Below are 70,140 nucleotides of genomic sequence, written 5' to 3'. Positions count from 1 at the left end.
CCTCCAGTCTGCAGAGGACTTAGCAACTGCAAGAAAAAGGTAATCCGATCCAGAGCCTGGTCTCCAGGAACCTGTAGACTCCGTTTCCTGGAGCCCTAATATCACCCTCAGCAAAGTGTGAGGGGTTGAGTCGCTGGCCGTGGTGATGTGGGAAACTAAGGCAAATGAAAAATTAAACTCCCTCCCTGCCTACAGCCCACTGGCAAGTCCTTGAAACCAGCCGAGTGACCTCCCTCTGGGAGCTCAGCTGCCCCGACGATGGCACTTGGCTGGGGGCAAAAGGGAGTCTTGGCTTAACATTATCCTGACTCCCCCCCAGGAACCTGTGAGTCGACTTCAACATACAAAAATTCCTTTCGAAACTTCCTTTATCTCAACTCACCCGAGATATACGCTGGCGATCATAGTCCAAGCTTCTGGCCCCTGATGCACATCTGAAGGGTCTCACGAGTGAGGTTTTACTAAACGGTAATAAATGGCGTTTTCCTATCAACAGCCGGCCCCTCAAGGTCCCGGAAACCTCGCTTCCAAAATTCCTTAGAGACTTACTCTATCCCTGACCCCCTCCCAACCCGAAGGTATCTGATCAGTCACCCGTCACGACCCCAGGGCAGCTCTTCCTGCCCGCGGGTCCCGTCCCCGGGCTTTCATAAAATCACCTTTTTGCACCCAAGACGTCTTCGAGAGTTCCTTCTTGGGGGTCAGCTCCCAACCTCCCCACCCTCACCCCAAAACTTCATCCACCTGAACAGCTTTCCTTAGTTTGTTTTTAAACTCCAACCAACATAATGAATGAACAGTGGTGTAGCAGTCTCAGATTCACACGGTAACGAGGCAACAATTCTATGCAGCACTCGATGCTCGTCAACATAAGCGTCTTCTTGGGGCGCCTGGGTGGCTCGGTCGGTTAAGCGTCCGACTTCGGCTCAGGTCACGATCTCGCGGTCCGTGAGTTCGAGCCCCGCGTCGGGCTCTGTGCTGACAGCTCAGAGCCCGGAGCCTGTTTCAGATTCTGTGTCTCCCTCTCTCTCTGCCCCTCCCCTGTTCATGCTCTGACTCTCTCTGTCTCAAAAATAAATAAACGTTAAAAAATTAAAAACAAAACAAAACAAAACAAAAACATAAGCGTCTTCTTAACCCCATCGCCTATTTTCCTCGTGCCCCGCTCACCTCCCCCCGGTAACCGTCTCTTTGTTCTCTATAGTTAAGAGTCTGGTTTTTTGTCTCGTTTTTTCTTTGTTCATCTGTTGTGTTTCTTAAATTCCACATGTGAGTGAAATCATAGGGTATTTGTCTTTCTCGGACTTATTTCGCCTTGCACGCTGCTCTCCAGGTCCATCCATGTTTTTGCAAATGGCAGGATTTCATCCTTTTTCATGGCTAAATAATATTCCCTTGTACCCGTATGCCACATCTTCTTTATCCATTCATCTCTCTATGGACACACGGGCTGCTTCCACGGCTTGGCTACTGTAGATAAAGCTGCTATGAACTATGGGTACGCATAAATACCCATAGTGGAATTACTGGATCATGGGTCAGTTCTATTTATAACCTGTTGAGGGCCCTCCACACTGTCCTCCAGAGTGGCTGCACCAGTTTACGTTCCCGCCAACTGTGCACGAGGGTTCCCCTTTCTCCGCATCCTCACCAACACTTGTTGTCTCGTGTGTTGTCAATTTTAGCCATTCCGACAGGTGTAAGGTGGTATCTCATTGTTTTTGATTTGTATTTCCCTGATGACGAGTGATGTCGAGCACCCTTCCTGGGTCTCTTGGCCATCTGGATGTCTTCTTTGGGGAAATGCCTCTTCGTGTCTTCTTCTGCCCATTTAATTTGTTAAAAAATGGTTATTTGTTTTTTGGGTGTTGAGAGTTGTATCCGTTCTTTATGTACTTTGGATACTAACCCTTTATCAGAAATGTCATCTGCAAATATCTTCTCCCATTCTGTAGGTTGCCTTTTTGTTTTGTGGTTTCCTTCGCTGGGCAGAAGCTTTTTATTTTGATGTAGTCCCAGCAGTGTGAACAGAGACAGAGGTCACATACCTCGCCAGGGGTCCCACACCACAAGCAATGCCACCTGGGGTTGGAACCCATCCCCACAGTGAGAGCACAGGGCCACTCTGTGGAGCCAGTCCCCCTCCCGTCTGGCCCACCCGCTCCTCGTATCCGCCTGACGCGGTTCCCAAACATCTGGTTTGCATCAAGCACTGCCCTCGATTCCTCCAGCAGCCCACTGGGAGAGGAACGCTCTGGGCCGTCTCACAAGCTGGCTCTCGGTGCTGCCCAGCCACAAGCAACCTGTGTCCTTGAGTGAGCCATTCACCTCTGAGCGGGGATGCGAGCTGGGCCGGATGCCCCTGTCCTGCCTGCCTGGCATCCAGTCCACAGTCCATGCCACAGATTTCACCCTGAGGACTCCTCCTCCCGACTGGCCACCACCTGGCTGAGATATGGGTCAGGGCCCCCCCGCTTCCCCGCCTCGCAGAGGGGGCACACAAGACCCAAGCCAGGCTACCACCGCCCTCTCCCTGGACCGTACTCCTGGGTCTACTGGGCACGGCGCATTCACGGTGCCATGGCCCCAGAAGTCACGCTGCCTCGTTCCACCTCCCTGGGCCCTGCTCCAGCCCCACCCTCCCACCCTCTTCGAAGTCTGGATCCCAGGCCTCTCCTTGGGTCCTGTTAATGGCTTCATATGCTCCCAGCACATTCTTCTTTGGCTTCAGTTGTCCAGAGCAGGCTTCAGTACTTTGATCCTCTCTGGATCTCAATTCCAGGTAATCTCCCCGCTCAACAACGTCCAATGCCTCCCCAGGGCCCACAGCTCAGACCCCACCCTTCAATTCCTCAGTCTGGGATCCCAGGCCCCCCTTGATTGCTCAAGCCCCGTTGCCCAGGACGCGTCTTCACACACCTGACTGCACAGACTCGCCTCTTTCCTGTTCCCACCGCGAGAACTTCCGTCAGGACCTTCCAAATGCAGTCCACCTCCAGAGATGGTGCCGTCTCAACCAGCACCCGGGGAGGGTGGGACCAGGGGCGAGCGGCTGGTGAGACTGAGCAAAGCAAGAGCTGGGACTTGGCCCCAGACAGTGAATGCGAAGCCTGTGCGTTAGCCACTAACCTCTACTGACTCCCCACCCCCACCCCCGTCTCCTGGTCGCCTGTGGCCACAGAGGGAGCTTCAGCTGCGTGGCCCGGGACTCCGTGTCGCCGGCCACGGAGGGGCCTTTGGGTGGTGCTGGTGCCCACAGCCTCCCTCTGCTTGATCGATCACCCAGCTCCCTGCTTCTCTTCTGTGTCTCCATGGCCACGTCTTTCACTCACCTCTCCAGAAAACACAGGAGTTTTCAGGGCTGGCTGCGAGGTCCCTTCTCCTTCAGGCCCACAGGTGCGTGGACCGCATGGAACTCACCGTGGTTTTTCACACTTGCCCTGTTCTTTCTCTTGTTTGCTTTACCCTCCTACAATCTGCCAGTGTCAAATTTTGTCCACATTTTTCTTTTTTTTCTTAAGTTTATTTATTTATTTTGAGAGAGAGAGAGAGAGAGAGAGAGAGAGAGAGAATCCCAAGCAGGCTCTGTGCTGTCGGCTCGAACCCACGAACCGTCAGATCATGACCTGAGCCGAAATCAAGAGTCGGACGCTTCACTGACTGAGCCCCCCAGGCGCCCTGTCCACACTCTTTTCAAGCTCGTGTCGCGTGGCCCCCATGTATCAGCAGCACAGAAAGTCTTGTCTCCTTCTGCCCTCATACCTTGGCTGTGGAGAGACTCCTTGAGAGATTAAGGCTTATTCTCCCATTTTCTTCTTTCCTTTTCATATTTTGCTTTTCCTGCATAAGCTGCTTTCACTGTGTTTGGCCAGTGACTGGGTTAGAGTAATCCGTGGGTGGCGGGACAGACCTTGGCTCTCATGCTCCTGGGAGTCCGGCCGATGGGGGGATGGGTGGGGGGGGACTGGCCCTGCACAGTCACTAGGGGCCCCGGGCTTGGGGACCCTGTGTGTCAGCACCCAGCTGGTGGAGAGGAAGAAGCGGCCCCTGCACCCCACCCCCACCCCCAGTCCCAGGGGCCACGGAGCTGGATCCTGCTGGGCCATCTCGCCAGGTCACTGGGTTTCGGGGAAGGGGCACGGAGACCCGTGGCACAATCCGCCCAGGACCGGTCTCTCCCTGCAGGCCTCTCTTCCCACGGGTCCCCCACCCCTTCAGCAGGGATCCAAAATGCCCTCACAGGTTAAGGCTTCCCTCCCGGATGGCACAGGCCACCCGTTCCTGAGACCCTCTCTCAGCCCTCATTCCTGTCTCCTTCTAGAAGGCAGGAGGCTTTGTCAGCAGCCCATGTCTGTTTCCCAGCCCATCCCCCACAGGAGGGCGGTCTGTCCACCGTTGTCACTGAAGCAGGGCGAATGGGCACTGATGCCCACTGCTCCTGATACCCCCCCTCCAGGGGCGCGTCCTCGCAGGGTCCCCACCGGGGGCACCCGGGGCAGGCAGGACGTTACCTCGATGACGGAAAGAGCCCCTCCTCCCTCTGGCTCATCGCAGGGAGGACTCGCCCCCATTCAGTTCAGCCTTGGGGACGGATGGGCCTGGGGCACATGGCTTCCCTCCGGAGCCCCGACCTCCTGCCTGTGACACCACCTGCGGGGCACTGCCCGGCACCGACAAGGCCTGGGTGGCCGGCTGAGCAGGTCACGAGTCGGGTCGCTGAGTTGCTTCCGTTCGGTTATCAGAGATGCTCACGGCACGAAGCAGGGCACAGCCTCGGGATTGCTGTGTCCCCCGTGCCCGGTGCAGGGGCAGATGGGGGCTGCGTGACAAAGGGGCGGGGCCTGGCGGGGAGGGGAGGGCCCCACTGCCAAGCGAAGCGGCCTCGGCCGCCAGCAAGCTGCTCTTCTCCCGTCTCTCTCCCCTCTGAGGACGCACTTGAGGCGCATTCTCAGAGAAGCAGGATAGTCGCTAAGCCCCGTCCACCAGGGGAAAGAAAGCGGGTGAAGCCTCCTGTGTGGTTCTTCTGTGCACTCGCCAGGGAGGGACCTGAGCCGTCCCCGGCTCGTCCTTCGGCTCATCCGAGCGGAGTCTGGGAGACTCACCTTCTCTGGGGCCCCCTGTGCCGCCCGGCCCTGCCCACGCCGACCCGGACGAGGGGCACTCGTGTGTCCAGAAGACGGAGAAAAGTCCACGGGACATCCTCTCAGGGAAGGTTCCTTTTGTGATCGATGCTGTGGTGGTGGAACTGTCCCCCCAAAAAAGATACGTCCACATCTTTACCCCCATCTGTGACTGGACCTATTTAGAAACAGGGTCCTTGGGGGCACCTGGGGGGTTCAGCTGGCTAAGGTCCGGATCTGGATCTCGGCTCAGGTCATGATCTCACGGTTCATGGGATCGAGCCCCACATCAGGCTCAGCACAGAGCCTGCTTGGGATCGTGTCTCCCTCTCTCTGCCCCTACCCCACTTAGCCTCTCTCTCTCTCAAAAAAAAAAGAAAGAAAGAAAGAAATAGCGTCTTTGCAGTTGTCATCAGGCTAGGATGAGGTCATTAATTCAACGCAGCTGGTGTCCTTATAAGAAAAGGAAAAGGCGCACAGACCCTTTCCTTTCCAGACCGCAGAGGAGAAGCCGGGTGAAGACAGAAGGAGACGGAGAACCGTGGCCACAAGCCCAGGGACGCCTGGAGCCCCAGGAGCTGGGAGAGGCAGCAGGGACCCTCCCTGGGGGCCCCAGGAGGGAGCCCGCGCCGCCCACACCTCCACTGAACGCTTGCACGTTCCAGGCAGTGAGAGTGAATGTCTGTGTGCAGCTTCGAGGTGTCCAATCCAGGACACCGGCCCAGACGCTGAGCCTGGGAAGTGGGGAGTGGGGAGGCTGAGGGGGGCCTGGGGGGGTCTGTCCTGCTGCACGTGGGATGCCTGGAGGAGAGGGCCGATCCCGGGTGGGGGTGGGGCTCGGGGGATGGGCAGGGCGATCTGCCCAGGGGGTGCCACGCGCACTCCTGCTCCTCCTTCCTTTCTGGAATGTTCCACAAAGATCTACCTCCCACCTCCCTCAAAGGAAAATGTTAACTCATCAATTACCTGTTGAACGCCTACTGTGTGCCAGGGGCTGGGTCATCGTGCCTGTCCTTGGAGGCTTACAGCTCTGCTCGGAGCGGGTCTAGCAAAGACTCACACACGCACGCGGAAAACCGTGACGGTGACAAGGGTGCCCGTGAGGCCACCACAAGTCCATCCACGGGGAGAAGCAAGGGCTGAGTAGAGGATAAGGAAGCTGAGGGCTGGCTTTGAGGGCAAAATCAGAGGAGGGGGGACAGGCAGGAACCCTGAGCCACCGCCCCAGGTCCTGTAGGACAGAATAGAAGTAGAACCCAGCTCTGTTCGACTGTAACCCACAGAATCCTGTCTCCTGAAGGAAGGAGTGAATGAATGAATGAATGAATGGATATCTCTCCTGGTTTCCCTGGTAGGTCAAGGACAGTGTGAGCCATTGGGAACTGCATGATTCTTAAACAAGGAAGGGAAGAAGGAAGGAAGGAAGGGAGGGAGGGAGAGAGGGAGGGAGGAAGGAAGGAAGGAAGAGGGGAAAGGGGGAGGGGAAGGGGAGAGGGAGGGGAGAAAAGGAGGGAGGGAAGGGGGAAGGAGGAGGAGGAGGGAGGGAGGGAGGGAAGGAAGGAAGGGAGGAAGGAAGGAAGGAAGGAGGGGGAAGGGGGAGGGGAAAGGGGAAGGGGAGAGGGAGGGGAGAAAAGGAGGGAGGGAAGGGGGAAGGGGGAGGAGGAGGGAGGGAAGGAAGGAAGGGAGGAAGGAAGGAAGGAGGGGGAAGGGGGAGGGGAAAGGGGAAGGGGAGAGGGAGGGGTGAAAAGGAGGGAGGGAAGGGCGGAGGGAGCTGTCCTTGTTCCTTGCACACCTGCACGTGAGCAGGGACAACGTGGCTGTGCTGCACTGTTCTCCCACCCCCCCCCCGTCTACCCCCCCACTGCCCCCACCCATCCGGGGAGCTTCAGGCTGACTTGAGGGGAGGGGGTCAGTAGGCGGTCGACAGGCGAGACCCCGACTTCTCGGAGATCTCTGGGGCAAAGAGCGGGGAAGGCAGAGTGTGGCGATGCGGCTTGTAGACGGAGCTCTGCCACCGCGAGTCACTTCCTTGGCTTCTCTGAGCCTGGTTTTCCGAGAGCTCCTCCCTAAAGATGCAGCACCTGGGGGGCGATGGGGACAGACAGAAATGGCTGTGAGTGCCATGTGGGCATGGAGGCAGGAGGGAGGGGGGAGGAGAGGAGGGGCTCCAGAGGAGGGGTGGGGTAGCAGAGACTATCTCCCTCCGAGAAGAGTCAGAAGCCTGTCGCAGAGGCACCTGCAGGCTGCCAGGTGAAAGAGGGGAGCGGGCAGGTGGGGAGTTTTCAGTCCCTGGGGTTGGGCACCCAGCGAAGGGCGCTAAGGGAGAAGCCGGGGGGCACAGGGACGGGCTCATCAGGCGCTGGGCCTCCATCTGTGCCGGCCGGGTGGCCTGTTTCCTGCCGTCTCTGGGACCACAGCGGCCGCCACACTAATGGCGGGGCTGTGGGACCCACGGGCACCCAAAGCTTCCTCTCCAGTCAGGGGAACTGAAGTCCCCAGAGCACGGGACAAAGCTGGTTGCTCTGTGTCCCATCCTGGCACCGCCTGGGCCTGCACTCAGCATAGCTCCACGGAACATGCAGCAATCCGGCTAACCGAGCCCCTGGCCTTCGGCCCAGAAGACTGAGGAGGGGACCCCTGAGAGCCAGAATGCCCCCGAGACATCATAAAGAGGAAGGAGCTTGGAGCCTGACACCGCAGGGCTGTTTCTGACCCCCCAGGCCTGCCCCTGAGCTGCACACACGTGGATCTGATGTCGACAGCGTGCCAGGACTCTGGGAACTCAGCTGAGTGTGGACCACCTCTCGGGGCCCAGACTGGCCACTGGGTGGTGCACACGGGACAAACCACCGCAAAGGCTGGAAATGGACGTTAAACCTGGACCCAGGACGGCTGGTGGAAACTCTGGGCTGGACCCAGCTGGATCCGTTTCCCGTTACCACAAAAATATGGACATTCCTCACAGTGTTTAAACAGGACCCAGAGTCGTATAACATAATATCCTAAATGTCCAGGATACAATCCAGAAGTACTTGGCATACAAAGAACCAGGAAAACTTCACCTTGCCTGGGAAAAGACCACCATCAGACACGAACGCCAACATGACTCAGACGTCAGAACTGTCTGATGAAAACCTTAATGCAGCATCATAAAAATAATCCAAGAAGAATGCGTCAACGCTACTGAAATGAAAGAAAGGATTTTTTAAAAATTCCAGCCAAGAAACACAAAATGTAAAGAAGAACCAAATGAGAAATTTAGAGCTGAAAAAGGCAGGAGCGGAAATTAAAAACTCATTGCAGGAGCTCAATGGCCGGATGGAAATGACAGAAGAAAAAGCGATTGAATTTGAAGAGGGAGCAGCAGAAATTATCCCGTACGAACAAAAGAGAACAAAAGAGCTGAAAAATGATTGTGTCTCATGATTAAAAACACTCACACACACACTCAGCAAACTGGGAACAGGAGGGGAAACTTCCTGCACCCAATCAAGGAGGACCAGAGAACACCCACGGCTGCCGTCACGCTCCGCGGTACAAGGCTGGGTGCCTCCCTGAATTCAGGAGCAAGGCCACTTCTGTTCAGCATTGTACAGGGGCTCTAACCAGGGGAGTCAGACAAGAAAAGGAAATTACAGGCTCCCAGATCGTAAAGGAAGAGGTAACATCTCAATTTACATGTGACATGAACTTCTATAGGTAAAACCCCAAGATGCAAGTGAGGGCAAAGCTACATAAATGGAAAGACCTTGTGTGTCCGTGGACTGGAGGGGTCCCTATTTTTTTTTAAATTTTGTTTAATGTTTATTTATTTCTGAGACAGAGAGAGACAGAGCATGAACGGGGGAGGGCCAGAGAGAGGGAGACACAGAATCCGAAGCAGGCTCCAGGCTCCGAGCCGTCAGCACAGAGCCCGACGCGGGGCTCGAACTCACAAGCTGTGAGATCGTGACCTGAGCCGAAGTCGGACGCTTAACCGACTGAGCCACCCAGGAGCCCCTAACATTTATTTCTGAGACAGAGAGAGACAGAGCATGAACGGGGGAGGGTGAGAGAGAGGGAGACACAGAATCCGAAGCAGGCTCCAGGCTCCGAGCCATCAGCACAGAGCCCGACGCGGGGCTCGAACTCACAAGCTGTGAGATCGTGACCTGAGCCGAAGTCAGACGCTTAACCAACTGAGCCACCCAGGCGCCCCTGGAGGGGTTCCTATTTTGTTAGGGCAGCAATATCCCCCGGAAGGAGCTATAGCTTCCGTGCAGTCCCTGTCAAAATTCCAATTGCCTGGCCTTGCAGAAATGGAGGCCCTGATTCTCAAACGCATCTGGAATGCAAAGGGAGCTCAAAAGGCCAAACCCGCCCCAGGAAAAGGAGGGGAAGCTGGAGGAGGCACATTCCTGACTTCGAATCCTGCTACTGAGCTGGCTTCACCAGGACAGGGAGCTGCGGGTGTCAGGGTGAACACTGTAGTGTGTCGGGCCGATGCACTACAATTCAGAGCCCAGAGATACAGCCAGACAGCTGCGGCCGACCGATTTTCTACAGGGGTGGCGAGGCCACCCGATGCGGAAAGAACAGTCTTTTTAATACGCGGTGGTGGGCAACTAGACATCTGTATGCAAAATACCACAAATCTGTACCCCTACCTCACACCATACATAAAAATGAACCCAAAATTAATTCAAAGACTTTAACGTAAGAGCTAAAACCGTAAAACCCTTGGGAGGAAACCACACGTAGAAGACTTTGTGACCGTGGACTTGACATCAGTTTCCTAGATACGGAACCAAAAGCACGAGCCATAAAAGAAAGAACAGATCATTTGGACTTCATCAAAGTTAAAAACTTCTGCTGTAAAGGACATTCTCAAGAAAGTGGGGAAAAAACACACACAGAATGGGACAAACTATTTGCAAATGATGTATCTGATACGAGTCCGGTGTCTGGATCCTAACAATGAAAAGACCAATAATCCAATTTTAACACGTGAGGGATCTGAATAGAGACTTCTCCAGAGGAGACGCACGGATGGCCAGGAAGCACACAAGAAGGGGGTCCACATCCCTCGTCACCAGGGACACGCGGATCCAAACCACAGGGAGACACGTCCCCACACCCACTAGCACAGCTATCATCGAAAACAGAACGTGGCAGAGACTAATAAAGTATTCTCTAAATAACGAGAAAACAGAACGTAGTAAGTGTTGGCGAGGATGCAGAGAAATCGGAACCCGGTGGGGGGTGTGAAACGGTGCAGCCACTGTGGGAGACGGTCCCTCAAAAAGTCAAAAATGGAGTTACCGTGTGACCCGGAAATGACACCCCTACACGTAATTTTGTTCAAGGAGACTTGCAAACACGGGTTCACAGAGACACTGGCACCCAGATGTTCACCACCGCGTCCTTCACGGCAGCCAGAAGGGGACACGAGGCCAACGCCCCCCAGCTCATGAACGTGTGATGTGTCTGCACAATGGAATGTTACTCAGCCACTGAAAGGACACAGCCGTGGGGACGTCTTGTGGCAGAAGCCGGACACCGCAGGCCACGGGTTACACGGTTCCCGTCCACGTGAAATGTCCACGCCAGACAGATCTACAGAGACAGAAGGCTGACGGGGGGCTGCCCAATCTGGGAGAGGAGGGTGGGGGTGACGGCTCATAGGTACGGCGTTTCCTTCTGGGGTGATGGGAATGTTCTGGAAGCAGACACGGGTGATGGCTACACAACACTGGGAATGTACTAAAGACTGTCACTTTAAAATGTTTAAGATCGGGGCGCCTGGGTGGCTCAGTCGGTTGAGCGTCCGACTTCGGCTCAGGTCACGACCTCACAGTTTGTGGGTTCGAGCCCCACGTCGGGCTCTGTGCTGACGGCTTGGAGCCTGGAGCCTGCTTCGGATTCTGTGTCTCCCCTCTGCCCCTCCCCTGCTCGTGCTCTGTCTCTTTCTCTCAAAAAATAAATAAACTTTAAAAAGCTTAAGATGGTGACTTTGATGTTATATGAATTTTGTCTCAATAAGAAAATACAATTAAAAAGGGAAAAGTAAAACAAGAAATAAGAAAATAAAAAAGGAAGGAAGTGAACAGAGAGTCGCAGATCTGTGGGGAAACAGCAGAGGGTCTAAGGATTGTGTCGCCGGAGTCCGGGGAGAGGGAGTGACGGGCATCCAGAGAAACGGTGGCTGACGACTCACCCCATTTGGCACAGGACATAAACGTGAAACAAGGCGCATGACCTCGGTGGGCGAACAGAGAGACAAACAAGGCCACGTCCCATGATGTGACGAACAGGGACGGTCCCCAAGGGCCTCACGCTGCGGAAGGAAGCCGCCCTCCACGGCTCACTCTTCTCGGGCGACCTTTGCTGCGGCTGCTTTGGGCCTGTGTCCTGTCTTGTTCTGCCCACACGACGTCCCGGAGAAGCAGCCGTGGGGGGCGCGTCAGGGCCGGGGACAGGCGCCCAAGCGCGGCCTGAGGGGCTTCTCCGGGCGGCCGGCTGCTGAGCTTGGACAAATCTACATACGTGTTACAACCCACAACACCACACGCCAAAGAGCCAACGGCCTGTAGAGAATTGTAAAAACAAAGCAAATAAACTTAAAAACAGGAGTTTTGTAAAAACCTGGACTCAGAGGAAAGGCGTCCGGGGGCCTCGGATCAAGAAAAGGTGGAGAATCATCCTTGTTCGTATTTTGTTCTCGTAAGTCATTTACACACGCACGGGACTGCATGGTTCGCGGAACCCGGCGTTCACGCCCACTGGGCCAGGTGAGTGCACATCAGCTCGCGGAGAGCAGGGTCCCTGACACGCAGCCACACACACACACGCATGTGCACTCACATACCCAGTCACAACTCACCCCCACACACACTCACCACCCAGACACTAGCACACTCACTCGCACACACACTCATGGGCCTGCCCTCGCACACACTAGCATGCTCATACATGCAGTCACACGCTCACACATGCACGCACACTCAAACACACACACGTGCACGCACACTCACTCACACACGTTTACACGCACACTCATGCATGCACACGTGCACTCACACGCACAGACTCGCATGCACTCTCACACGTGCACACACACTCGTGCACTCATACACATGCTCACACACACACGCACACGAGGCCATCCCGGCAGGGCTCGTTTCCCGCCTCCCAAGCTCACGTCTGCCTGCACAGGCTCGTCTGCCAGGACAACGTCACTTCTGGGGCCGTGGCTGCAGAAGGGCCCGGCCCAGGGAGGGGGTGGGGTGCTGAGATGGGGCATTCCAGCCCCGGCCCCCACGGCCACAGGCTCTCTCCGTGCCTCAGTTTCCTCAGCCCCAAAACTGAGACGAGAATGCCAAGGTAGAAATGGGAGGTGTCCAGACTCCAGCCCCGGGGAACAAGCATCACCCCTCAGTGACTGTCCCCATGGCACCGCGCTCGCCCCCAGCCCGCACCCTCGCACCCCCCGGGGGCAGGGGAACGCGGCAGGGTCACTGCCCCTTAGCGTGCGTGTCTGCACGACGAGGCTGGCCTGGCACGGAGGTGAGAGCAGTGTCCTAGTTTCACGGCAGCGGCTTCTCCCCTCGCGGCGCACAGACGAGGAAGCATCGTGCGCTGGACCGTGTCCCCGAGCCACTGGGGTGTGGGGCCTGCTGGGTGTCGCCCAGTGCACCGCCCGGGGCTCACCGAAGAACGATGCCCATCCTCAGGGCAGCCATGCAGACGGTGCCAGAGCAGGGAGAGTGACAGGCCGACTGAGGGCTGGCCCACAAGGTGGGGGGGGGGGGCGGAGCTGATTCTGGTGCAGCCCCCGCTCAGGCGCCCACTCCCCCAGGCACGCCTTCCCACTGCTGACCTTGCCCCTCCCTGGAGCCCTCAGCCTCGCCCGCCCATGAAATAAGAGCCTAGACAGGCCGACATCCCGGGAACACAAACCTTCCTTCCTCTTAAATGTGGAATATTTGAGATTCCACAGGACGCCCCATTGAACTTTTCCAGAAATATTTCCTGAGCAGCAAATTCTTGACCCTCCTTTGAAATGCGTCTTCCTTCTGCCCTGCTTTTCTGCTGCCCTTTGCCAATTCTGTGGCCCAGAAACCTCTCTGGTTCACGGGGAGGCCTACGTGCTTTCAAGCTGGGTTCCTGGAGGGCCCTCGATGAAAAGCCGTTGAGCTTTCAGCCTCTGTCTGTCCCAGGTCCTCTACGGAGACGGATTCGGAAGCTGTGGTCACCGCAGGAAACACCTTCCCCCCGGAAGCCCTCCCGATTACCACGCGACCCGGGGTCAGGGACCTGGCTAGAGACCTGAATTGCCCTCCCTCACCTCCTGCCCTGGGCCCACTCCTTTTCATCCCTCAGCACCCAGCTGTGTGCTCACTGCTCCCTGGCAGCCTTCTCTGATGCCAGGCCTGTCTTTGGTGCCTCCTCTGGGCCCCCACAGCCCCTCTGCTGCCCACAGCGGAAACCACGTGGAAACACGATCCGTCAACACAGGTGGAAACCCTGCTTCTCTCTTAGCTGGGCGGCCTGACACAGGTTCCTTAGCTTCTCTCAGTTCGGTTTCCTTGTCTATAAAACAAGGCCGCAAAGTCCGTTTCAAGTGTTAAATAAGGTCATCTTTACAAGCTTCCGGGCACAGCAGAAGGGCTCCGTGAACGATCACGACCACCGCTGCAGCGTGACCGTGGGCGTGTAACTGTCTCTCTCTGCGTGGCCTTCCCCACCGGACACAGTGCGCCCTGCGGCGGGAAGCAAGTCCGAGCCGTGGGGCTGCCTGACTTTGCTGACGGGGCGGTGGCCCCGCAGCCCTGGGACAACACGAGGACACGGCTTCGCTCACCATAACGCGAAGGATTGTTGGAAGGCTTGGCCGGGAACCGGGGCTCCAGTCCACGTGGCCACCTCCTTCCTTCCAGAGCGTTCCTTCGCACAGTGGAAAATCAGTCCTGGCAGCCTCCCCCTGCTGGAGGCGAGCTCCGGGGAAGACTGCTCCAGACGGCCCCGGGAACATCTCGGCCGCATTCCGGCTGAGCGTGCTCTGCGGCCTCGGTGGCCGCCCTGACCCCGCGGCACCGAGGCTCAGCGCGAGAGGCTGGTCTCCCGCCGGGGACACAGCCCGGCAGCTTGCACGGGGAGACACGGGCCTTTCGCTTTCTCTCCTAAAAGTCAGAACGAGAAGGTTGAAATGCTGGAAACCCTACAGTTCTGTCCACAAGACTTCCTTGGCCCTTTCTGTGTCCAGCCCTTGCTGGGGAGGGTGGGGCGTGGGAGAGGCTGGAGACCCAGCCCTGGCTCCATGCTGGGTTGCCATCCATGTCCTGGCTACGAACCCATCGCTAAGAGACGATCCGATGGTCTTGGGGGCCACGTCCAGCCAGCCACGGCGACCGGGCACAGAGCGGCCCCGATCCAGCCCCGAGAGGGTCCGGCCCCATCACCCAGCAAGCCGGGCACGGCCCCGCCCACCTGCCCTCCGCCCAACCTGCCTCTTCGTGGCAAAGCCTGGGTAGCCCATGGCAAAGAGCCCAAGCTTTGGCGACACATTGACCTTTCCATCATTCATTCGTATGTTGGTTCATTCATTCGTCCGCTCATCTCCCTGTCCCTCGGTGTCCTCGTCTGCCAAATGAGGATAATATCAGTAGCCCCCGCCCCCGCAGGGATGCGGTGTGAATTATCTCCGGGAGCGAAGAAGCCTCAATCATCATCTTTTGCCCTGAGCAAGATTGGTTGGAGCCACTGGGAGACAAAGTAGTCAGGCGGATGGGAGTGGACACAGGACAGTAGCTTTATTACTCAAAACAGAACCAAAGGCCGGATTCAGAGGGCACAGTGCGGACGTGGCACAATAACAGCCTCCTGACGGCAGCCTCTGGGGTGAGGCCACGGCCTGGCCGCTCCAACCGGCTGCCCCAAACCTGTGGGGGTGCCTGACTCTGCTGACGGGAAGGTGTCCACGTGGCGGGCGCGGAGGGCGCGGGGGGCGCGTGTGTTCGTGCGGCACGCTCCAGCAGGGAGGAACTCTTCTCCAGCAAGGGGCAAAGGGAGGCTTGAGTCCGGCCCCAGGAGGGTTGAGGCCAAGTCCCTCTTCGGGACACCAGCGGCGGGACGGCGCATTCCCCCAGCCCCGTCCCACCCATCGAACAGGGCTGACACACCCACAGTGTTCGCACGGAGCCAGGCGTGCATCAGAAGTGCACGGTAACCACCGGCCGTGACGATTCTTACCTCCAGTACTTACCAAGCCCCGCGACGTGCCCGGCCTGCTGCTGGAAGCCAAAGACACAGCAGTCAGTGGAGGGGGCGCAGCCCCTGAGCCTCCCGCCTCCGCGCTGGGGGGGGGGGGGGGCTGCGGGACGTGGGGTCAGGCGGTGACTTCCTGTGCCTCGGTCTCCCTGTGCGGTGGTTGAAAGGATGCCAGGAGATAATGCGCGACGCGAGCGCCTTCCTCCCTCGGGTGGTGCAACGCCTCAGCTCTGTTCTTTCTCAGCTCCTGTGGGACACTGTGGTCCTCAGCGCTCCCACACGAATTTGAGACCCAGTTGGTCAGTTTCCACAAACCAGCGGGCTGAGACCGCGCCTGGGATCCACCGGGTCTACGGACGACCTGGGAAAGGGGCAACTCGACCCCTCGCCCGTCCTCAGACCTTCAACTTCTTCTAGAGATGCTCTGCTACGTTCGGTGAACCAGCCTTGCTTCTCCTCCATCAGATTTATTCCTAAGTATTTCACACTTTTTGCTGCTATTGTAAATGGTCATTTAAAAGTTGAGTTTCTGGGGCGCCTGGGGGGCTCAGTCAGTTAAACAATTCCAGCTTCGGCTCAGGTCACCATCTCGCGGTTCGTGAGTTCGAGCCCCGCGTCGGGCTCTGTGCCGACAGCTCGGAGCCTGGAGCCTGCTTCGGATTCAGGCTCGCCCTCTCTCTGCCCCTCCCCCACTCGCACTCTCTTTCAAAAATAAACGTTAAAAAAAATAAAATAAAATCTGTTTCCAATTGTTCGTTGCCACCATATTAAAAACTTGATTTCACATACAGACCTCGTATTCATTCCACAACCTTGCTAAACTCACTATTCTAGCAGCTTCCAGACTGTTCCAGACTCCAGACTCCACCACGGTTTCTACTGATTACTGTGTTGTTTGTGAATAGAGACCATTTCACATCTTCATTTCCAATATGCATGGCTTTGGTTTCTCTTCATTGCCTCACTGCGCTGGCCAGCCTTCTGGCGTGATGCTAACAGAGGGGGGGAGGGTGCTGTCCCTGTTCTCGGAGGCATCAGTCCCGCTCCACCTGGGAGGACATGAACGCTGGGTGTCTGCAGGTGTCCTCGATCCCGAGGAAGTTCCCTTCGACTCCTAGTCTGCTGAGAGTTTTTGCCAAAACCAGATGTTGGATTCTATGAAAGGTGTCTTAGCTTCTATTGAGATGATCGTGTGGTTTTTCATTCCTCGCTTGTTAATGTGGTGAATTACGCTGACTGCTTTTTAAGTGGTAAGCCAACCTCGTGTTCCCGGCATAAACCTGCCTCGGTTGCGATATGTTATCCTACGTATATATTACTGGATTCAATTTTTGTTTAAAAGTTTTACTCTTATGTTCATAACAGAGATTAGCTTGTAGTTGTCTTTTCTTACAACATTTAGTTTGGGCGTCCAGGTGATGGATGAGGGGAACTCCTCACAGAAGGAGTTGAGAAATGCTTTCTCTTCCATTTCCCGGAAGAATTTGGGTAGAATTTTGTGATTTCTTCCTTAGAATTTTGGTAGAATTTTCCAATGAAACCACCGGGGCCTGAATTTTCTTTGCGCAGAAGTTTTTAACTATTAATTCAATTTTTTTTTTTTTTTTTTTTTTTTGTTAATGGAAAAAGGGCTACTTGGGTTATCTTTTCCTTCTTGAATGAGCTTTGGTACTTTGTGTCTTTCAAGGAAATCTGTCCGTTTGCCCACAGCTAACTTGTTGAAATTTTGGCCGTGAGGTTCATACCATTCTGTATGTTTCCATCCAGTATCTGTAGACTGTGGGCATCATCTCTCATTCCTGATACTGGTGGTATTGACAGGCTTTGCCCAAACGGAATCTCCGTCACTATACTAATAAGTGGACATGAGGACTTGGCTCTTCCAGAAGTTATTTCACAACCGTCCCGGAATCCCCTGATCTCCCGCCTTTCTTCCCCTCCCTTGACCCATCAGGCCAGCTTCCAGCCAGTCACGCGGGATGACAGTGCGAGGGAAGATCAGCCGGGGCTGCAGACCACAGAAAACAGAAGAAGGTGGCTGAAACAGATCGGCAGTTTACTGTCTCAGGTAAAAGAGGTCAGGAGGTGGGCAATCAGGAGATGTGAGGTTGGCAGAGACCCTAGATCCTCCTCTCTTTCTGCTTCAACATACTGTGGTATCTGTCTTCAGAGTCACGATCTGGCTGCTGTGGCTCCAACTAGCACATCTGCATTCCAGCCAAGAGGGAGGGAAGAGCAGGGGTTGCCAGGGGTGCGCACCTGCTCTCCGTGCCCCTCAAGGAGCATTCCGGGGGAAGCCCTGGGGCGCTTCACTCACCCCCCTGCAGGCTGCGCCTGCAGCCCCCACGGTGCCTGCCCTTTCTTTCAGCCTGTCTGCTGGGGTCTCACCAAGCCCACCCCTTCCCCAGCTCAGCTCCACACCGGATTTCTGAGCCTCCTCCCCTTCCCGCCAGAGGAAGCCTGGCTCCTTCCCTAACCAAGGCTCATTCTCCATCACTCTGCAGATGGGGAAACTGAGGCCCCAAGGAAAGGGGCAGACCCAGGGGCACTCACAGAGTTAGTGACCCAGGAGGGCGAGCAGGCCGGCGAGAGCCCTTGCGGGCACACCCCGTCTGGCTCTCTGAACATGGCATCGGAGGGGATGATGGATGGATCCAGGACCACCCAGTGAGCTGGCTCGCGGCTACAGTGCCAGGCGCCCCTGAGCCCTCCGGAGACACGGCTGTTGTCCTACTTATTGTGAACACCCTCTCGCTCCCTCCCCACACGTTCCTCTGCCCTGACACAGACCAGATGGGGCGTTGAGCACGGGGCTTCTGTGAAGGCGCCTTCTGTCTTCCCAGGAGGCACTGCCCCCCCCAATGCTACCCACCGCCTTCCCATCTCCCAGGGTGAGGGCACCGCTGGCCCCTGGGAGGGCAGTTGGGTCCCCCCATCTCCTCTGTTGGGGGACACAGGGACAGATCATGGGACTTAAGGGCAAATGCCATGAGAGCATGTGCAGGACCCACCCACACCCATCATCAGGGCTGCAAACAACTGGAAAAAGTATCTGAGGAATGTAGAGCAACCTCCCGCCCATTTGACAGGTGGGCAGGCTGAGGCTCCCAGAACTGCCTTGTCCAGGCTGGTGTGGCCACAGGAGTCAGGTGGCCACGAAGCCAGCAGTGAGCAGAGCTGTGCCTGCCATCCGTGCCTCTGCTGCCTCCCAGCCACCCTGCCCCGCGAGAGTCCCTTCCAGGCCTCACTGTCCTGCCCGGAACCCTCACGCCCCCTCGCTGTCCCCCCTCCTGGACCAGCTCCCCCCGCCACGGGCCCTCTGCCCCCTGATGCCCTCACAGGCCACTGAAGCCAGGAGGCTGAATTAGAGCCTTTTGCAACCAGCCAGTGCAGAGAAAGGGTCCTTTCAAGGCAAGAAGGCTCCTGAATGCAACTCAGTTCTTGGAAGTCACTTTTTCCTTCTCTGGAGCTGAGAGGAAAGCAGGTCCCCAGGCGCCGGCCCTCCCCCGCCTCCTGCCGGCAGCCTGTGCCTCCTGGAAACCCAGAGAGCCCGGGCTGCCTCCCAGGCGGGGCGTGCTGCTGACGTGGCCTCCAGCCTGGGCCACCACGGGAGAGCGTGGGGATCTTCCAAGGAGCCCAGCTGGGAAGGGACTGTTTGTGCCGAACTGCCTGGGCCCCTCCCGGCCTCCAACAGGCTGTCTCTGGGGGCTTTCTGGGCAGGGGGCTGCCCCACCCCCACTCTCATTTGGCCCTTGGGTACTTGGACCCTGCAGGGCCTCCACTCCAGGGCTCCCCAACAGCCCTGCCTCCCCCGCCCTTCTTCCCCGAAAAGCCCGGGGTTGCTGCCTTGGGCACCCACCTTGTGTGGGTCAGGGCAGAAGAGGGTGACCCGGGTTACTCAGGAGTGCATGGCTCACCCCATAGCCTGTGCTCCCGTGCATGCCCCCCCTCCTGGCCACCGCCTCCCGCAACTGAAAACAGACTCGGTGTCAGTGTCGGGGACTTGAGGGCACCTGAGCAGGAAGGACCCAGAAGCCACCTGGCCCATGTGCAGCGCGCAGATGAGTATCCAGAGGCCCAAGGTCGGGCGGGGGGGGTGTCCCAGCCTCACACAGCAGGTTGGTGACAGGGCTGCGACACGCCTGCCATGGCCTCCTAACCCTGGCAGGCCCCGCACTTCCCTTCCAAACAGCCTGGGTGCTGGAGGAAGGGAGACAACCTCACCGGGGTCTGGTTTCAACATGCCACGATCACCACTGGTGAGCAATGACTTTTGAAATAAATTTCTGGGTGAACCACGGCACCAGGAAACCTCCGAAACGGCCTGTGCCTGCTGGAGGCTTCTGTCCCGTCTCACCTGTCAAACGGCTTCCTGCCGTCTCCACCTCGAAAACTTGTAAACGATTCAGTGGCTGAAGACGGCACAAATGCCCTGCCCGCTGCCACCCCGGCCCCCTGCTGAAGGCCGCCTGGCAAGCAGGGCCCGTCGCTGAGGACCCCGCACTTTCCGAGGCTGTTTCTGCTTTGACGTCGGTTCTCGTCCCACACAGTAGCGGAGGGGGGCAGCTCCTCCTGTCTGCACACCGATCCTTCCCTTTGTGTTTAAAATCAGCTACAAGAGAAGCAGGAGTTTCAAGATATTGTGAGAGGAAGCGCCAGTTGTTATAAGGTTACATTGTTGCGAAGCCGGTAGAGATGCCCAGGTGGGATCACACAGTACCTAGCACCTGGCTGTCCGAGGTTCAACGGCCTCTTGTAGGGGGAAAGGACGGATGGATGGGTGGAAGGAGGGAGGGAGGGAGGGAGGGAGAGAGGAATGAGGGAAGAAGGATACATAGGCGAGTCGATGATGGACAGGTGGATGGATCTTTCTGGAGTTCACAGCCTGGGCGGGGAAGGAAACAAAAGCCAGGCCCCACTGCACAGCAGGAGTGCAGGAGGCACTTTGCTCGTTTGCATGAGCCACACAAGCCCACCATGCCGAACATGGGAGTGTTTGTGCCATGGACTCAGCCGTGATCAAAGTAGGGGGGACGGTAGAAGGAGCCTGCGTTCCGGGGTCTGAGGGGCCAGGCTGAAGCACCATGGCTGTGATTACTTCCTGTGTAACACAGCAGGTCATTTGCTTCTCCTGCTGTTTCTTTGTTTGTCTGATGGAAGTGACTGTCCTGTTTGTGATGCCATCCTGGGTGTTGAGAGAGAGAGAGAAAAGGAGGAGGCACTGAATGTGCCTCAGATGACAGCTTTATCCTCCCCCTGGGAGTACTGCAAACATGGGGGGGGGGCATCAGCTCCATCCTGCCCCTTGAACCTCTGCTCTCTTCCTGGAGGGCCTCTCTCCGGTACCCCCACACCCCGTGACTCTCTCCACGCAGCCCGTGGACATCCTGTTCAAGGCACCCCTGGTGGACACCCAAGCCCCTCTCAATCTGCTGTTGGGGCAACGCTGTCCTGGGCCTTGAGAAAAGGAAGCAGCAAACCTCACTCCCCTTCCTCCTCACCCCCATTTCTCTCTTTGATCTCGCCAAAGTGGAAAAAAGAAAATTAACGCTACGGAAGGAATTTAAAACGATCAGCTCGGTCTGAATTCCTACATGGGCCTTCCTAGCTCAGGAACCCCCAACTGCCATGATTTTTTTTGTCTTCAGAAGCAGGGTGTCCAACTGCAAGCCCCGTCCATGACCTCCGCCGCCTCTCGGGGCGCACGCCGGCATTGCTGCTGACCGCCCCCCACACACTGAGTGCCCGGAGCTGGACCCCTGGTCCCTGGGGCACTGGGGCTCTCTCCACTCCAGGCAACCCGCCTTCCCCAGCTAAGGACAAACCACCTTCCTGAGGCCAACCCCACCTGGCCAGCGTGACCCCAAGCGTGCCACGGCCCAGAGCCATTTGCAAACCATTGTCACCGTCAGGGAAAAACAGACGCAGAGATTTGTGTTTGTAAACCTCATAATAATCATAATTTTTAAATGGGCCTTTTTCTTTGATCTTCTAGCAGCTTATTTGTATTATATTTTACCAAAGTGCTGGTCCGGACCGACTGGAACCTCTTGAAAATGGCCCTTCCCCATAGATCATTTGAGCGGGCTGCTGGGAACACAAAGGGAAGTGGGCCATTCGTCCTGGGGGTCCCGCTATCTCAGGTCTGTCCCCATGTGGGGACTCGGGGTCTCTCGTTCTCAAACAGCACAAGGTTCCTTTCCCTCAGCCCAGCCCTCCCCACGCCGGACCACCCAGCTCAGGGACCTACCGGGAGGAAAACCGAGCTCATCCAGGACGCTGTCTCAGCGCAGCTCCCCTGGGCCTCGGCCCCCAGCGACCCTCCGTGCAGGCTGCGCGAAAGGCCCCGGGGGGCCAGAGGGGTGTGGAAGACCCGGCCCGTCATCTGTCCCACCCATGGGAGGACAGTGCACTGAGCCCCAGCAATCACATCTCTCCGGGTCTCCCCGCCAAGAAGCACCTGCCGGCGGAAGGAGGGCAGTTTGTTTACAGACAGAGGAAAGTGTCGGTGAGGCTGGCGGCCTCTCCGTGGCGTCGCAGACAGCCTGCGATGGATCCCTGGTCACTGGTCACGAGACCCCAGTCCAAACGGCCATGCCGGCCGTGCGGTCTGCGTGTCCACCTCCCAATGTGCTTCCCCACCTGCGGCGGTGGCCGCGGCCCCGGCCTCTTGTCTCTGAGACACGGTACAGTGCGACATTTCAATCACGCGGCCTTGCACACGGCAACATGCTTCGCTGCACCTCCCGAGCACCTATTGGGGTGCCGGTTTCTGATTAAAGCAGGTGCGTGTCCCCCAACACACGGAGGAAACTGAGGCCCAGAGAGAGACCTGTTCTGGGCAAGATCACAGGTGTTCGTGCCAACACCGGGACCTAGGAATGCCAAGCAAGATCTCCGGTGATTCTGGCCGAGAGGCTGACGTGACACGGGCCGTAAAGCTGACCCGGAATGTGGGGGTCCCGGGCGCCGTGTCCGCTGGCCAATCAAAGGCCGTATGGACAGGTATTTCTTGAGCTGCCGGGGTGAACCAGGCTCTGGGCTGGACTCCAGGGGTACAGCCGGACAGAACCCAAGCATCTGCTCCCAGAAGCAAAAGTGGGCACAGCCCGCATCATCCCACACTGGGGAGAGGTATTTGAGGTGAGGCTGAAGGGAGCAGGGAACAACTTGGGGAAACAATATTGCAGAAAGACAGATACGCTGCTCCCCGAGCCACGAGCAACCCAGGAGCCCCCGCCTCCTACATGGCTCATTCCCAAAGCCACCGCCCCCCTGGAAGCCTCTCTGATTCATCCCTCCCCAGGCTGGGTGTGGCACTCCCCTGGGCTCCCACAGCCCTGGCCCCGCGTCCCTAGCAGCCTGGGGGCAGCCTGGGGGCAGGGGCTGTGTCAGAAGCAGCCGCACCCAGAACAGGCAGTGGAAATGCCGTGTGCACCCATCGCATCCATCATTTCAGAGGCCTGGGGCCAAGTGAGAACCCAGGATGCGGGTTCACGGCCGCCCTTCCCTGGATGGCGAGCTCCCAGCGGTCAGCTTGGCAGGGCTCACGTGGACGGTCCACCAGCAGCTCCTCCGGGGCTGAGGCAGGACTGTGCCCCCAGCAGGTGCTCTGCGAGTCTGCGTGTCACACACGAAGCGAGAGCCCCCAGTGCACGTGGACAGGACGTCGCACTGGGATTCTGTTTTCTTACTGTGCAGCCTGAGTTGGTTTGGGCGCATGTTTTTGGTCAATCTGTTAAGGATGACAAATATCAAGATGAACTGTCACGAAAGGGACACGTGCACGTGGCCGCCACCCGAACCCTGCAGCTCACGCCCGTCCCGCCCCCGCGGGCGCCCGAGAGCGCCCTGGCACCTTCCATCTGGCGGGTGTTTCGCGAGAGTGCATTGCAGGCCAACTTGCGTCTGCCTGAGGGCTGATAAACTTGAGCAGCTTTTCATGCGTATTGATCATCTGAATGTTCTCTTGGGAAGTGTCGTTTCAAAGTTTTTTAACCCACTTTCCTGTTTTTTAGACTCAAACGCTAGGTCAGTCGCGGGCACGGCCATTAGCTCCCGCGTGCTGGAGCCGGCTGGCTGGTTGGTTCTCTCGACGGCGGCTTTGATGGACTGACACCTCCAGCCGTCTACGGTCCAGTCGACGGCGTGGTCCTTCGTGACGCGATCGCCTGTGTGCCGGCGGGGAACCGTTAGCCGGGGTCATGAGCACCCCGTCCTGTCTCCTCCCGAGACTTGGCGTCTCTCCTTCAAGTCCGAAACTGCGATCCTTCTAGAATGGAGCCTGGGTATCTGCGGTAGACAAGGCTCACTCTCCCCACCGCTGACCCCAGCCAGCGGCCTCTCATCCACCCACACGGGTGTGGACGCTCCCACGGCTGTGTTGCCTGCCTGGGGTCCCCCCTCCCCGTGTCCGTCCTGCCGCTTAGGGACAGGTGTCAGTGCCGGGCGGAGGCCCTCCAGCGAGCTCTGCCCCCTCAGGTCGGCTGGTCTTCGTTCTCCAGGTGTCCACGGGGTTTGCAAGCACCTGCCAGGTCCCCCCGAGGAAGACCCCGCTGGGGTGTTCCTGGCAGTGCCCTCCTCCCTTCCTCCCTGCGCTCTGCAGAGGCTGTTCCGTTCCCAGCACTCCCGGTGTCCCTACCGCGGACGAGGTGTTCTGCTCCCCCCTCATGGGTAAGACGGCCGAGGTCACAGAGGACACCTTTACCTGCCGCTCACACCCAGGAGCGGGGAGGGGGCCCCACGGGCGGGCTCCTGCTCCCCCCGACCCGGCCGCTACAGCCCGTCACACCGCTTAGCCCACCAGCACCGCGCAGGGCCAACCCCAGCTGCCTGTCCCGTTAGAAACAGATGTAGATACACGCGTGTGACGATGCAGACCGCCCTGCATTCAAGCATGTGGATGTATGCGTGTGTACATGCTTTTACCTATGGAGGAATCTACAGATACAGACACGTGTGCTGCTAGAGGTAAGCCTCCGTAGAAATGTGTAAGTTCATGTACACACACGTCTGCACATGTTTATGTAAATGTATGGATTGATCTAATAAAATTACTTTTAATTCTGTAATAAATTGTACTTAAAAACATATTCGTTATTTACGTATGCAATCCTTTGCCTAACTACAGGTTTATTTACAGATTTGCATATATGCACGTCTATACACACACATGTTCAAGAACCACAGGAAACAGATACACGTCAGAGACACAGTGGTCCTGCCTCCCTGACCGACCCCGACAAGGGGCCACTGTGTCAATAGGGCTTTTTCGATTCTTCATCTATGAAGTTAAAAGTGAACGTAGGTGGATGCCAGACCCCCCTCAAATTCCCGCAGTGGGTAACACAAGACAGTGAATAGCGGCCCTGCCCATCTCGCTGTTTCCAATAAAACATGAGCTTATGTTTAATAATTGCCATCAAAATTAATTTTCCTTGTACTTACGTGGTTGTGGTCAATTGGGTTCTAATAACAAATGTAGGGATAACTAAAGCCAGAAAAAAAAAAAGGTATTAGAATATAAATAAGGATCACAGAACTTTTCTTTTTGAATCTGTTTCAATTTACCTCATTTTGTGCATCACAGTGGGTCCGAAGGCTCAGAAGTCATAAACAGCGCACAATTTCCAATTCAGCAGTTGGAATCTAGATCCCGTGTGATCTGCTTTGTACCAGATGAGGACAGATACAATTTCCTGCATTATTTTAAATGTCAACATTTAAGAAAAAAATTGTCATATTACCATGCAACACCGTTTAAACTTGGGGTGACAGCTGGGAGCCCCGCTTTAAGATGTGTGAGGAAGCACCAGGGGCACCTGGAGGCTCAGTCAGTTAGGCGTCCGACTTCGGCTCAGGTCATGATCTCACGGTCCGTGGGTTCGAGCCCCGCGTCGGGCTCTGTGCCGACAGCTCAGAGCCTGGAGCCTGCTTCGGATTCTGTGTCTCCCTCTCTCCCTCTGTCTGCCCCTCCCCAACTCTCTCTCTCAAAAATGAATAAACATTAAAATTTTTTTTTAAATTTTTTAATTTTGTTTCCACACTCACCTGGGGGGCAGGCAAGAGGGAGAGTCAGGGAGTCCTGCCCCGGGCCCAGCCGTGGCCAGTGAGACCCCATAGCACATTTGGGTTATTTAAACTGCTAAGAGTGGTGATTTATCATAGCACAAGACCCCGCTGCACCGTTTCTGCCCGGATGGCACCGAAATGCCGTGCCTGAGTTCCAGACGCGGGTTCCCACCGCCCCTCCGCACGGCCACCTCCCACTCTGCACGCCCACAACCTACTTCTCCACCCACCCCACAGCCCGGGGCGGCGACAGCGGGGACAGAGCACCGCTCCGGCTCAGGCTCAGCAGTGAGACCTTCCCCGTGGCCCCGGCGGTCCTGGGCGTGGCTTCCACACTAATGTGGAGGGGCTGCAACCAGCCTCAGAGGCATTGGGGGGGTGGGGGGGCGGTCGGCACACAACAGCCTCCTCCTTGCAAGAACGATGTGTGGGGCAGGCACGCCCGGGGCCGCCCTGCCTCTACTGCGTGTGGGGTGTGACCTGGACGAGCCCCATGATCTCTCTGGGCCTCAGTCTCTTCACCTGTGAAATGGGAACGGACACACGGCCGCTGCAGGGACTGGAGCTCCCTGACCAGGCCCCGCACGCCTCCCCCAGCGGCCGGAGGATCGGGCTGACTCACCCCCACAGCTGCCCCTTCAGAGGAAAACGGCCCTGGGCCAGCGCCTGCCCCGGGGCTGCCCTCTCCCCCCAAATCCAGAGCACCCGCAGGTACACGCTGGGCCTGCCTGGGTGGCTTGGTTCACACTCAGAGCTTCTGCGGTCCAGGCCGAAACGTGACTCCGGCAGAGACCCTGCCCTGTCCTGGGAACGTTCCCAACAAATCACACAGCCACAACCCCTGTCTCGGGCTCTGCTTCTAGGGGACCTGGGTCCAAGAACAGCCGACACCTGTCCTGTGTTTTCCGAGTGTCATTTGCCACGGGCGGCCCAGGAGCTACGGCCCGTTATCCCACGTCCCTGGAAATGTCTCGGGGCGTCTGATAAGGGGCGCAGGCTGACCGCAGGCACCCGGCTTCTTCCCTGCCTCCTCAGCCACCCCTTCACGGGGGGCACCTCCACACCGCAGAGAAAACCCAGCTCCAGTGGCTGGAGTTAGATTTACGATTTCATTGTTTTCGGTTACTCGAGAGTTGCGATTACAAAATCTCCGAGTTCTCTGTGTTCTGTTTTCCAGCCTCCATGGAAACTCCACATGTCTGTCATCAGCTCCAGGGAGGAGTGGCTGGCTGGGCGCCCCCAGGCCCTGCCCCTGCCCGCCCTCAGGGCCCTGTGGGGCAGCAGAGGCTGGGGAGGGAAGGGGCCCCGAAGCAGCCGGTCAGCCCAAGGACACAGGAGTCACTCACTCAGAGAGGGACATCCCCACTGTACAGGTGAACAAACTGAGGCTCAGAGAGGGGAAGAGACTTGCCCCAAACCCAGGAGACCAGTCTCAGGACCCACCGCAAAGGGGACCACGTGGGCATGCCACCCGAGGTGCGTGGCACCTACTTCACATTAGAGCTGCTGTCCGTGTCCCTGCAGCCACGTGGCCACAGCCAGGGTCGGCCAGACCCTCCTGGCTGTGAATGCTTGAGGGACGGGCTTCCCTGCCATCCACTCTCACTGGGGCTTCCTGAGCGGCTGTGTGACACAAAGGGGACACGGGGCGGCTTCAGGTTGGTCAGAGGCCTCCCGTCCAGCTGGGATGCATCCAGGGACTCCAGTCTGTTCCGACAATGACCTACAACCACAGGCAGGGCCAGTGGCCCCCAGCCGGCTAATAACGGCACAGACATTGGGAATGTGCCCTTCCTGCCTCTCCTAACCCCAGTCACCCTGGGGCCGCCTCGGGGCCCCTTGAAGACAGAGCAGATGCCCCCAACTTCCGAGCGCATGCCAGGGCCGGGCATTTCTGCAGACAGGGATCTGCATCCCGGTGGGTCCCCAACTGGGGGACAGTGCTGCGGGGTGGGGGAGCCCGTGCGGACCGTGGTCACTCGGGCTGGCTCTCGAGCCCTCAGAGCCTGAATTCTTCTGTACACTGAAGGGCAGCCCTGTTCTGGGTAGAGTAGCCTGGGGCAGGACCCAGGACCCCCAGGCAGGGGGCACCTCCCACACCCAAGTTAACTCTTTTTTGATGCAAGAAAGAGAGACCAACTCTACCTGCAGCCAAAACAGAGAGAGAGAGAGAGAGAGAGAGAGAGAGAAGCTCTTGTCACAGAACCCAACCCACGGCCAGGGATGTGTTCCTCGGGAGCTCAGGAACCTTCTAGAACTAGGCACTCTAGGAACCCATGGGACTCTGTTTGCTTAGGTTCCTCCCAGGGTTTGGCCTCATTCTCTCTAGATTGAATCCTAGGGCAGAATAAGTCACTGGCACACGACCCCGGGTTTCTGACGGGCCGGTCTGCCCCCAGCCGGGAACACAGCACAGCCTGGGTCAGGGCACACAGATGAGCCTGGGAGAGGCGTGGGGTGGAGAGACTGCCACTGGGGGGCCCAGTGAGGGACCCCGCCTGCAGGCCCGGGCCAGGTGGGCTCCAATGGGGAAGCTCCCTGGGGCCGGCCCAACAGGAAGGCCAGCCACCCTGTCTCAGGGGCTCCATCGACAGGGCCCCTGGGTCCCCAGCTGCAGCAAGGCCCTCGGAGAGCCCAGAGGGCAGGCTGCCTGGCCGACAGCAGAGTTTTTCACTCAGAGCGAGAGGGAGCTTGAGTTACAGTGTTTCTTCCTGCCCAGAAACGGCTCCCAACCCTCCACGCTGGGCCTCTGCTGAGCCTGGGCGGGGCGGTCCCAGCACAGCGCTGGCTTCCCGGGGGGACCGCCCCCCCCCCCGGCCGAGGGAGGGACCTGCTGGCTCCCGCGGGGACCCCGGGATGGAGCAGAGCCCGAGCTCGAGGTTAAATGGGGTGAATCGGTGCCGAGTATGGCGCTGGGCCCTGGCTGCAGAGAACAGGCCTCACTCCCGTCCAGCCTGGGCAGCGGGGCTGAGGGCCCCGCTCCAGGCGTCCGGCCTGGTGATTACACAGGCTGTTTAAGAAACGGGGCATTCCAGGCCACGTTCTCCCGGGCGGCTGAGGTGTTAGAAGCTCCTTTCGCTTCACCCCTGCTGTGGGAGCTCTGGGCTGGGTCTGCCATCGGGGGTGGCTCACGTGGAGCTGTGGGACACCCCCCGCCGTGGCTCCAGATCTCGGCGGGGGGGGGGGGCGCTTAGGACATTGCTGGGGCCCCATCTCCTCGTAAAATACCCACAGGAGCAGTGAGAGCCCTTCATCCTTCCTTGTCCCGTGTGCACACGAGCCAGACAGCCCGGGGTTCCAGCTCTGGGGCTGCCATTCACTGTGTGGCCTTGGGCAAGTGTCTCGACCTCTCTGTGTCTGATTCCTCATCAGTACAGAGTGCCAGTGAAGACCCCCTCCTCTGGGGTTGCTCAAGGATGAACGGCAACCAGACGGAGCAGGGGACCCCGTGACCTCCGCCCACCCCCTCCTCCACCTCCCCTCCCCCCACTGCCTCCAGGGCCACAGAGGAAACCTCGGAGGATCCCCGTCCACCCGAGATCAGCGCCGCCATCTGCAAGTTCAGGGTGGAAGACAGCGGGCAGCAGGGGCCACTCCCGAGGCAGCCTTCTCTGCTCTTTGCCAGTGCCCCTGCACGTCCCCTCTGCTCAGGGACCCTCCACCTGACCACCAACTCTGCGGATTCCCACCTGAGCGTCTGGTGCTTTGGGCTGGCTCCCGGGTCCCATCTGCCGGGCTCAGGGCTCTGTGTGGGCAGGCGTGATGCTGTTTTATAGTGTGAAATACGTTTGGTCCTCATCCATCCAACTCTGGGGCTTCTTAAGTGATGACAGTGACAAGGTGTCTTATGCGAGTGAGGTGGCCTCTGGAAAGCCCCCGAGGATGGGGGCTGGGGGAGGAACCGACCATGTGACTGGAGGGTCTCCCCCTCCCGCCCCTGCACCCCGGAGGGAACAGGGGCTGCAGACAGACCCCTCGGCCAGGGCCAGTGATCCGTCAGTCGGGCCAGGGTCGTGAAGCCTCCGGGACCCACCCCCCAGCCGACCCGGGGCCGCGTGGGAGGGCTTCCAGGCCGGTGAACGCGGAGCCGCGGAGGCCACGGGCCGGGGGAGGGCGGGGAGCTCCGCACCTTCCTGTGCACCTGCCCCACGCATCCCTCCCGTCCGCTCATCCTCTCATCATAAACCAGCGATCCAGTGCGCGACACGTTCGCCCGAGCTCTGCGAGCCGCCCCGGCCAACGATCCAAGCCGAGGAGGGGGTCGTGGGACCCTCTGCTCCACAGCCAGTCGTCCTGCAGCCCGAAGGGGAGGGGGAGGCCCTGGGGACTGAGCCCCCGCCCGCGGGGTCTGACGCCATCTCCAGGGAGCCAGAGTCGGGACCGGGTCAGATCTGGGGGACGCTCAGCCAGGGTCCCCGGAGAACTGAGTTACTTGCTTGGTCGTTCGGAAAACAAAACCTCCACTGATCCCCCTGGAAGGTGGGTGGCGTGGACGCTGGGGGACACGTGTGCGGCATCTGGGAGCCGGGCCGAGCCCCACTGCCGCTCGTGGATGAGGAGCAGAGACCCAGCAGGAGGCGGCCTGCCCGGGGTCACACAGCAGGTAACGCAAAGCCCGCTCTCCCGCCCCTCGCGTCGCGTGCAGGGGACGGGTGTGGGGGGCGCGTCTGACCCCGTCCGTCGATCCTCATCCCGATCTGCTCGGGCCTGGGCCCTCGCGCCTGCGTGTGACTGCGGGCGCGTGTGTCTGCGAGGGTGAGGACGGGGGCGCACAGGCTAGCGGCCCCAAGGCCCAACCCCTGTGTTCACGCTCTGCCCTGCCTCCCCCGGGTGTGGGCGGGACCCACACCTGACTTTTCACCGGCAGGGTCCACGGGGGTGACGGGCGGCCGCGTCCGGGGGAACGCCGCGTGGGACCGCGAGTGGAGCAGCTCGCGGCCGTCCCCCTCGCTGGCTCTGAAGAAGCAAGCGGCCCGGTCTGGAGTGGCCCCCGCAAAGGGCCACGGGGCAGCGAGCCGAGGGCAGCCTCCAGCCGGCCGACCGACCGCCAGCAAGGAGCTGAATGCCGGCAACGGCCGTGTGCCTGGAGAAGCAGCTTCCTCCCCCGGCAAGCCTGAGCGGAGACCACGGCCCCGGCCGGCCGGCCGCGGGGCTGCGCTCAGACTCCTGACCCAGGGCTGCCAGGAGACGACTCGCAGGCGCCGCCTCAGGCCGTTAAGTTCACTGCAGTTCGAAGCATCCGTCACGCAGCCGCAGGCAACAGAGTGCACGCACCTGACAACCCGTCTGTGGGAAACACGGCACAGGCCGTCCGCCAGCGCCGCGGAAAGAAGTCAAGACTGCCCGTCACGGGGACTGCGCCACGGGGACGCTCGGGACGCGGGGAGTGTTCTAAAACGCCCCCAGCCTTTGTCACCCGTGCACGGGATCTCGTTTTACAGGTCGAGCCATTCTGGAGACGGCCACGTCAAGACTCATCACAACAAACCGATGGTCTCTGGGAGGAAAACGTCCACGGCCCCTCTGCCGGCACATCCAGCTGCCGTGGGAACACCCGGTGGGGTTTCCTTCCGGGAGCGGGGAGCTGCCTCCCCGAGGACTCTGCAAGAGGCAGGAAACCCGGCTGTCTGGGGTGGGAGCCGTCCCCCCCGGTGCCCAGACCTGGGCGGGGAGCACTGCCGACGGCCGCTGCAGGGGCCGCCCGTGCAGGCTTCCGGTTTCACAGGTGGAGGGCCTGGAGCCCAGGACGGGCGAGGGGTTCGCCTGCGATCACACAGCTGACCGGAAGCACGACAGGGAGATTCCGGATCTCGGCAGCCAGGCTCCAAGACCCCTCCAGCCCCAGACACAGACCAACGCAGGTGGCGCTCTGGAAATGACGGAGCTCACACCCCCCTCAAATAGCAGGGACAGCCATCGTCCAGCATCCCTGCCGGATAATCCTGCAGCTTTCACTTACATTACCCTGGTGACAGGGTGCTCGCTACCCGAAGGCAGCGTGTTCTACTTCTTTTCAGCTGTGCTGCCCCGAAAGTGTTTTCTTTTACGGACTGAGCAGAAATCCGCGCCCAGTCTGGTTCCCGCACGTCGCAAAGTCTCACTACGGAGGGTGGCACAGAACGAGCTGTTGTGTCCTCCACTTGAGGCCCCTGGGACTGCCTCTCCTCCCTTACTTGAGCCCCGACATTCAGCCCCGGCCGCTCCTTCTGGGCACGGCTGCCTCCCCGGCCGCTCCCCAGCCCTCAGGGGCCCCCAGAGCTGCGGGGAGCTGGCAGGCCCAGCATCCTCCCTGAGACGCCTACTGCCTGGTGGGGGGGCAGGGGGAGGGTGGTGGGTGCTCTCTGCACCCCACAGCCAGAGGGACCTGGAGAGGAGGGGCTCAGAAAGGGGCAGGGGCCCCAGCACACTGAGGGTGCCCAGTACGTGTGGGTGGGGCTAGGCAGACCCAGAGCCGAGGGTGTCACTGCCCAGTCCCACTTTCCAACATTAGAAATGTGTTTTGTTTCCTTTTCTTTTCTTTTTTTTTTTTTTTGAGGCTGACAGACCCTACAGGAGACCCAGGTCTGAGACCCCCGAACAGGCAAGCAGTTACCACCAGCCCAGGATCAGGGGCCTAGGACTGCAGAGGACTTGACCTCATCAGCCAGGGAAGATCGATACCTTACCTGGTGCCGTTCTGCACAGTCCTGCTTCCCGTGGCAAAGGAGCAGAAAAACAGACTCTTCCTGTCTCCCTTCCTTCCTTCCAACCACGTTGGAAGAGTGTTTTTCCCAAGATATTTAATTCCCCGAGCAGCCCTTTGATTGTTTCCCTTGGGCCCGTTTTGCAGACGGTGCCGCTGAGGCCCAGGAACCCAAGAGCGGCCTGCGGTCTCACGCTGCGGGTGGGGCAGAGGCAGCCATGCACTGCTGGTAACATTTTATGCCACTGATGTTCCCGCAGAAGATCAGGGCGGCGGCCCACAGAAAGAGAAGGAACCGATAACATCAAAGCAGACAGCCACGTCCGGCACTCCCAGAGGTGAAGAGGACAGAGAAGTTTGCCAGAGATGCAAAGCACCGAGTCCCAGAGACCTGAATGCAACTTGCTTCTGAGCTTCCTAGCAGCCCTTGCAAAAGAGGGAACCGCGAAAAGCTACCTGCCGCTCACATCCTGAGGACCCGACAGGCAGTCCGGGCTCCCACGCGCTCCGTGAAAAGCAGTTCGTCACCTGCATCCTGGCTAGGGTGTCACACAGGGACAGAATGGCCGGGACTTCTCTGCAGGCAGAAGCTGCCAGCACAGAGCTCAGGGGAAGGCTGGGCCGGGCGCTGGCTGGGGTGGAGCAGGGCCCAGGGGGCGGACCCCACCGGACGGTGGAAAGGATGCGCGGGTGTCCGTGGAGGCCGGAGGACGCGCTTCAGAGCATGGGCGTCGGGGTGTGTGGGACCCCTGGCCCCCCGAAAGGCCTCGCCCCACCCCCGCCCGCACACACAGCCACGGGGCCTCCATCACCCCGGCTTAGAACCCCCAGCTGTTATGGAGGAATCTGACCAGTTCTCCCTGAGGTATCTCCTCGTTGTGCAGACCAACGTCTGCATTTCTTTACTCTTTCTATTAAACAAGAAACCGGTATTTTCATTCAAAGGATGAACAAAAAAAAAAAGGGGGGGGGAGGGCTCTTGAAAGGAAATTTGCCCCAGAATTAAGCCCTACTGACTACCCCAAGAATTTCCAAAGCTTAAAACAGCGGCTACAAAGCAAAGTCCTGGGGCAGAAATCGTGGGCGGGTGGCGTAGGCACTGCCGGTGCCTGAGTTCTACCGGATAGTCCTGAGCGCCAGGAAGGGGCCGCCCCTGGCCGGGGACTGGAGACGAGGAGAGGACCACGGCCGGCGTGAGGAGTTCGGCAAGGGGGCCGAGCGGGGGAGCTTCCCTGGGGGCTGGATTCCTCTGGGTTTTGAAGGGCAGGAACTTGCCAAGCAGAGAAGAGGGAAGAGCAGGTGCACAGGCCCAGAGGCGCAGCATCTCGGCCACACACACCAGCTGGACAGCAAGTAAATCGCGGCCGCTGAGCCCGCTGGCCCCGCCCCAGGTTTCTGCCCGCGGGTCTGCGGTGACCCCGCAATTCCGCACTTCCCGCACACTCCCAGGCAAGGCCGACCCTGCGTGTCAGACCACATTCGGAGGAACAAAGGTCTGGAGCTCCCTGTCCAGGGCACTAGCCACCAGCCATGTGCAGCTATTTCAACTTGGACTACAACTGCGTGAAGCCAGAAGTTTGGTTCCTCAGTCACAAGGGCCACATTTCAAATGGCTAGTGGCCAGGGGAGGAAGGAGCTGTCCAGGCTAGAGTCCTGAAGGGCAGGACCGAGGGGGGTGCTGAGCTCGAGGGCTGGCCTGGTGTGGAGGGCCCCACAGAGGGAGGGTGGACTTCACCCAGGGGTCCAAGGATGACTGCCAGGCATCACGCTCTGGAAGCTGGCCATCAGAACGGGAGGTCACCTGCGTAATCGTTTCCTTCACAGCTCACAGCCCAGGGCCCTGGACGGCAGCGATCGTGGAGTTAGTCTACGCGGGGCAGACTCTTCTGCTAACAACTATAAACTGCGATACAAAGAACAAGTGCCCCCGGGTACCGGAGACGGGTCAGAACCAGGTGTAACTGGAAGGTCTATCCCTAACAGAAGGGGAGGACACTGCCCGGGCCGCGCAGTGCGCGCGGGTAGAGATCAGGCAGAAAGACGCCGTCTCGCCGCCCTGAGGAGCCCACGGACGGACTTCAGGGCTGCCATACCAACTGGAAACTGAGGGGCAGTCCTGGAGAGAAGGGACCACAGAGGGAGGTGCCCCACAATCTGCCTATGAGCCCCCCTGAAACCCTGGATGCCCCCTGAATTGCACCGAAGCAGGCTGAGGGAAGGAAGGCTCTGGACAGGAGCTAGAAGGCGGCTGAGCATGGCCCACAGCCACTGCGTGCCTGAGGGGAGAGCGTGTGGGATTCAAGTCCTGCAAGGCACCCCCCCCCCCCCCAGAAAGTCCCATCTTAGGAGTAAGACCCATCCCAGGACACCAGGGGGTGGAATGAGGGCAAACCAGAAACAAATCTGCCTTAACAAATTAATGCCAAGCCTCAGGCCTCCACCAAGTCAAAGTGATCACTGATAAACGGGTGCTGACTCAGCACTCTTCACAGGACAATAACAGGATTTATAATCTCTACAACATATCATCCACACCGTCTGTTATACAGTAAGAACAGAACAATCCAGTCGTAGGAGAAACGGGAAAATGTGATTCACGGTCAAGAGAAAAAACAGTCAATAAAAACAGACCCATAGATGACCCAAATGTTGGGCTGGCAAAAAAGGACTTTAATTTTAATCTTTTTAACGTTTATTTATTTTGAGATTGAGATCGAGATCGAGATCGAGAGAGAGAGAGAGAGAGAGAGAGAGAGAGAGAGGAACAAGCACAGAAAGAAAATGTATAGAAAGTTGGCTGTTCTTTCCCAAACTTGATCAAAAACAGCAACCCAGGGACTTAAACAGTTCAGCAAACCCAAGCAAGATAAAGAAAACCACACCTCACGCACATTATACAAAACTGCTGAAAACCACAGATGGAAAAAAAAATTCTTAAAATCAGCCAGGGACAGAGGGCCCATCACATACAGGAAACAACAGTGAAAACCATGATGAACCTCTTATCAGAAACACAGGCCAGAACAGGGAACAACACCTTTAAAGAGCTGAAAAAGAAATACTGTGGAGCCAGAACGTTACGGGCAACTAAAATACCTTTCAAACACAAGGACCAAATAAAGATGTTTTCCAGGCAAACAAAAGACAGACGGTCAGATCCCCAGCAGACGCCTACTGCGAGAAATGCTACAGGAAGATCTTCAGGCTGCAAGGAAGTGACACCCGGCAGAAATTCACACGGACAGGAAGCAAGAGGGGAGTACGGGAAATGGGAAGTATGCGGGTCAACACGAAATGTTTTCGTCTTAACGTTTAAAGGTTAACGGACTCTAGGGGTGCCTGGGTGGCTCAGTCGGTGAAGCGTCCAGCTGGATTTCGGCTCAGGTCATGATCTCCCTGGGTCGTGAGTTTGAGCCCCGCGTCCGGCTCTAGGCTGACGGCACGGAGCCTGCTTGGGATTTTCTCTCTCCCTCTCTCTCTGCCCCCCTCACCCTTGCTCACGCTCTCTCTCCCTCAAAATAAATAAATGAACTTTAAAAAAAAGTTGATAGACGGTTTCGAGGACAGCAAGAGCAGTGAGCCGTTCGGTTCACGAGAAGTAAAAGGCAGTATGACAACAGCCCAAGAGCAGGAGGCACGTGAATAGACTTACACGGTTGTGAGGCTTCTGCCTTCTCCAGAAGCGGTTTCAATACTGATCTGAGGTGGACACTGACACACGAAGGGCACGGACCGCAAATCCTGAGCGAGCGCTACAAACGCGACCCACGGCTCGCACCTGTTCCGCGAGCGGCCCTTTCTCCCCCCACAGCGCAGCCGCCCAGGACGGCCCGTCTCCCTGGAATCCAGCCGGGCCCCGCCTGGATGGGGCCCTGCTCCAGCACCACCGCCCGTCTGAGCTGACGCGCCAGGGCTCCCTGTGCGTTCTGGATAGCGCCACCGCGTGCCCAGTGCCAGCACGCCCGGCCCACCACACGTGCTCTGTGATATTTGCTGAGCGCGAGGGCAATGCTCTTAGCTCCGACCAGGAGTGTGCCCCGGCCATCCTGCGGCGCCCCACCCCCACCCTCTGTCCCAGCCAGCGAACGTCCCATTCCCCGCACTGGGCGGACGGCTCCGGGGGCGGAGAGCAGCCCCGCTGCCCCTCACCTGGATAAATCACCTGAACGAGAGGGGGCTGGAGCCCTGCCGCCAAGGCCGCTGTGGCCTCTTCGGATCAAAAGTCCCTAGACTCCTAATTACCCAAGGAGCCCTGGGAGCCAGGTCCCCCCAGAGCGACAAAGGCCAGATGGATTACCGTGTGGTTTTAACTGACCTCCCAGCTCTGTGGCCCCGAGCCACGCACTTGCGCTCCTCACTAGAGAAGCCATGGGGTGGACCACCCCCAGGCCCAGGCCTTGACGCCCTGCTGACGGACGGCGCCGGCCGCACAGTCCGGCTCCTGCTGGGGCCTAGCCGGCTGGCCGTGACGCCTGCCCTCCGTGCTGCTGCTACATCCCGGGGTCTGCAGACGAGGGTGCCGAGGCACCGCCACCGCGGCCCAGGGCGGGGTGGCGAGGAGGTCAGTGGTCTCTGACCTCTGCCAGAGGTTGAGACGAGGATGCTGCCTGGCTGCAACTCTGGAGAAGTCACAGGGCAGGGATCTCCGGATGGGGACGATCTGAGGACGCCCATCCACACACCAGCCGAATGCCAACTACTGAGCATGTTGCATTACGGTGACTTGCTGTTTACGGGGACGGGCTCATCTCGAAAGCTGCTTCAGCACCAACGATGGTGGGCAGCGCCGGGGCCCCAAGGGGTGGGACGGAAATCAACGCCCAGCCGACTGAACCCCAGGTGTCTCCTCCAGTCAAGGGCTTGCCGGGTTTGAACCCTGACCCTGGCAGCCGCCAACCATGACTTCTGGTAAGTCGCCCAGCCTCTGGAGACAGAGTTTGCTCTCTAGGGCACCAGGTGACCCACGTGCCATGGGGAGGCGGGGCTTACACGCGACAACACGCGGGCTCCATCAAGCACCAAGCACGACAGGACGCGAGAGACTCACGGGGCAGACACTCCCGACCCGGGGCCTTCCAGAATTCTGGCCTCGCTCACTGGACCCAGGGCTTCGTGGGGGGGTGGGGGGGGTGACCCAGGTCGTTCCAAACAGCCATGGTAACCGCTTCTTGAGCTACGGCCATGCTTGCAAGAACTCAGCCAGGAGCTGGGACACCCCAAGATTCATCCGTTTTCAATGTACTTTCTCGTGAGCTGCCTCTTCCCTAAGGACGGAGCCCACGGGAAAAGCACCCCAGGGAGGTGCCGGCCAGAGCTGAGTGGGAGGAAGTTAAAGGGCGCTCTCGGCCTCTCCGTGCTGGGCTGTCGTCCCCCTGCACGGTGACCCTCAGCGGACGGTCACCCCAGGAGGAGAGAGGGACAGAGACGCAGTGTCGCCTTCCAGTGCCCTTTGAGGGGGTGAAGGGTCTTCGACGGGAAGGGTGGACGGGGGTCACCTCCAAGGTGGGAGTGGACCCCTGCCACCCGGAACACGTGATAGGTGGAGGAGGATGGAGAGGCTGGGGGTACGTGGAAGATGGACCACCTGACCCGACCAGAGGCCCCTCCCCTGCCCACCCCACCCCCAACCCTGCACTGACCACAGCCCACAGCCTCAAGTGCACCAGACAGACTCCTTCCCACCAGAGCACCAGGCTGTCATCACCCAGCCCTCAGGACGCTCGGGTCAGCTGCCGTGCCGTCCCCGACCGCCCCATTGCTAGGTTAACCGCTCCGAGTTCCCCAGCGCCCCTCCTCTGTGGCAGGTGGGGTGAGCCGGGCTCTGGAGAGGGGCGAGGGCGGAGCCTGCCCGGGCAGAGGCTGCTCTCTAAGGGCGTGACTGCCTGCCACGTACGGGGTAGAGGGCTGGGCGCCCGGCCCGGTTCACCTCCACCGCTTGTGAGGCACTCGCGAAACCCCATGTTCCGCACCTGCTGAGCTGTCCCCCTGGCGCGTCCTCGGAGCAGGCCCAGGCCGCCGCCGACAGCAATCATCTGGCCACATACCCCCGCAGACGCGCGTGTGGTGCGCCTGGCGACCCCACGGTGAGCGTAATGCCTGCCGCTAGTGGCCTGGGTGGGGGCACCTTGGTTCTCGTAGCCAGTAAGAAGTGGCAGCTGGAACCAAGAGGCTGGATCCAGGGGACGGGCCTACCCAGGCATCTGTGCCGTCCTGGGCGGCATGTAGGGAATCTGCGAGGTGTGGTGAGTCAGCACAGCACGCGGCCTGGCAGGACCCTTGGACGCCCACCTCAGGACAGGGGTCTCCCAGGGCACCCGCGAGAGGGCACCCCGACCCCAACGAACACACGTGGCGGAGAATGCAACCTTGGGATTCTTCAGGGCGAACCGTCCGTCCCAAAACTTTGGGGGGCAGCCCATTTTCCCGAGGGCACCTCACCCACTCTGGGACTGGCAGCTCCGGGGCCGGGGACAGAGGCACAGACCACAGAAACCGTGGCTTTCGTGGTATCACTCCCTCACGTGGTAATTAAAGCGGGAGCTGCCCCCCTGGCCCGGCTGGGGCCACCCGCCTGTGCGGGGAGTCCCGGGCTCACGTCTCCCTGTCAGGAGGTGTTGTCCTTTCGAGGGGAGGGAAAGGAGGCTGCTTCGGGTCTGATCCCACGGCAGGGAGGCCGGGAAGCTCGTCTTGACGGGAATCGTCCCACACGTGCCAGGCAGCGAGTTAAGGGAAATCTCAACCCACCGGCCTCACTGACGAAGGCACCTCATCTGTGACAGAGGCCAGAGACGGGGAGGCTGCGGCCCCAGCGCTGGGACCCCAGGCCTTTCTCCTTCCACTCTGCCAGGCGTGACTTCCCACACCAGGCAGGCATGTCCTGCCAACGCGGCAGGAGGGGGCTCCGCCTGCACTGGCCAAGCCCATCAGACCCCGGGGCGGGGGGCGGGGGGGGGGGGGCGGCGTCACCGTGGCCGCTCAGGCCACCCAAGAACCTCACGCAGGGAGAGGCTGGGGGCGGGAAACAACGCAGCCCCCGGGGCCCATTGGACGCTCCTCCCACCCCTGGCCAGGCCGGCCAGGCACTTCCCGGGCTGCACCAAGCTGAGGCACCGCTCAGGGAAAGGGAAGAATTTACTGTCGTTGCCACAGGCGAACCGCGAACACCCACACGACGAAAGGCCACCAAGGTACACCCGTACACTGTGCGAAAAGTGAGCGGCAGGACCGTGTGTGTCGATGTGGCCTTTCACGTAAAACCAAAAATAATTTTAAACACAAACACGTTGGATTTTTTTCCCAGAATACAAACAATTACTAACAGCACTTGGGAGAAAACCTAGCAGGGAAGGAAGGGCAGGGGCAGTTTTTGCCTTTCTGTGATAATTCTGTTTTCTGGCCTCGCTTTGTATTCCTTAGGGTTCTTTTTTCACGTCACCTAGAGCGACCTAGCCAAAGAAATGAGGGCCGTTTCTTGTTCTCCGTAACTAAAAATAACCTGCTCAACAATGTGCTACGGCTTTTCCAAAATACCAGCGTGGTGACCGACCCCCGGAGCAGCTGAATTTCCAGCGCAGCCGGGGGCGGCAGGAGGGCCGCGCTCCGTGGGGCAGGCCGGCCGTCACACAGGAGGAGTCAGGGGAGCCGGGACGGGGCCCCTGAGAGGGCCGGGCGGCCAGGCACCTGCCCCACCTCCACAGCTAGATGCGACAACAACTCCCGTACGCTCTTCCCCAGGTAAAGGTGCTGGACGGTTAGGGGCGACCTCGTTCACAACGCAGACCCAGCACTCAAGACGGGGTGGCGGCGTGAGTGTCTGTGACACGGAAGGCCACGCTCCGGCGGAAATCCGGGGGCCGCTAACCCGGCCCGCTCGGCCTGCTGTCCCCGGAGGAGCCGGCGCGCTCCCCGCGCCCTGGCCCCCCGCGCCAGGCCTGCACTCGCAGGGCGGAAGAGGCTCACAGAACCTGCTTCCTCCTAGGGGTCTGGGCCGGCCGCAGCTCCTCAGGCCCGTGGGCAAACGGGCAGCAGTCCGAAGGCAGAGCGCAGCCGTCGGGGTGGTGGCTGAAAAACCAGCACAGGCGGGTTTTGAAAGCTTCCGAGAACAGTCTGCGTCTCGCTTCCGGCTGCCGCTGCTTCCGGAGCCTCTCCTCTCTCCAGTCGCGAAGGTGAACTCGCCCGCTCCGAACTGTGGTTCAGGACAGAGAGAGAGACACGGCCCAGGCGTTACCCTCCAAGTCCACCAGCTCACCGGGACCGGTGCTCACAGAGCCCGACTCTGGGGTGGCGGCGCCCCAGCAGGGAGGAGACCAGGCGTGGAGATGGCGAGCCGGGCCGCAGCCCCGCCCGACACCAGCAACGCGGCCTACAGGGGAGCGCTGGAGGCAGAGCCCAGCAGGGAGGTGTGAGGAGGGGGCCGAGGGAACAGGCAAGGAGCGAGGTGGACGTATGCCAGGGCGAGGGCGCCTGCAGGGGCCAGGGTCAGGGGTCAGGAGCCGTCAGGAGGCATGAGCTCCTCACCGGGGGCAGGGGTCACCGGGGGCAGGGGTGAAGGGGCATAGGGAAGCTGAGGGTCTGCTGCTGACAAGACCCAGGACGTGACCACGGGGACAAGCGGCGGGGACGGCAGCAGGATGGGCCTGTGGGAAAGGAGGCGGAGCACTGGGAGCCCGCGGCGTGAGAGCGGAAGTTGGGGAACTGCGCTGCCATCTGTCCCGGAGAACCTCACCGCTGCGCGAGAGAGGAAACAGGCAAGGTCCTTTCTGGGCAGGCGAAGAGGAGGGTTTGCCGGTGCCCCATAACCAGAGCCCCCAAACGCAAACAGCGGGTAGGGGAACAGCGGGTGGGGGACAGCGGCCGCGTCAGCAGGGATTCAGAGGCCGGCCTGGAACGCGGGGGGACAAGGCCCCAGCAGCTGACCGGGTCCCGCACCGAGCTGCCTCCCGAGCCGGTCAGAACCACTCGGGCTTTCAAGGGGCCTTTCTCCCCCAGACGCCAGCAACTCCACAGAAACACGGCCAAAGCCGCTCACTGCATCCTGGTTTTCTTGGAAGCTGTGAGACCACTGGAGACAGAAAGGCTCGGGGAGAAATAAAAGAAGCCTACTGAATAAACCTGGCTCTCCAACCGCTAATGAGACCGTGAGAGCACAAATTAAAGCTCGGATTTGCTTTCAAATCACCTCGTGTGATTGCAACAGGTCCTCAGACTGCCGTGTATGAACCATCTGCCCTTAAAGCAGAGAAAGGGCTGTGGAGAGGCGCCTGTGCACGGAGGGGCTCACTGGAGGGACTCCTCGTTGCGGGCAGCCGAGGGCACCTACTCCGGGCCTGGCACGACCGTCCCCCTCCTCGGAGCCGGCCTCCTGCCTGCTCCCCACAAGGCTGATGCCTGGGATCAGTCCGGGAGCTCAGGTCAGGGGAACGTCACTGGGATCCACTGAATGCTCCCACAGCCGAATGCCACGGCCCCAAAGATGCCCCGAAGGAGCCTTGGAGGCAAGACTCCCACCAGATGCCCGGGGTGTGGACCCCAAAAAGCAAGGAGCCCTTGGCCCGGCCCAAAGGCTCGGATGTGTTCAACAGAAACCTGGGGGAGAGGGAGGGGCGTGGGCCCCGCCTCCACAGGGGTCCCTCCCCTGAGGACAGGCTGGCTCCCGACAGGCGCTCCACAGTGGTTTGGTGAGTTAAGAGGGCACCCAGCCGCATTTCTGGAGCAGGGTCAGGGGAAGCGGGGGCCCAGCCAGGATTTCTTTTTTTTTTTTTTTTTACGTTTATTTATTTTTGAGACAGAGAGAGACAGAGCATGAACAGGGGAGGGGCAGAGGGAGAGGGAGACACAGAATCGGAAGCAGGCTCCAGGCTCCGAGCCGTCAGCCCAGAGCCCGACGCGGGGCTCGAACCCACGGACCGCGAGATCGTGACCTGAGCCGAAGTCGGCCGCTCAACCGACTGAGCCCCCCAGCCGCCCCTTCTCAGCCAGGATTTCTAAGGCCCGAGGAGCGGGCGCTGCTGACAGAGGGTCGGCCCTGGCACAGGAGGGCGACACGCTCCCGCACACCCCCAGGACACAGGGCGGCTCCTGACGCCCCCCTCCCATCCCGGGTCGGCCCGTGCGGGGCACCTGAGGGCGCTCGCGGCCCTGGCTGCACACACGCTCCAGCCAGCCCACGGGTCAGACCACCAGCGGGATTCCCCACGTGGAGACACGCCCCCGACGCCACCACGGAACCCCAGGAACAAGGTGCTCTCCACCCAAGCTCACTTATCCGACGTTTGTTTCCTCCTGAAGCTTCGCTTCCTCGGAACCCACTTACTGGTCCATCCCCTCCCGCTCCTGACAAGCGGACGCTGCCATCATCAGGACGCTCCGGGGAACGGGCTGCAGACTGTTCCCGAAACCCCCGTGGACGATCTACCGGAGCAGTGCCCTGTGCTCAGGCCCTGATCACACGCGCCTCGGGTGGCCAGTCCAGCCTCAACATTCAAGACTCGGGGCAAGTCCCAGAGCTCAGCTGCGGCCACATGTTCAACACGGTCGGCACCGTGAGCACAGACCACTCAGTTGGTACCACGCCCGCGACACCCCCGGCAGGCCTTCCTCCCATGGCGCACGGCGCCGGGGGAACTGGGGGCATCCAAAGTTGATCCTACCCCTCGGTCCCGTAAACACCACCAGAGACTAGCCACCCTGGCTTAAAACACCCTCAAGAAAGTAAGATAAAATAAAACATCCTCAGAGATAAGACCGGCCTCAGTGCATATTTTCGGCATGACTGCAAGCAGAATGTTTACTCAGAGCTCAGCCCCGAAGCCGCCTACTTGGAAGTATTTCCAAAAATAAACGTGCCCCCGACGTCAACCGCACAGAAAGCGATGGTATGCACGCATATTTATAATGGGGAAAAAAAGGTACAATTTCACGAAGGCAAACAAAACAACGCACTGGGAAAAACAGGAGAGCAGCCCTTCCTGGTTACAATAAGTATTTTAATTGACAAAAGCCTCGTGAAACAGCAGATTCCAGGCCGCTGGCCAGAGCCCAGCTGGAGCAGGAACCGCCAGTTCGGGAAGGGCCGCCCCGCTCCCCGCTTCTCCACCCCCCAGTGGGGCTGCCCGTCCCGGGGCCTCGGCTTTCGCAACCACTCCAAATATGGGGCCTCCAGCACTGCTTACAAGGCCCGATGCCATCGTGAGCATTTCCCCAGCAAAGTCAGGCCCAAACGAAAACAGTCTAGCTCCACAAGGGCAACCAGGCCACCCAAAGGCACTGCAGGGGCGCACACCCGAGCTCTCCCATGCACACGTAGGGGGCGCGAACACCCCAGCTCTCCTATAGGGACCTCACACACCGGAGCTCTCGCATGCACACACCCAGGCAGGGAAGACAAGGTGGCTGTACTCAACTCCCTTAGGCTGGGAGTGGACAGAAGTGCCTCCGTCAGCTGTGGCCACCTGCCCCGAGTCGCCACCCGACCACCCTCCTCCGCAGCAGCACAAAGGTGGGGCTGTGGGGACTGGCCCAGATCCCGGGGCTCAGACAGCTGCCCGCATCCCCCTCGACAAGGCCCTAGGGCCTCCTCTCGTCCTACCTTGAGCTCTGCTCACGATGGCACCGCACGGACTGGGACTCCGGGACGCAACAGTCTGCCCCCAGTCACCACCCCCTGCGAGGAAGGATCGGGTAGGCGTGCCCTCCTCACGGGGCTACTTTCCCTTCTTCAACCTGAGACACGGGCTCCCAGCTGCCTCTCGGGCTACGGAGCAGCCGGGCCCATCCACAGGGAGCTCACGGTCTATCCAGTTGAGGCAGTGAGGTGACCGAATACGGGAGGCCGTGTGACAGAAGCTCACGCAGACTCTGGGAGCCCGGAGAGGCAGGACTGGGTGGGGCGGACGGGCAGCAGTTTAGGGAAGATGCCCGGCTATGGTCCGGAACTATGGCTATGCCACCAGAGAGGCCAGGGCCTGACGTGGGGGCGGGGAGCAAGCAGGCAGCCTTGTGGGGGAAGAAACAGCATCGTGACAGACACACAAGCCGGGGAGCCACGTGGGGGGGGCCGGAGTGGGGGGTGGTTAGTCTGGCAGAAGCGGGTGGGGCCGGGGCGGGCAGGAGGCAGGAGGCAGGAGGCAGGCAGGGAGCGGACGCCGCGTGCAGCCCTCCAGGAGCCCCACCCGGCAGGGGAAGGTGGGCCCGGGGGCACGTCGGCAGCCCCTGCCGGCCTGGTCTTCTCTGGCCCTCACGTCCTCAGCACGTGTTCCCGCACCTCCGCCCGGAGCCTCCACTCTGCACATCAACCTGCCGTCTGCAGCCCCCTGCACCCCTACACCCCCTCCCAGAAAGGAGCGCGAGCCCACACCAGCCCTTCGTGGGACACCTCACGGTGGAAACAGAACAAAAGCTGCTTCCACGTAGGAAGTCCTGAGGAGCCGGACGCTGCGCCGCGGGGGGGCCTGAAAAGGGCCCCGCACTTGGCCTCGAGGCTCCGGACACGCCACAGAAGAGGCACACAGCCGGCGACGCCGCAGCTGGACGGGGGCTCGGCCACGCGGGGTCACCGCTCCCCTGCCGCCACGGAGGCCAGACCCTCCCCACGGCGCCGCCTCCCCCACCCCTCCGTCATCACACCGCAAGCCTCCTCCTCCCCAACTCAGAGCCTTCGCGAAGGCTGCTCCTGGGCCTCCTGACCGAGTCCCAGCCGAGATGTCCTTCCCCGAGCACAGCCTTCCTGACTCCTCCTGCGCAAGCGTGCCCATGGCACTACGGTGGTGCGAAACGCCGCCACCTTCAAAGGCACTGGCTGAGGCGCTCGCAGGTAAGACAGCAGGCAGGCCGGGACGCGCTCTAAAACGCTTCCATAAAGATCAAGGGAGGAAGGAGATCTCAAAACAAAATGTAACAAGGTATCAACCATCTAGATGATGGATGTACGTTTGCAAACTCGAAATAGGGGCACCTGGGTGGCTTAGTCAGTTGGGCTTCAGCTCAGGTCATGATCTCACGGTTCGTGGGTTCGAGCCCCATGTCGGGCTCTGTGCTGACAGCTCAGAGCCTGGAGCCTGCTTCGGACTCTGTCTCCCTCTCCCTCTGTCCCTCCCCTCGCACTCTCTCTCTCTCTCTCTCAAAAATAAGTTAAAACATAAAGAAAACTCCAAGTAAGGGAACTTCTTTTAACCGTTACCAAGCACCCATGTGAATGCTTGTTCTGTGTCCCCACCCACCCACCCTGCCCCCCGTCAGACCGCAGACCCCAGGAGGCAGGGACGGCAGCTGCCCGAGTGAAAGAGCGCAGGCCCTGGGCCCTCGTCCTCCCGCCGGTCCCGGAGGCCCGGAGCCCCAGGGCAGGAGGGCAGTGCCAGCCTTGCTCCAAGGGCACAGTGCACACGTGACAGTAGGGGAGTGGACAGGAATCGGGGGCTCCCTCCTCTATCTGCCCAGGGCCCAGCTGGGACCCCGGGACGCTTCCAGTCTGCAGGCGGCCGAAGGCCAACGCAATTAGCAACTCCCCACCCAGAAAGTCCTCCAGCGGCACGGAGCCAGCAGGCTTCCGGACTCGGTCTTCCTTCTGTGTGAGGCGTGAGCACTCACACAGGCCAGGTAAGGCCAGGACTGGGGGCGGGGCGGCTGTGCCCGACGGGACCAGAGGGAATCAGAGAAGAGGCGTGGCTAATGTTCCACGGGGCGGAAGACGCTGAGGCAGGCGCAGGTCATGGGCAGAGAGAACTCTGTTCTCTTTCTCCCACCTTCCGAGGAATCTCGGACTCCTCTAAAGTGAGCTTTACTTACTAGAAAAAGCAGCGGGGGGAGGGAGGCGCCTGGGTGATTCGGTCGGTTAAGCGTCAGACTTGATTTTGGCTCAGGTCGTGCGATCGGGCCCTGTGTCAGGCTCTCCTCGCTGAGTGTGGAGCCTGCTTGAGGTTCTCTCCCTCTCCCTCTGCCCCTCTCGCTCGTGTGCCCGCACTCTCAAACAAAAACAAACAAAAAACAAAAAGGAAGACCCGAACCTCAAGGCTCAATCCCTTTACCTTCAAACACCTGATGGTTGTTTTTGAACAGCGTCTGCAGGCCTCCACATTCCCGCTTCAGCCTCCGCAGGGTCTCCCCGTCCAGCTCACCGGCTACGTCCGCCAAGGAGAGGCTTCCTGTGGAAAAGCGGGATTCCCCGACACCAACAGAAAGGCCGTCAGGAGCCGTGGAACCGGCTCGCCGCTGGCCCTGCGCGCGGCTCTGCTTCCGTCCGCTCCAGCCCCTGGCGCACGTCGGCGGGAGGGACCGCGGGCTTTCGTTTAACCCGGGCACGGCCATCGCCACCGGAGATGCGGGGGCCGCCCACCCGCCAGGCCCGACACCCCGGGGCTTACCTACTCCCACCAACGACTCTGCAGGAGCCTCCCCCACAGAAAAGCAGCGCTCCGGCTCGGCCCGGCCCAGCCCCGGGCGCCCAGGGGAGGCGGCCGCCCTGTGATTCCACCTACCAAAGCCCAGCCGACCTTCAAGATGCCCCTCTCAGCCGCCTCAAACCCACTCGGAGCCAGCAGGGATCGGCCGGGACAGCCCTCCTGCCCCTCCTGTGCCCCGGCCCTGCACACGCTCCCGGACCCTGATGCTCACGCGCGCTGCTCCGCGCTGCCTCCCAGTTGCTCATCCTCAGACGTGCACGCGCCTCGACCCAACCGTGAGGGCAGGGACCGCCCCCTCCTGCCCTGTGGCCCCTCAGCCATGCCCTGCAGAGGGCAGACCCCCAGACTGAGATCACTCAGGTCCAGGGGTCTGACCCACTCGTACATCACACAGGCGCAGGCCGGAGAGGTCGCTAAATTCCAGCACCGAAAGGCGAGGGGGCCACCTCGGGCTGAGAGGCCAAGGGCACACGTCCAACCTCAGCGGAGTGTGGTTCTCCCGCAGGGCAGACGGGGCAGGCACAGGGGCGGAGGGACCACCTCAGGCCAGCCCCAGACCACGGAGACCCAAGGGGCGGCGGGGGGGGGGGGGGGGGTGCACACCAGCCCTGCCGGTGTTTCCGACAGGCGGGCAGGCCCGTGAGCCGAGGCCCGACGACCAGAGCCGCCTGCCGTCCAGCCCGGAGCCCGGGACAGAGCCGGGGTGCTCACGGCGAGGGTCCGTCCCCGGCACAGGCCAGCGCCTCCTGAGCTCAATCAAGCCCAGAGGACCCAGCAGAGGACAGGACTATCCTGGGGTGCGAAGGCCAGGGTTAGGGTTAGGGTTAGGGTTAGGGGAAATTTGCCCGAGGGTCTCTGTGGCCCCTGCCCCCCTGCTGTGGCTCCCTGCCCTTCGAGGCCTGGCCAGAAGCACCCGCCCCCCCGCCCAGCTTGCCCCCGCCTCAGCAGGGCGCACCGGGAAGTGAGGTGCCAACCCACACAACGGCCCACGGCCCCTCAGGGCTTGTGCAGGTTCACGGACGGTCAGCAGCTGGAGTGGGGAGTGGGGTGGGGTGGGGTGGGGTGGGGGGTTCTGGCCAGGACGGCCACCTCATCCCTCGAGAGGCTCTTCTGATCAGACGCCACCAGGGTGGGGCGACCCACAGAGCAGAGGAGGCGCTCCGGGGCGCTGCCGCGTGGCAAGGTCACAACGGCCAGGGAGGCCGGGACGGCGAAGACACCAGGCAGGACGTCACGGGCGAGGGAGCCCGGGCTCGCCGCCTCCTCCCTGGCCCCCCACCCACGGGGCCAGCCAGGCAGCAGCCCCCCTGGCGGGCTGAGGGAGGGCTCCTCCAGTTCCTCCAATGACCCCAAAACCTCACAGGCAAGTCTCAGGCGCCGCCGGACCCAGCCAGCTCCACAGCGCCCTCTGGTGCCGACCGCCAGCGTCCCGGTCACAACTTTACAAAAATCCTCAAAACCCACGCTTTGCTCCTTCTCTTGAACGCCACTCGAGAACAATCAGATGTCATTTTCTCCCTTTTATCATGTCTGGTTTTTTCCATTTGGGGGATTTCAAAGAGAACTACAGTAACAAACCACAACATCTCCAAAACGGTACCTTATATTCAAGAGGACAGCACGCTTTTCTGGCATTCGGAAACCTGCTTCTGGTTTAAATAATTTCCATAGAGGGAAAATGAGTGGCTCTACACCCAGAAGCCTGGACACTTCCGTAAAGGTTAATCATGGGTCCAAACACTACCACTCTGCTCTCAGCGCCTTCCTCTGAGGGAGCGGACTCCCTTATGTTAAAAGGAACTGTAAGAAAAAATTCTAAACAAGTGTGTAGGTGGCCTATTATCGATATCTCTTCAAAATATACGTAATCACAAACAACCACAGGATTCCAAGTTGGTCCCAAAGGAGGGCCGCGCCACCGCCCGAAACCCGGCAGGCACGCGGCAGGGTCCCGGGGGCCTACCTCCTCGGTTCCAGGCCTTCAAGCTCCCGCCCGGAGCACTTGCTGCGCACGGCCGCTCTGCATCCAACAGCAGGTGTCCCACTTGCAAAACCACCTGGTCAACAAAGTCTCGAGGGAGGGCAGCGCAATTCCTCACGCGCTCGGCTTTTTCTCTAGGGCGAAATCCAGACAGCCAGAGTCCGGCGGCCCGGGCCTCTGCCCCCTCCTTGGCGGCCCCGGCGTCCAGGGCCTGGCGCCCGTGGGGGCGACCCGCATGTGCCACAGCGGCCCGGGGAGGAGGACGGGGAGGCTCCCGGCCAGGCGGGCTCACGGGGCGGCCCCGCCTGCTATTAATGTACCGGGTTCTCTGCTCCTCCATGGGGGCTTCTCCGGTGGGGGGGTATGTTCTGCGTTTCCCAATGAGACAAACCTGCATGTGAAAAAAGCAGAGTGTTTTACCAGGATCCCGCGGCAAGTCACGTTTTCCATTCGCGTCTGTCGTCCTGTGGTACAGATTACGTTCAAATTTTAGACGCTTATTGTGAAAGAAATGCCTACTTTAAAAGCCAATACCAATACCAGTGTCCCAAATAAACCAAGAGCCAAAGCCCACAAAGAGTCTCGCGGCTCGGACACTCAGAGACCTACGAGGCGCGTACAAGTCCACGCGCACCGAGCTCACAGCCGTGCCTGTTCTGAACACATCGCTCGTGGGAGCCTTCATCCGGCGCCCCCTCCCTCGGGTGCAGACACGGACGGCACCCAGAGCTCTCAAAACGGGACGTCCCTCTATCAACCTTGCCAGAGGGGAGGCAGCACTTGGCACGGCACGGACGTCCGTGCCGTGCACTGTCCTTCCTGCGTGTCCACACAGGATGATGACGGCTGCCCGCGCACTGGAGCCCCCGGGCAAGGACGCTGCCCTGAGCACGGCATCTCTGGACTTCCTCCTGGCCACGAACTACACGGCCAGCTTAGGGGCAACGAAAGACAGCGAATCTAATTACACGAGAGCCGCCCCTGACCGCTCTCCGGCTCTGCCACCTGCCAGAGGCGAGGCGTGATCCGGGGCTCGTTCCCGGACGTGCCGGGCAGGACCAGTCCTCACCAAAGAGCTGCCACCTGTGGACATCTGCCCTTGTGTTTGCCCCCAGAGCCACAGGGTGACGAGAAAGCTGAGGCTCAGAGAGATTGAGGACTGGTGCGTGGTCTCCAGCAACGAGTACTGGAAAGACCAGTGCAAACACCCACCCGCGTGACCCGAATTCGAGCAGTTGGCAGAATCGATCCCAGCCTCGGCAGGGCGGTTTGCCCAGGCAGAGGGCATTTAGGAGAAGGACATCGTGGCTCTGAAGCAGGGTCCCCAAGAACGCTCTCACGGTGACGTGAGCAGTGGCAGCATCGGCAGCAATGACGTACCTGCGGCCATCGTGGGCCCCTCTCGGCCACCACGGAGCCCTTCGACGAAGGCACCGTTCTATCTAGTCTGTGAGATGAGCCCAGGAGGGGCCCCCCTCCCCCCCGGACAGACGAGGGCACGGATGCAGTGTGCAGTGTGCCCCGGAGTTCACGCCCAGGCGGTGCCAGGGCCGAGAGTTCACCTAAACCTGTCCTGGATCCCTTGTGCCACATCGAGCGATCAAACTCACGATTTGGATCTGACGGGTTTGTGCTTTGCTGATGGTAAGAAGCCTGACCGCCACAGAGTCTGGTAAGAGGAAGCTACCGACACGAACACGCGCTGACGGTGGCACCTCCCTCGACTTCTCCAGGGGGCTGGCCCGCTGGCAGGGTCACAGGGGGCACGTGTGCTTCGGTCACAGACTGTGGCAGGGGCGGCGCCTGCCTGGGCAAATCGCATCGCAGGTACGTCGGAATTACTGAAGCGCGGAACGAGACGCTGAACCGCTCTGAACCTGGAACCAAACTTCAGGTTTGGCCCGTGACTGGGAAACCCGAGGACCCCGGAGGTGGTGAGCAGCCTCGGACAAACTAGCTTAGGACGTTCCACACGAGTCCAGCTGACGCCCACTCTGGGAAGGTCCCCTAGGGCCACTCAGGTTTCTGGGAAGGAAATGAGGGTTCGGTGAGGGCTCCCTGCAGCGCTGCTACGGGCCTGGGGAAGGCAGTGCCAGAAGGCCTTCAAAGCGGGGGTCGCGGGGACGGAGCGAGCCCTCTGACCCCCACCAGCGTCCGAGATGCCGGAATCGGCACAGGCTTTCAAACATCACGGGGTCCCCTGTGGCTCTGCGACACGGCCCCGGACCCTCCCCGCAGAGGCCAATGCCGCACCGAGGCCACCGAGGACGCCCCAAGCGGTCAGGACGCACCCTTTTGGTGGAGGGAATGCGCAGGCAGTCCTCCTGGACGTGGAACCCGCAGGCCAGCCCCACCTCGGTCACGAAATCGAGGTACTCTCGGTACTGAGTCTTTCTGCTCTGCCTCCGGGCGTATTTCCCCACGAAGTCAAAGAAGCAGCAGGGAAGGACAAAGAAACGGCAGCTGTAATGAGACCTTCGAAAACAATCCCAGAAACAAAAACACTCAGCACAGAGCCACGTGGCCATCGTGCACCAGGGTGAAAGAGAAGCATCCGCTGCCCCCTGGCTGTTCCGGAGCAGAGCCCGAACCCGAGCTGTCCCTCACTCTGCTCCCAGAGACGACGTGGCGTGGTCTATCCCTCCTACGAACCAGGAGCCTAACTGCCTGTACAAAGCACGTTCCACTAGGTTGTTCTCACTGACTTGAAACGTAAAACTTCCCAAAGGGTTTTGGGATGTCGGCTGGGAGCGAGATCTCAGAGGTGGGCACGAGAAAGATTACGTTAAGACTTGCTCCGTGAGCTGCGTGGCTCCTCGAGAGCTGAAACAGTTCACGAGACGCCTGGATCAGGAGCCACGGCAACAAAATACCCGGGCCGCCACCGTAAGCTGCGTGTTCCCAAGGTCCCCGCTGACCCAGGGGCACGGCCACGGGCGCAGCCCCCCTCTGTGAACATCAGTACTGCTGTGAGGCGTCTCTGTGTTGGCAGATTTTCCCTCTGGAGACACTCACTCCCGTTATCAGAAAATAACTTCCAAAACATGACCTGTCTCCCTGGACAGAAATACTGCAGAAATGGTCAGCTTTCGTCAGCACTATTCAGATGTACTTTGATGTTTTCTAGCCATATCTCAAACAGTGAAATAAAGCAGTTAGATGGGGCGCCCGGGTGGCTCAGTCGGTTGTCCAATTTCGGCTCGGGTCATGATCTCACAGTTCCTGGGTTCGAGCCCCACGTGGGGCTCTGTGCTGCCAGCTCAGAGCCTGGAGCCGGCCTTGGATTCTGTGTCTCCCCCTCTCCCTCTGACCCTCCCTGGCTCACGCGCTCTCTGTCTCTCTCTCAAAAATAAACGTTTACAAAATTTTTTTAAGAAGCAGTCAGAATCTAACCCTAAACCAGCACGTTCGGCACGTTCTCATCCCCACAGTCCGAACGAGCTCCGTCTCCAGTGCTCCACAGCCCCAAGTGGCTACTTCCGGACAGCGAGGTTTAGGCAACAAAATCCCTCCCGCCACCCGCCCTGCTGTGCGGGACACTTACTCACCTGGCCGCGATCACAGGTATCCACGGTGTCAGTTCATCGGAATGGTTACCAATTACCCAGTCAACGTCAGGGAAAAGGGTGTCATCACTGGGTGTGATTGCACCTTCCTAAAAGAAAAACGCAAGATAAGACCACCGTTTAGTAGAGCAGCACGGAGCTACTGAGGCAAAGGCCCCGAGGAACCGCAGCTTGCTTGGGGTGACCTCAGCCCCTCGGGGCCCCGTGGGTACAGGCGTTCCCCTGAGCACCGGGCCCGCGTCTGCCCAGGGGGCATGAAATACAGCAACTTACAGCATCATCACTAGAGAAACTAAAAATGCTGATTGCTAATCTTTTGGATCCTTAACAACGTGCTTCTCAGGGCACCTGGGTGGCTCAGTCGGTTAGGCGTCCGACTCTTGATCTCAGCCCAGGTCATGATCTCAAGGTTCGTGATACACGGCCTCGAGCCGGGCTCTGCGCTGACAGCGCAGGGCCTGCTGGGGATTCTCTCTGTCCTTCTGCCCCTCCTCTGTTCTCTTTCAAAATAAATAAGCAAACTTAAAAAAAAAACTGCTTCTCTACATGAACATACACTGGAGCTACAGGAGAGGGGACACAGGAACTGTCTCCACGTGGGCAGAATACGGGGGCAAGAGAGTGGAAGCAAGCTGGCCTGAAGTCGATTTGCTGAGAACCACAACGCGTCCCACAACCTCCAGACCCGTGAAAAGTGAGGGTGAGGCCAGAAGAACTGCTAGGGTTTACGTAGAAACAACAAATAGGCTGCTATCATGTGATTATCTTTTATAAACACCCAGAGGCCAAGTAAAATCCCACTGAGGAGGCGTGTTAACCGTTCTGATAACCTCTCTAATTAGGCTGAAAACAGCTTCATTTTGTGACTTAGGAACTTGACATAAACACCCTGTTCTTTCTGCTAAGCAGCAGACCATCACCCATGATTCAAGTCAGGGCCCAACGGCAGGTCTGTCCTGTCGGTAAGAGCTGAAGACAAAAAAGATACACGCGACCACTCAAAATCCTCGTTGTTTTAAAACTGAAGAACGACCCCCCGAGGGAAGGAGGCACACCCACTACCCCCCCGGCCAGAACAAAGCGGGAAGACGTCAGGACAACACTCCCGGCCAAGGCCGTTCCTTACGACAACAGAACCACGCGACTTTTGCAGACGTGACGTATACAAAAGTAGAATTTGAACTCTACAATCTTTCTGGTTCTTAAATTAAGCATCCGTGCTTCTATTTACACACATATTAAAATTCGTGTATTTCTGTTTAAACGGCCTGCGTTAACAAACACGTGGTTTACAGTTCACGACTGCCATCATCACGGTTACAGCCACCGGCCAGCGGCACGTCAGACGACGAGGCCTGTTTCATCAACATCTTGAACACAGCAAATTGTAGCAGTTCCCCTTCCTACACAGCATCGTAACACAATTAAGACGTTTTGTGATCCGTGCAACATGTTATTTAAAACAGGTGTTTTGGGGGCGCCTGGGTGGCTCAGTCGGTTGAGCGTCCGACTTCGGCCCAGGTCATGATCTCACGGTCCATGGGTTTGAGCCCCGCGTCGGGCTCTGTGCTGACAGCTCGGAGCCTGGAGCCTGCTTCCGATTCCGTGTCTCCCTCTCTCTTTCTGCCCCTCCTCCGCTCATGCCCTGTCTCTCTCTCTCTCTCAAAAATAAATGAACATTAAAAAAACTTTTTTAAACTAGTGTTTTTTTTCTTAACAGCCTCTTGCTTACAATCAAATAGGGTTTTTGGAAGAAGCTGTAAACTCATGCTCAGCCATTGTACGGACTGTCCCTGTTCGTGGCAAAGACTCACACACCAGGACGTATATACAAACACTCATACTTGCCAACAAAAGCATGCTCATTTCTGGCTGTTCCCCTGCAGCAGGTGTAACAGAAACGTGGTCAGCATCCACCCTCACGCTGCACATGAGAACAGGCAGGACTCAACACCACGACTGAAGGTCCAGGTGTAATAAGATCCACATGAGATTAGAACCCAGAACCTTCTGAGCAGGCCTGGAATGAGTGGGCTGGGGCAGTTTCCCCCTCCACAGATAAGTCGGGGTGCTGGGGAACCTCAAATAAAGAACTAGAACCTTCTCCCCGTTCTCCAAGGGGCACCTCATGCCAGCCAGCTCTGTCCTAGGGTCACGACTAAACAGAGGGCCTGTTCAACTGCTGTTTGAGCTTCTTACCCAAAGAAATTATTCTGCGTTTTCACAGAACACAGGGACACAGGGAATTCTGAAAGCAACCACGTAACTCGTGTGGCTCTGCTCATCAGCCTCGCACTAAACCCAGAGCCTGACTGACCAGGTGACACATGGTCTGTGTGCACCTGTCTGCACGTCTGCAGAGTCCCCCCAAGTCCGTCGCCCGGCTCCTCAACTTTCTTCAAACCTGAGGTTTCTCTCAACGTTTTAACCTATTTTGATGTATGAATGTCTAAGCAAGTGCAAATTCTTACATTACAAAGCAAAACACAAACATACAAGGAAAACATGAGCGAAGCCTGCAATGAACCTCCCTCCGGAGGCGAATCCTTTTTATTTTTTGCAGTATTTTTTTCAATATTATTCTCAACTTTAAAAGTGAGGCGGAGAGAAAAATACAGAAATGCTGTCAGTTTTATTTCCTATTTGCAGATGGAACGACAGAGCTGAGCCCTGCCTCACGAGGGCAGCGGGGCCGCGGGAGGGCTGAGAGAGTACCTGCCGAGGCCGTGAGCTCTGGGGCGCCAGGCTCTTCTCCCGGAAATCAACACATGAAGAGTCCTGTCGGCGCTCTGCCCTCTGGGGAGGAGAACCCGTGTCCCGTCCCGCCCTGCATTTAAGTCCAGGACGAAGGCCTTGAGGCAACCGGGGCAGCTGAGCAGAGCTGGGCGGCGGGGAGGAGCGAAGGGCGTGGACCCCACCGCCGAGCACCCCGCCGGCCGGCCAGCTCGGAGGCCTCGACCAGACGCCGACACCATCTGCACCTGACCCCGCACCTGACGTGGGAGTGCTGAGGGGGCCGGTCACTTTCCCCCTTGGGACACATTCTGATTGGTAGCAGGGCGAGGGAGCTACTCCAGAGCAAGGCGGGAGTGACCTGGGTTCACCCTGGCCCCACAGGCATGGGCTCAGAGCAGATGTGCCGCCCCTGTCCGCGGCCCCCCAGCTGGCTGCATTTGACCTTCTCTCCCCAGACTTCTCACCACCAGCCCTCCTGCAGGGCGGCCCTCCTGGGGCCACCACGCACACAGCAGGACCTGCCCCGCAGTGGCGCCCTCGCCCTCCCTGCTCAGGTCTTCAACCCTGCTCCACATGTCACAGCTGGCGCCCCGTACCCACGCTGTACATGGGGACGCCCCCCACCCCCGTGAAGGCAGCATGTGCATCAACACCTGAGAGTGCCTGGCAGGAAGACAGCACCCAAATATTTGGTAAATATGCAAATCTCTAGTTTTTTCTGTCTTCCTGAATGCGTATCTTACGGCATGTGAAATTCTTCCTGAAATGAAAGTGTCTGAAAGAAAACCTTTCTGAAAACCATCATGACAGTATCATTAAAAACATTTTAGGGGCACCTGGGTGGCTCAGTCGGTTGGGCATCCGACTTCGGCTCAGGCCATGATCTCATGGTCTGTGAGTTCAAGCCCCGCATCGGGCTCTGTGCCGACAGCTCAGAGCCTGGAGCCTGTTTCGGATTCTGTGTCTCCCTCCCTCTCTGACCTTCCCCTGTTCATGCTCTGTCTCTGTCTCAAAAATAAATAAGTGTTTAAAAAAAAAAAAAAGTTTTAAAGTTCAGCCTATGACAGATTTATCTTACGTGGATTAAGGTTTATTACCTAAGATTTCTGCACAAAGATTTACATAATGTAACTTGTCATCCAAAAACACGGTCGAGAACAGGAGGTGGGACAAACAGATATGCGTGTGTCCTGCCCTGCGGGCGGCGGGGACAACAGGGGATGGACACCCGGCCCCGTGTGAGGACTGGGTAACACGCACCAGGCCCCTGGACACTCGGCAAAACAAGGGTCACCGGGGGACAACCTGCTGGGCTCAAGCAAGTGAACAAAGCCAGTACCTCTAAGCAAGTCTGCGGTCCATACACGTCCCAGATCTTTCTTCTTCGGACATCGATCCCTCTGCCTGGGTGCTGAAATGATTTCAGAAATCAAAGGTTAACGGCAGCGCATTATTACAAATTGGCGAGAACAAATCAGACTCTGCAGGTACTGCCACCAGCGTGAAGCACAAGAGACCCTTAACCTCCACGGTTAAGGCGCCCGCGGTTTCTCGGCAATTCAACAGACACCCGTGCCCCTCCAAGGCACAGGTTAAGAACCTGTCCCCCGTTAAGGGTCACCGGGAGTCTTCACGAAGGGGAAATGCAGTCAAGGAGCGGGCACACGTCCAGGGCCAGGGCCCCAGAGTTAAGTGCAGACCCCAGCACGTCTGCCCCTCCAGCCTGCCGGCAGGCAAGGCTCATCCTCCTCAGCTGCTCCTTACCAGGCACGCCGTGCCCGCGCCCGCCAGCTCTCCAGGGCCACCGTGCTTATTTCCAAGTCAGGCGGAAAAGGGGATGCACAAGGAACCCCGTCCTCCTCACCCACCAGCCTGCAGTCACCACCTGATGTGCCGACATCCCACAGACAACTTGGGCACAGCTGTTAGAATTATGAACTCAGTTTTCTATTTTTGTTAATTTTTGTTTATTTTGAGAGAGCGAGCACGTACAAGAGGGGGAGAGGCAGAGACAGAGGGAGAGAAAGAGGGAGGGGAGGGGAGGGAGAATCCCAAGCAGGCTCCGAGATGTCAGCACAGAGCCCAACATGGGGTTCGAACCCACGAACCGTGAGATCACGACCCGAGACAATATTAAGAGTCAAATTAAGAGTCGGACGCTTAACCGACATAGCCACCCAGGTGCCACGACCTTGTTTTTTTTATAGGGCAATTAAAAGTACGTTGTAACAGCCCCGTTTTAAGTTCCTACAGTTGTGGACAGAACATGTCTGAGACAGGAAACAATGCTACCCTCAGAAGAAATCAGCTCAATCAGCTCACGGGGCGGGGCGCCTGGGGGGCTCAGTCGGTTGAGCGTCCGACTTGGGCTCAGGTCATGATCTCACAGTTTAGGTTCGAGCCCCGCGTCGGGCTCTGTGCGGACGGCTCAGAGCCTGGAGCCCGCTTCGGATTCTGCGTCACCCTCTCTCTGCCCCTGCCCCACTCACACTTTCTGTCTCTCTCTCAAAAATAAACATTAAAAAAAAAAAACAAATCAGCCGTGGTCCCCGTGACGAAGTGTGAAGCTGCCAAGCTAAGGCGACTCCACAGGAAGGCTGACGCCAGCTGGAAGCACCAGCCTGGGCGGGTCGTGGCTCGCACTTACGCGCAACCGCTCCCGGAGGCGGGGGCTGCTCTAAGCACTTCCTGCCTTTACTTCACGGGCCCAGAAAATGGTGCAAGACTCGGTATGGCAGTGTTCCATCACAGCGTAAAAACTGTCCTCCGAGCTGGACTCAAGCTTCTGGAGGGCAGAACCCACCTTGCCTTCCACTCCCTTCCACTGCCTTGACTCCCTTCCACTGCCTTCCAGTGTCCCGAAGAGGCACCTGACGGCAGAAACCGCCGTGCTGCGGGCTCTGTCGTTCTACAAGCGCGCCCGCGAGCCCTGTTCTACGTGGCGCGAGGGCCGCCGGCTCTCCTCAGTCACGAGTCTGACAGCCAGGCGGACTCTGGATGCGGCTCGTACCGGCAGAGAAAGAGCTCAAGGGCCCTTGTGCTGGACCGGAAGACACTTTAGAAAAGGAGCCAAAACGGCCAGGGAAGTGCACTTTACCCCCTCAGCGCTCAGGATGTGAACCAGGAGACCATTTCCGCAGCCTAGGTCAACAAAGGACTGCTTGGCTGTCAGGCCCAGCTCAGCTCTCTCTTCTTCCCACAGAATCTAATTAAAAAAAAAAAAAAAAAGAGAATCAGTTCCTGATTCACTTCTTCCAAGAGTCATTCAGACACAAACCCCACGTGGGATTACAAATCACGCTTCCAAAACAGGGAGAGAGGCCTCGTCTGTGGCCCTGGGCTTCTGTGCGCGTGTCGGACAGGTGAGTGGAGGGAGCGGAAGGGGTGTCGGCCCCTGCTCTTGCCTGATGCTGTGGGGGCATCGAAGCTTTCTTCTTCCATCAAGAGTCCACAGGAAAGTGGTCATCTCTGGGCAAGAGCTTTACAGATTATTGTTTGTTGGTGTCCTCATGCTTTCTCTATGTTCTTCAAGACTATCTACTTTGATGATCAAAGCAAGATATGCCGTTTCTAAACGGGCGATGAGAATCACAGAGGAAAGGAAACTGGAAATTATCTAGACTAAAATCAAGACCATCAAGTCAGAGGGCACATTTTGGAGCCGGTGAGCTAGCTAAGGGAAGATTCAGGACTGGAAGGCAAGTGCCTATCACATGGGCCCCGCCAGCAGCGAGGGCCACCCAGCGTGTCCACGGCGACGGTGAATCAAGCAGGCACCTGCTAAGCTGGAGTCCCCACAGCTCGGCTTCCCACGACTCAGACTCGTTCCACACTCACGCAAAATCCGACCGCTGCACCTGTTACCAACCTGGCAAGCAGAACCAGACACGCCCCAAGGTAGGGAATTCGACACGTGCTGTTCCCTTCGGTACGTGCTGTTCCCCGCTGACAGCTTCTGCCAGTGGCGACCTTGCCCCGCCCCACAGGAGCTTAGATGACGACAGCGGTCCTTACCAGCAGGTAGGCAGCAATAGCCACATCTTCATACACAAACTTTTCAGGATCAGTAACTTCAGGCCACACCTGAGAAATCGGCAAGAGCATACGTAAATTGTTCTCCCAGCACCTAGCCATCTTGCTATACTTAAGTATCCCCATAAGGCACAAGTCAAACTCATCAGGCTGTAAAACTTAAAAAAATAAGCTCATTGCAAAGCAGACACTTAGGATCACTCTGCTGCAGTAAGAGATCCGCATCAAGACACATAAAACTGGTACCCTGGATGCATCGCAGGACCCGTCAAGGGCAATGCCGTCCAAGGCAGGATTTTCCAACAAGGACAACACACGTAAGACATTCAGATGAGACCACAGGACATCAGGGGAGAGCTCTCGGCCACGCCTTCCCTGACGTTTATGTAGATGAGGAAAATGAGCAAGGCGCCGGGCGAGGAGAGCGAAAGGGTCAGGAGGTCAGAGCTCTAGCCCTCTAGTCTGTTGGTGACTGGCTGTCAGCTGGTCCCCATCTCCCTATCTGTAAAGCAGGGACAAAGCCTGAGGGGAAAACCTCAGCCGCCACACACGACAACGGTCAGGTGCTCTCAAAGCTGTGCAACACCAGCTGCACAAGCGTGACACCCCATCGTCGAAACTAGCAACGTGCAGAGGACATCTGGCAGAAGAGGAAACACCAACGACAAGGTTACACATTCTGTCCTGTTCTGGATTCTGTTTCTAGGCATGGGGGGTTAGGCAGGGCAGTCTGTGTGACTCAGGACAATTTCAAAGGCTGGAATAACAGAAGGTCCTTTCTTGAAAGAACCGAACAGTTAGTAAGATAATGAAGGCCTCACAGACCAGCATCTGGAAGAGGAGGGTCCCCAGCTTAGGTCGGCCACAGGTGCCCTAATGAAGGGCCACTGCCTCCAGCCTGTGACCCTTGGGGCACTGTTACACGACCACAGGTAACTGAGAAAAAACCACACGTGGAAAGGACAGGTCGTGGTTCCTTCCAGGAACAGGGCCGGACCCTGGCAAGGGCACAAGAGAAGCTCAGCCCCATTAGTGACGCTTTATTTCTTCCTCTGGGTGTGAACACGGACGTCTGCTGCTACCTTCTTTTTATGTCTTCAATATGCAGTGATAGACGTGATCTGAAATGTATCTCCTTTCGGAAAATATACGCTTTCGTGCTTTAAGTTTTTATGTATTCTCCTTAAACATCCTTAAGTACGTCCTAAGGAAATGTGGCAGTTTAGTAACTAATCTTGAAGTAGTTTCAATTAAATATTCCCTTTTATTCGCTTGGAAAAAAATTCGCAAAGCGCAAAAGAAAAGATCCCTCTCCGTAACACATCTGTCAGTATTTTTGCGGTTCGCATCCATGCAAATGTCGAAGTACAGCCCGCCCGCAGTGGGGGCCCGTAAGTGGGGATGTTCCGCCGTGATGTCCGCGTCGGGATAAACTGGAAGGTCTACGGGAGAAACGACTTGACCCGCCTGACCTGTTGTCTGGTCACTGCCACCCATCGGAACAAGGGAGTCACAAACGTTTTCCCCAGAGTTACCTTGACCATGTCTTTATGCTTCTCCTTAAGCGCCTGGTAAGTCTTGCTGTATTCGATGATGGAAATGAGGGACAGGGTGCTTTTAAACCCACTTTTCTTGCTCCCCACAGACCACCTGGCCAGCCTGGCCAGCAGCTCTTCCCCCAGCCAGGCGGGTTTGGGGTAAACAGTTCCGTCTGAATGCCATCTTTCTGGACAGAAAATTAAAATAGATATGAACCTTTAAAAATAAGAGAAACACGAATAAGCAGGGCTGGTTTCAAGTCCTATTTGTACGTTAACCGTTTACCCCAAGAATAGAGGGCATGTTAACACAACTATTGGACCTGAAACCCAAAAATCTGGAACGAGTTGCAGAACTTTCACCCAATGGAGAAAAACGCACGTTTTAAAAGCAGGAAGACTTCTCCTGCCACGAAGGTTAAAGATGCCTTTGCCCATCCCATGAATCCCATCACAAGGATCGACGACCAATAACAAAGCCCCTCTTACCGTCTGCCTCACACACTGACTAGCCAGCTTCCCAACATCCAAGGATTCTCCTCCCATTCTCATCTTCCACATTTTCACAAGGGCAACTCAAATGCGAGCACACCGGTCGCTAAAACTCACTGGCCGAAGAGCTGAGTGCTCAGTCGCAAAGCTAAGCACAGGCACAGCCCCGGGCAGCTCACAGGTTCACCGTCTCCGCGTTTCTCGGGGCCCAGGCCAGCCCGCAGCTCCGGGTGCGGGGACCCACGGCACACAGGCCGCACAGCAGGCCCTCACCGTATGCGGGAACACACGAGCAGAAGCTCACAATACCCCTCTGAGGGCCCAACGCTGGCGGCACAATAAAGGGGAGGGCAGCACGGAGCTGGTCAGGCAGAGAGAAGGGGCCCCTGAGGGTAAGCAGAAGCACAGGCAGCCGGATGAGAGGGGCAGGGCTGGGGAGGGCGCGAGGGGACAAGGGCAAGCGGCCAGCTGCCCCAGAGGGAGCAGGGACCTGCGGGCTTTTTGCCAGCGTGTGCGTCGGAGGGACACAAGTCATTCCTAAGTAACAGGCCCCGATTCTCCACAACAGATGCACCCCCACGAGGTCACAATGCGGCGAGAGCCTGGGCAGGACTCGGGCTGCACCCCTTTTCCACTCCCTTCACCTTGGAAGCTCTCCCGCTGGGGCCCGCACACCTTGCCAGGCCCTTCCCTGCTCTTCCCTGGGCCTCGTGCTCTTTCCCTGGGTGTCCCCAGAGTCCCCACGGCCACTCCCTCATCCGCTCAGGCCTCACGTGCGACGTCCCCTCCTCGGAGGCATTCCCCACGCACCCTGTGTGGACCGGATACGACACCGTTCCCATGTCCCCTCGTTAGGGAAGGCAGAGACCCACTTCACCTGTTTTATGGTACTTCACGGCACTCAGCACTACCTGGTGGCAGAGCGTGTAGATGTGTCGCCCCGCGAGACCCGCTCACCGCTCTACCCAGTGCTGAGCACGCGGCGGGCACGCGCCAACACTGCCGCGACGGAAGGTGCCGGTGGGGAGCACGTGCGGCGGCCCCACCAACTCCCATTTAACTGATGCTCGGTATCTGGTCCCAGTGCCCAAAGGGATGTGAGGGACGGCTGCCCGGTGGGGCAAGGACAGGAAATGCCAACCCGGAAAGATGGGGAGCGGGCAGCCGAGTCCGAGTCCTCAGGACGTCAGCCCAGAACGTGACCACGACGCATCACCTGCACGGGGCACTGCCAGGGCCGGGCCCCGCTGGGCACCCTCACAACAGACCCGAGCAGGAGCCTTCAGTGCTCACCTAACAGCTCTGCCATCAGCACCCCAGGCGACCGCCACGGGAGACGTGGCTTTCCCCAAGGCGCCTGCGCTCGCTGAGGCAAGGGCCTGGGGCCAGGTCCCTCGGGCAGTCTCTAGAAAATTCAAAGAGGCTTCACCCGTGGTCCTTGAGGAGGGGGGCTGATGTGGCGGAGAAGTAAGGGGATCCACACTTCCTGTGTCTCTCAAAGAAGTGCTGAAGCCAAAGGACTTTGAACCCTAAGAGTCTGGCAGGAAAAGAGACTGAAACTACCGGGAAGAAAATGGGGAAACTTGAGAAACCCTAAGTGGGTGACTGTGAACTGGGGAGATAAAACGGGCCGTGTAGGCACGGAGGGGAGGGATCCCCTTCTTCCGAGGGACAAAGGGAAGAGACAGAACGGCGGGGGAAGCGTAGGGCTGTATCTGGACAAGAGAGAAACCTCGGGCCGGGACTCAGAGGGGTCCCATCTCTAACCGCGGGGCTTTCATCGGACTGGGGCCGGCTCCCTGTTCACGCACCTGGGGAGGAGGGGAGCCGGCGGGGTTCGGGGTCGGTCAGGGGCGCGGTCCGCAGTAGGAGAAAGCGGCCCCCTCCCTGGAGCGCTGTGGGAAAAGACAAAGCCCGCCCGCGTCCGCCGCCCCCGGGGTTCGGTGGGGAGGCTGGTAGCGAGGTCCGCAGTAGAAGGCGGTCCTCCCTGAAGCGCGGGGGCACAGACACGGCCAGCCGGGACCACGTATCAGGCGGCATGGAGAGGCGCTTCCCCAGCACCAGAGCACACGGAGCGGGACTCTGAATCCTAGCCAAGCGCAGGGTCAGGGGAGTTGGCGGAGCGAGAAGGACCGCCCCATCTGTGCCCGTGGCACAGTGAGGACGACTCAAACGGGGTCTACCGGGTCCGCGGAGAAGAGACTGGGGGATCGCCGTCCCCCCCCACCCCACAACCACCACCACGGCGGGGCCTCAGGGATCAGTCCTGGGGCCCACGGTGAAGGCGGGACCAGCCTACACCAAACCACGCCCCTCCGCACTGGGTGACCGCGTATCTCCCGGAGCTGGACAGACCCTGCGGACGGTTCCCCCAGCCCAGCGATGCAGCGTTGCCTGGATTAACTCTAGGTCACTTCTGGATTTGGAGCTATATTCTTGCCCACCCCCCCATTTCTCCTCCTCGTCTCTTCCCTCCCCCAGGCTGGTTACTCTGGTTATTGGTCTGTCTAAACAGACAAATTTAACGCATTCTCTTGACACGTTCCACACCTCCTTCTTTACGCTCCTTTCTCTCTCTCTGGAATAATCAAGCCGTATAGTTTCTCTGCCTGGGTAACCGTATCTTCCTTTCTTTTTCCCCGCCTCCTTCCTTATTTTCCTCTCTCTCTCTGTCTCTGGACTAAGCCTTTTAGCCTCTCTGCCTGGTCAATGTTTATCCCCCCCCCCCCCCCCACTCCTGTCACTTCTCTCTGTCTGTTCTCTTCCGTCAGCACCTCCACCCTGTTCTTTACTTGTGGTCGGTGCTTCTGGTTTTCTGCTTTTGGATCGTTTTTAGTTTGTTTTTTGTTTTTGTTTACTTGTTTGTTGTGTGTGTGTGTGTGCGTGTTTTCGTCTCCTGTCTGTCTGTTCTCCTTTCCAGGGCTACTCCAAGGAACAAATCAAAGCACACCTGGTGGAGGGTCCAAACCATCACTATGAGTAGGAAATAAAATAACCAAGGTCACAACAACAGAGAGCAAGTAACAATCTCCGAAGAGACACCTCCTGAAGGGCCAGGCCCTGGACGGCGTGGGACCCTCCTTTCATACAGCAGTGCCGGCACAGGCAGAGCACACAACAAGCTTTTAAAAGGCAAAAGGGACAGAAAAGTAGCCGAAACGATGAAACGGAAGAATTCTCCTCAAGAGAAACTCCAGGAAGAAGTGATAGCTAACGAATTGATCAAAACAGATTTAAGCAATATAACTGAACAAGACTTTAGAATAATAATCATAAAATTAATTGCTGGGCTTGAAAAAAGCATAGAGGACAGCAGGGAATCTATTGCTACAGAGATCGAGGGCCTAAAAAATACTCCCGATGGATTAAAAAATGCCATAAATGAGGTGCAAAATAGAATGGAGGCAGCCACAGCGTGGACTGAAGAGACAGAGGGTAGAATAGGGGAATTAGAAGATAAAACTATGGAAAAAGAGGAAGCCGAGAAAAAGATTAAAAAATCCAGGATTACGAGGGGGAGAATTAGAGAACTAAGTGATTCAATCAAATGGAACAACATCCATTATCATAGGAATTCCAGAAGAAGAGAGAGAAAAAGGGGCTGAAGGTGGACTTGAACAAATCATAGCTGAGAACTTCCCTGATCTGGGGAAGGAAAAAGGCATTGAAATCCAAGAGGCACAGAGAACTCCCTTCAGAGGTAACTTGAATTGATCTTCGCACGACATGTCATAGTGAAACTGGCAAAATACAAGGATAAGGAGAAAATTCTGAAAGCAGCTAGGGATAAACACGCTCTAACTTACAAAGGGAGACCGATGAGACTAGTGGCAGACCTGTCTACTGAAACTTGGCAGGCCAGAAAGGAATGGCAGAAAATCTTCAATGTGATGAACAGAAAAAATATGCAGCCGAGAATCCTTTATCCAGCAAGTCTGTCATTCAGAAAAGAAGGAGAGAGAAAGGTCTTCCCAAACAAACAAAAACTGAAGGAATTCATCGCCACTAAACCAGCCCTACAAGAGATCCTAAGGGGATTCTGTGAGTGAAATGTTGCAAGGACCACAAAGGACCAGAGACATCACTACAAGCAGGAAACCTACAGACATCACAATGACTCTAAACCCGTATCTTTCTATAATAACTCAATGTAAATGCACTAAATGCTCCAATCAAAAGACATAGGGTATCAAAATGGATTTTTTAAAAAAGACCCATCTATTTGCCGTCTACAAGAGACTCATTTTAGACCTGAGGACACCTTCAGATTGAAAGTGAGGGGGTGGAGAACTATCTATCATGCTACTGGAAGTGAAAAGAAAGGTGGAGAAGCCATACTTATATCAGACAAACTAGACTTTAAAGACTGTAACAAGAGGGGCGCCTGGGTGGCTCAGTCGGTTAAGCGTCTGACTTCGGCTCAGGTCATGGTCTCACCGTTCATGAGTTCGAGCCCCGCGTCGGGCTCTAGTGCTGACAGCTCAGAGCCTGGAGCCTGCTTCACATTCTGTGTCTCCCTCTCTCTCTCTGCCCCTTCCCTGCTCATGCTGTGTCTCTCTCTGTCTCAAAAATAAATAGCCATTAAAAAAAAAAAATTAAAGACTGTAACAAGAGATGAAGAAGGGCATTATATAATTATTACAGGGTCTATCCATCAGGAAGAGCTAACAATTATAAATGTCTATGCGCCAGATATGGGAGCCCCCAAATACATAAAACAATTAATCACAAACATAAGCAACCTTATTGATAAGAATGTGGTAATTGCAGGAGACTTTAATTTTTTTTTTTTAACGTTTATTTTTTATTTTTGAGACAGAGAGAGACAGAGCATGAATGGGGGAGGGTCAGAGAGAGGGAGACACAGAATCTGAAACAAGCTCCAGGCTCTGAGCTGTCAGCACAGAGCCCGACACGGAGCTCAGACTCACGGACCGCGAGATCATGACCTGAGCCGAAGTCGGCCGCTTAACCGACTGAGCCACCCAGGCGCCCCAATTGTAGGGGACTTTAATACCCCACTTACAACAATGGATAGATCATCTAGACACATGGTCGATAAAGAAACAAGGGCCCTGAATGATATATTGGATCAGATGTATTTAGAACTCTGCATCCCAAAGCAACAGAATATACTTTCTTCTCGAGTGCACATGGAACCTTCTCCAAGATAGATCACATACTGAGTCACAAAACAGCCCTTCATAAGTATACAAGAATTGAGATCATACCATGCATACTTTCGGACCACAATGCTATGAAGCTTGAAATCAACCACAGGAAAAAGTCTGGGAAACTCCAAAAGCATGGAGGTTAAAGAACACCCTACAAAAGAATGAATGGGTCAACCAGGTAATTAGAGAAGAAGTTAAAAAATATATGGAAACAAATGAAAATGAAAAATTAAAAATAGACCTACCCTATGACCCAGCAATAGCACTGCTAGGAATTTACCCAAGGGATACAGGAGTGCTGATGCACAGGGGAACCTGTACCCCAATGTTTATAGCAGCACTTTCAACAATAGCCAAATTATGGAAAGAGCCTAAATGTCCATCAGCTGACAAATGGATAAAGAAGATGTGGTTTATGTATACAATGGAATACTACTTGGCAATGAGAAAGAATGAAATCGTGCCATTTGCAGCAACGTGGATGGAACTGGAGAGTATTATGCTGAGTGAAATAAGTCAGGCAGAGAAAGATACCGTATGTTTTCACTCATATGTGGATCTTGAAAAACTTAAGAGAAGACCATGGAGGAGGGGAAGGGGGGAACAAAAAGTTAGAGAGGGAGGGAGGCAAACCGTAAGAGACTCCTAAATACTGAGAACAAACTGAGGGATGATGGGGGGTGGGGGAGAGGGGAAAGTGGGTGATGGGCATTGAGGAGGCCACCTGTTGGGATGAGCACTGGGTGTTGTATGGAAACCAATTTAATAAATTATATTTAATATAAAAACAAAAAACAAAAACAAAGAGGCTTCACCCAGGCCCTAAGAATTCCCAGCAAGCTTCTCTGCCTGCAACAGGTCCCCAGGAAGCCTAGGCCCCTCCTCAGAGGTTCAAGAATTATTAAATCCATTTCACAGACGGGAAAACTGGGAGCCACAGAGGCGACATACCCAAGGCCACACTGCTAATGGGGAAACCCAGCCCTTTCTGACCTTTCTGACTGCAAAACCAGGCTTCCCACTGTACTCCTCTCCTTTCTACAAAGCCATGTGCAAAGCCCCGTCTGATGAAACAGACACAATCCTCAAGGCTGTTCTGGAAAGTATCTGTACCCTCCAGATGTGGCTCTCAGGAAAACATCAGCAGCAGAGCGGTAAGTGAATTTACCCTCCCTCTGACTCGGTCATTTAAAAAAACACCAAACAGAAGTCAACCAGATCTCACGCTTGCTGGACAGGCCCAAATGCCACACGGAACTAGGGGGTCCTGCTCAAGTACCACTTGTGTGAGAAGCACCACTGGGTACCCACTCCATCCAAACCATGGGGGAGCCTCAGCAGGAAGGAAAAAAGGAAGCTTACACTCACTCAAGTTGCCAAGTTGCAAGAAATAAAATGAAAGGATTTGCAATTCTTTGACTTGGACGCTAAAACCGGTTGCTACTAGTTCTCAAGGCTTCGCGGAACGCGAAGAACTCAGACTCAGGCCGGGCGGTGACCGCCCCACCCCCACACAGGGGCCAACGAGGAACAAAGTCTCCCAGGAAGGTTCTCACACCGGGGCTGCCCCATCTTGCAGCTGCTCAAACACCCGCCTGGAAACAAAGTGCCAGAGGAGGAAGCCACTGCTCAGTTCTTACCATTCTTCTTTGCTCCCACTGAGCCAGATTTGATACACGTTGTTTGTGTCAACCTTTACGTTCCCTTTGTCATCTTCCTCCAAAGGTAAAAATGTTACAGTTCCGTTGAGGACATCTGGGGGAGCGGGACACAGGGATAATCAATGAAACAGTTTGTCAGCATTTTAGCAGAAGCGTCAAGAAAAACAGTAATAAATCAGCAGGCTTCTGCTCTCCCATGGCTCTTCCTCGCTCTATTTACCATAGCGCCCAGGAGGTCAGACATGCTCATATGTCCCATCCACTGCTGCATCCCGAGCCTGCACGGTGCCGGGCGCACAAGGGAGAAAGCAGTCCTAAAGCCGGCAGTCCTGGGGCGCCTGGGGGGGGGGGCTCAGTCGGTTGAGCCTCCGACTTCAGCTCAGGTGATGATCTCACAATCCGTGAGTTCGAGCCCCGCGTCGGGCTCTGTGCTGACAGCTCGGAGCCTGGAGCCTGCTTCGGATTCTGTGCCTCCCTCTCTCTCTCCCCCTCCCCCTGTTGTGCTCTCTCTCTCAAAAATAAACTTAAAAAAACAAAAAACCCGGCCCTCCTTGTAGAGGAGCCCTGCCTCTCCCCTGCAGCGAAGCCGATCTGGTAACGCTGACGTCCACATCTGAAGGCCTCAGGGGCACGGACTCACCCCAAACCTCTGTCTTTCCTTAACTGTCACTTCTCTCACTCTGCGGAGCCCCCCACCACCTCCCTACTCCCTCCCTCTCCCTTTCAAACGCAGGTCAACTCTGCACAAATGCAGGTGGAGCTCAGTTCAGGCCCGACACCTCTCCCTACTGCAATAATATATGTGTAATTAAAATCTGTAGCTGTCCTTGCCGCTTTAACTGGCGTCCGCCTTGACCTCGGGCACCTCTCGCTACCGGAAACACTCCTACCTTGCACGACAACTTCTCTCCTCGGAGCAGCAAGCGGGCAAAGCGGGCTTGTTTTCGGGATGACGGTTCTGAGAACCACGTCGAGCTCGCTCGGCGCCTCTGGCTGCGATCCCGCACGGGCCCCGGTGAGGAAGGCCAGCAACTCGTGGCTGCCGCCGGCGAGGCTTCGGGAGAAATCGTCCCACAGAGAATCCAGATCCCAGGCGGAGAAATCGCCCTCCCCGGCTCCTGCCTTGTCGGGCTGCCCGGGGCCCTCTACGAGCAGGGGCGCCGCGGCTGCTTCCCCGGGGCCCTCGCCTTGCTGGCGCCGGTGCCGGGACTCCTCGGGCCCGCGACCCGGGCCCCCCTCGGGGGGGCGCGGACCCCGTCCGGCCGCTCCCGGCTCCTCCAGCTCGGGGCCCGCGTTGGGCCTGCGGCCGCGGGGCGACACCCGGGGCAGGGCGGCCCTCCGCCGGGCCTCCAGGCGGACGCCACACAGCCGCTTGTTGGCCACCTGCGGCTTCTCCAGCCACACGGCCACCGCCTCCCAGAAGCCCCCCGGGAGCAGCTCCCCAGGGTCGCGCACCGCCACCCGGCCCACCTCGGCCATAGTCCAACCGCGCCGAGCTCCCGGCGGCGGCGCGCCGCGATGACGCACCCGGCGGCGCCGCCTGTGACGTCACGGGGCGGGGCGCCGGGAGCGCGCAGGGGCTAGCGCGCGGCCACGCGCCTCTTGCAGGGTTCCTGTCCTGGGCCTGCTGGGGACGGCCGGTCCTCCAGTGTCGCCCGCGTGTCCCCCCGGGAGGACCCGGGCCCGCCGAGGGGGACCCACATCTCCAGCAGAGCCTGCAGAGTCTGTGCCGTTACCAGAAGCCCCAGATAGCCCTTGTCCTCTGTGGGCTTTCGTCCCTCTTGTTGGGACTTTTGCCCTTCGCTGAAGAGTCTCTGTGGGAATCCAGAAGAAGGGAACCCTGACCCAAAGCGGGTGATTTGTCGGAGACACGAGCACGTACCCGTTCCTGTGGAATTCAGTGAGACCTAAAAGGAGGCATGGAACCTCGTGGACACAGCCGTTCACGCCTTCCCTTTTAGTCTTGGACCGTGTGCTTGATTTTCATGCTGTCTCTCCGGTCAATCTTAAAAAACGAATAGCCCCCCATTTTACTAGCAAAACGAGTTTGTTCGGGAAGAGCAGAGAAGTTGCAGGCCGGGCCGTGCAAGCTACGGGGAGCCAGGGCCAAGTCTGGAGACACGAAGGAAAATTCAGCGTATGTTAGGTTTTCAGGAGGAAACCGGGAGGGAGTTTTAAACAAAAGTTCAGGGGAGAAGAACACGAGGTTTGAGGTTGGACAGTTTCTTCCGGGCTGCAAGCCATGCTTCCGCGTGGTTGCTGGGGTGGGCTGGGGATCTTCCTTCTTTCTCTTAAAAGTAGGAGATGGAATTCTATGTGCAAAATGTCCTCTCTCGTTCAAATGATTCTTCTCTGCCGGTGATCCTGGCTGCAGCCAGAGATACCTGGGTGAGTGCTCCCCCTTCAGGGCCACCTCACTCCATTTTAATGAGGCTTTCTTCCT

General features: G+C 58.1%; 1 protein-coding gene across 1 annotated transcript; it reads right to left on the bottom strand.

Annotated features, from left to right (window-relative positions):
• Positions 1-39,092: 39,092 nt before the first annotated feature.
• Positions 39,093-69,176, bottom strand: TRMT44 (tRNA methyltransferase 44 homolog). The gene is made up of 11 exons (XM_042985034.1): positions 68,588-69,176; positions 67,677-67,791; positions 60,368-60,587; positions 58,815-58,883; positions 57,898-58,005; positions 56,140-56,211; positions 52,047-52,153; positions 50,790-50,973; positions 48,481-48,889; positions 46,143-46,259; positions 39,093-40,306 (listed from the first exon to the last, which is right to left on the bottom strand). Exons 1-11 carry the CDS (start codon positions 69,174-69,176, stop codon positions 40,077-40,079), a joined length of 2,220 nt encoding a protein of 739 aa, XP_042840968.1. The 3' UTR covers positions 39,093-40,076.
• Between the last annotated feature and the right edge of the window lie 964 nt (positions 69,177-70,140).

Source organism: Panthera tigris, chromosome B1, assembly GCF_018350195.1.
Source record: "Panthera tigris isolate Pti1 chromosome B1, P.tigris_Pti1_mat1.1, whole genome shotgun sequence".
NCBI lineage: Eukaryota > Metazoa > Chordata > Mammalia > Carnivora > Felidae > Panthera > Panthera tigris.
Note: the sequence above shows the minus strand (reverse complement) of the source record. Positions and strands in the feature narration are given on the sequence as shown.

Coding starts and splice junctions, on each gene's coding strand:
- TRMT44 (XM_042985034.1), bottom strand. CDS start 69,176: ATGGCCGAGGTGGGCCGGGTGGCGGTGCGCGACCCTGGGGAGCTGCTC. Junction 58,006..58,814: donor CTATTGCTGCCTACCTGCTG/GTAAGGACCGCT, acceptor TTTTTTAATTAG/ATTCTGTGGGAAGAAGAGAG. Junction 48,890..50,789: donor GCATTCCCTCCACCAAAAGG/GTGCGTCCTGAC, acceptor TTTCACATGCAG/GTTTGTCTCATTGGGAAACG.